The 72,089-nt window shown below is 39.2% G+C and overlaps 5 protein-coding genes, 1 long non-coding RNA gene, 1 other non-coding gene and 2 pseudogenes across 8 annotated transcripts; 3 read left to right on the top strand and 6 right to left on the bottom strand.

Annotated features, from left to right (window-relative positions):
* Positions 1-24,811: 24,811 nt before the first annotated feature.
* LOC121770197 lies at positions 24,812-25,333 on the bottom strand. Its single transcript, XM_042166975.1, has one exon. The coding sequence runs from the start codon at positions 25,331-25,333 to the stop codon at positions 24,812-24,814; it is 522 nt and encodes a 173-aa protein (XP_042022909.1).
* A 7,468-nt stretch (positions 25,334-32,801) lies between these two features.
* On the bottom strand, positions 32,802-34,964 carry LOC121770569 (protein IQ-DOMAIN 17-like). Of its 2 annotated transcripts, XM_042167304.1 has the most exons (5): positions 34,611-34,964; positions 34,290-34,517; positions 33,971-34,210; positions 33,739-33,885; positions 32,802-33,668 (listed from the first exon to the last, which is right to left on the bottom strand). In XM_042167304.1, the coding sequence occupies exons 1-5, from the start codon at positions 34,743-34,745 to the stop codon at positions 32,961-32,963; spliced, it is 1,458 nt and encodes a 485-aa protein (XP_042023238.1). In that variant the 5' UTR covers positions 34,746-34,964; the 3' UTR covers positions 32,802-32,960. The 2 variants fall into 2 exon arrangements, with proteins under 2 accessions (XP_042023238.1, XP_042023237.1); XM_042167303.1 differs by having other exon boundaries at positions 34,290-34,964.
* Positions 34,965-40,775: 5,811 nt separating this feature from the next.
* Positions 40,776-43,016, top strand: LOC121770196. Its single transcript, XM_042166974.1, has one exon. It carries the CDS (start codon positions 40,776-40,778, stop codon positions 43,014-43,016), a length of 2,241 nt encoding a protein of 746 aa, XP_042022908.1.
* LOC121773107 lies at positions 41,172-41,278 on the bottom strand. The gene has a single exon (XR_006044680.1). It is a non-coding gene; the product is annotated as a small nucleolar RNA R71 (small nucleolar RNA).
* Positions 43,017-48,721: 5,705 nt separating the features above from the next.
* Positions 48,722-53,322, top strand: LOC121770195 (annotated as a pseudogene).
* Positions 53,323-60,618: 7,296 nt separating this feature from the next.
* LOC121771261 lies at positions 60,619-62,523 on the top strand. Its single transcript, XM_042168042.1, has 4 exons — positions 60,619-60,758; positions 61,015-61,068; positions 61,169-61,521; positions 61,608-62,523. Exons 2-4 carry the CDS (start codon positions 61,020-61,022, stop codon positions 62,058-62,060), a joined length of 855 nt encoding a protein of 284 aa, XP_042023976.1. The 5' UTR covers positions 60,619-60,758; positions 61,015-61,019; the 3' UTR covers positions 62,061-62,523.
* Positions 62,524-63,045: 522 nt separating this feature from the next.
* Positions 63,046-63,872, bottom strand: LOC121770194. The gene is made up of 2 exons (XM_042166973.1): positions 63,598-63,872; positions 63,046-63,510 (listed from the first exon to the last, which is right to left on the bottom strand). Exons 1-2 carry the CDS (start codon positions 63,826-63,828, stop codon positions 63,046-63,048), a joined length of 696 nt encoding a protein of 231 aa, XP_042022907.1. The 5' UTR covers positions 63,829-63,872.
* A 1,088-nt stretch (positions 63,873-64,960) lies between these two features.
* LOC121770067 lies at positions 64,961-65,738 on the bottom strand. The gene is made up of 2 exons (XR_006043749.1): positions 65,680-65,738; positions 64,961-65,576 (listed from the first exon to the last, which is right to left on the bottom strand). It is a non-coding gene; the product is annotated as an uncharacterized LOC121770067 (long non-coding RNA).
* A 2,097-nt stretch (positions 65,739-67,835) lies between these two features.
* LOC121771035 lies at positions 67,836-69,323 on the bottom strand (annotated as a pseudogene).
* Positions 69,324-72,089: the final 2,766 nt, after the last annotated feature.

The raw sequence follows: 72,089 nt of genomic DNA, 5'->3' as shown, positions 1-72,089 counted from the left end.
ATCCTTATGATGGTGATGAGAAGTTTTTGGTTAATCTATTGCTAGCCTACGACATTTACACGTAAGTTTTTGATTTATCAATCCATATTTCACGGTTTCATCCAATTAAATCCACCATACTTTGAAATCAAATTTTATAAAATCCAGAAAATATGTTAAAAGAGATGAAACGAAGCTAGAATCTAAAATACAGGGGAAGTGGGAAGTGGTGGCAGTAGCAGGTGAAATGAAAACAAAAAATTTCGGGTGAAATGAAACTGAAATTGTGTGATTGCTTTATATATTTTTTGTGATTGAAATAAAACTTTATTGTTTCAATTGATAAAAACCTAAATTAGTGTATAATTCAAATGTGACTGAATTTCGTAGCACAACTGCAGGTGCCCTACTTTCCTAAAATACGGCTTACTAATTTACAAGGCCACAATTCGTACTATTTCTTAGTGCCACAGTAGATTGTTGCCTACTTTCCTAAAATACGGCTTAATAATTTACAAGGCCACAATTCGTACTATTTCTTAGTGCCACAGTAGATTGTTGCCACATTTTATATTAATAAGAACATCTCCAATCATTTACACTAAACTCAAACTCATTTTAATGGAAATATCAAATTAAATATGTTTACTCTAATTATTGACACTAACGTCAAGCTTCAAAGAATATTCTCTATATTATGTTTTTTTTACTCATAAAATTTGAAAAAATTTATTTTGGTTTAGTGTAAATCTAAAGATAAGTTATTTTTATTAAAAAATAAAAATGAAATTGATTTTGGAGTATTGTTTGAGCTAATTACTTATTTCATTTTACATTTTAGTATACTTTGGTCTAAGTTTGGTTTATCAATCCATATTTCACGTATTTATCCAATTAAATCCACCATACTTTGAAATGAAATTCATTAAAATCCAGAAAATATGTTATAGAGATGAAACGAAGCTAGAATCTAAAATATAGGGGGAAGTGGGAAGCGGTGGCATTAGCAGAAACTAGATCCAACAACATTGAGCAACAGGAGAGAGGGTCATAAATGAAAGGTGTACATTTCTGGGAAAGGGAAGAGACAGAGAGGAGGGGTAGGGAATTTGGGATGAGATCGTCTGCTGTGCCAAATAGCACAGCAGGAATTGCTGTGCTTAAAACGCAGGTCTCAAGGCACAAAACGGCAGGTATGTTTTTTTTCTATTTTCTTTTTCTTTTTCTTTTTCCTTTTCCTTTTGTTTAGATTTTTCATTCTTTTTTCTTAATAAATTGAAACTAGGATCCTTCGCAGTAATAAATTGAAGCACAAAAATTGTGGAAAATAGAATTTTATATGTGGATTTTCACGACTGTAAAAATAGAGAATTTTATATGCGGATTAAAAAAAAGAATGAAAAATCTAAACAAAAGGAAAAGGAAAAAGAAAATAGAAGAAACATACCTGCCGTTTTGTGCCTTGAGACCTGCGTTTTAAGCACAGCAATTCCTGCTGTGCTATTTGGCACAGCAGACGATCTCATCCCAGGGAATTTAAAGCAACGTCCGCCACGTCATCACATAGTTCAGAATAGCAAACGGCGCGCACGATATAAAGCGACGCCCGTTGACGGAGACCGTCACATACATCCAACAAAATATCACGGGAGACAAATCCATGGGGGTAAAAACATCTTCATTTACAGCTGTCCTACATTCAGTTTTTACTACTAATCAAAAGTACCTAAAGTCAATGGAGAACAACGGCCAAGCAGGCGATTTGGCTGGCGCCGACGGACGTGCGGCCAAGAAAGTCCGATTACGGCAAGAAGATACGGGGGGAGATGATGGTGGATGGAACTGGGGTGGAAACAGAGGCAGTGAAAAGTTCCTTCAAGGATAAACTCATGAATAATGGAATGGGTGCACCAGTAGAATCTATGGAGAGTGATGAGGTTGATGGATTTGAGATTGGAGAAGATGATGTGGAACGAGTCCATGATGATGTTGAACCAAAGATCGTCTTCAAGGATCGTATCATGAGACTTGTTGCGGATAGCATGAAAATGACTGATCGTAAAACTGGTGGGAAGACCAAGTAGCTACAACGCACTCCAGAACAGACTTTATGCAATATGGAAGCCGAATAGGCCATTCTCTATGATGGATCTAGATAATGACTACTTTCAGATTGGGTTCAGTAACATAGAGGACTACCAACTTGCCTTATCGGAGGGTCCATGGATCGTCTATGGCCACACTTTGTCCATACAACCATGGTCACCTGAATTCTCTCCGCTGAAACCACATCCGACAAGTTTGGTGGTATGGATTCGACTCCGAGGGGTACCAGGGGCATTATATATAGGGCTAGGAAAATATACCGAAATACCGCACTTACCGTATCGAAAAAATACTGAAAATACTGAATTTTCGGTATACCGTACTTTTCGGTACGGTATCATACCGTACCGACAGTTTTAGGTACAGTAATGGTATGCATTTTGTATATACCGCGTTATACCGCATCATACCACAATTGCGGTATATACCGGAAATCACGGTATACCGTGGTATACCGCATATTGCGATATACCGACAAAAGCGGTACGGTAACGATATCTAAATTTTGGTATACCGACATTTCGGTAAACCGACAAAAGCGGTACGGTAAATGTATGGTTTTTGGTCATACCGCACGGTACGGTACGGTATGCGGTATGGCTATTTCGGCGTGGTATACCGTACCGTTCCAACCCTATTTATATAAGACACCACTAGTCCGAGCAATAATATCAATATCGTACTTCATTTTCGGTATGTCGTACCAAAGTTCGGTATACCATACTTTTGCGGTATACCTTACTTTCAATATCAATAAAAATTGAATATTTGAGTTTTTAGAATACTATTTATATTTTATAGTAATTTAAATAATATACGGGGTATTAAATACTAGTATATTTTATTCGTATTATATTATATTTTACAATAAATTTTATAATTTTAAAATATATAAAATACTTTATATATTATTATATTCATATTTTACGGTATATACCTTAAATTACGGTATAAACCCAATTTCGGTATGCCGCGGTATATAAAAATTCATACATTTACCTTACCGAAATATTTCAGTAAGGTATCATACCGTACCGAAAATCACGGTATACCAAAAATTCGGTATTTTCGGTATTTTTCGGTACGATAAGGCCGGTATTTTGACATTTCGGTATTTTTCCCCAACCCTATATGGAAGTACCACTCCATTTAATTAATTCATTTTAAAATTTTCATCAATTATGTCCCGTCCGGTGTTTGCAGGAAAAAAGATTTAAATACAGCCATCTTTGCATAAGATGACGATTTCGGCATGTTTGTTTGGAGAAATTGTTGGGAATAGTTAGAGATATATACAAGGGTTCATTTTCATCTTTGCATATTTTATTAGTAACGTGAGAGAAAATAAAATTTAGAGAAAAGGTAAGAATATCGAAGAAAAAATATAAGAGAGAATGTCTAAAATGAAAATCACTCATTTACCAGGTAACGTCCTAAAAATGAATATGAATCACTTAACAAAGAACATAGAGACTATAACATAGAATTTGATTCATATTTCAGAAATTACACTAAATTTGTTTAATAAGTTAGTATTATCAATTAAAACTTAGTAATAAAATAATACTATATGTATAAATAACGAAAATAAAACTATTAAAGATATGCTCCTAATAAGCAAAAATCTTGAAATTAACAAAAAAATGTAAGAAAAATTAATAAATAAAAAATTATTTCCCGCATTACTTTTCTTTTTCTCACAAGTACATTTTTCTTTATGATAAAAAATCAAACATACACACAAAATTTTAAAAAGAAATCAAAATACTTTCACGTAACATAATTTTGTCGCACATGTCCTATGATTACAAATATTCATATTTTGTTCGTGAACATTAAATCATTAAGTTTCATTTGCATTAGGCCACTCGCAGTGCGGATTAAAAAATGAGATTCATCTCGTCCCAGCGAGACGAGATGTGAGGGAGATGCGTTGCGATCGTCTTCTCCAGCAGGTGTTGTGCGGCAAAGGGGAGGGAGGCGAGACAACTTGCCACACATAAGTTTAAGAGTATATCAAATCAAGTAGTAGTAGTTTAAAGTTTAAAAATTAAATTAAAATCAAATGAGAACTAAGATCCTAATCAAGTGTGCATTTTAACCTAAGTACCTTTTCGAAGAGCCATAGAAAAAGTTCCGTTTTGGGTTGATGTATAATGCTAATTAAAGGACATTGGATCGTATAACAGTAATAAAAGCAAATAAAAATGAAAAGCTTGGAAAATGAATAAAGTATAGAAGAGCAATCCATATGATAAAAAATGTTGTATGATATGAATGAGATGATACGTGTGGATATAAGTGGGGCCGGCGCAATATGGGAGGAATGTGCAATGTAACGGGGGCGGATGTTGGAATCATAGGATGGAAAATGCCAAAACCACAACACAAATTCCCAAATGGCGATATATATATATATATATATATAGGGTTTTGATCCATGCAAAATCATTCTTAATACAAAAATGCAGAACCAAGCATACAAAAGTCATTTTTAGGTCATTGTAAGCTTATTTTTACGTCATTATTGTAAGGATGACATGAAATGATCTTAACATGACCTCAAACCCAAAGTTTATAATATGACCTAAAACTGCTTTACAATGACCCTCCGTGTTTTTGTTTAATTATTGACCATTGGATTGTCAAATCTCATGGTCAGGATTTGGTCTGGATTTTGTATTGAGATCAAGTTTTGTATTGATCATTTTCATATATATATATATATATATATATATATATATATAGGGTAGTGATCAATATATAACTAATCTTAAGTGTATAATTACAGAACAAATCTCAGCCACACATTTTAATACTCCAAATTAATCCTATGGCTTAAACAAACTTTCAGATTTTTATGAAAAAAAACTTGTCCAGGGGCATTTTGGGAATTCAATACATCAATGTGAATTCATGAATAACATATAATCACCGTGAATCCAATCATACGAAAGTCATGCGCCGCGCTAGCTATCTCTGTGGCGGAGCTGCCGCAGGCTCCGCCCACTCCGATGCATTCTCAGACGTCTCCGACGGCTGCACCGCCGCCGTCGTTGATCTCGTCGACTTCTTCGGCTCCGGCGCTGTATGCCGGAGCAATTAATTGAGTGTATATGATAACTCCATTGAAGATGCACAGATCCTCATCAAACTCAACTAAGAATTGAAGATTTCGATCTGCTGGGCCACGCCCTCTCGCTCTCTCTCTCTCGGAAGAGCGAGAGAAATGCTGATATATCTAAGAAGAGCCTTTGAGAAGAAGTAAGATTGCAGAAGCCCAGAACTATTCTTTCAGAAAATGGAAAAAGACATATTTGCAATACTGGCTGGGGCTTTGGTTTGTTTAAAAGCAAAAGAAGTAGCAGTATTTATTATTTAATACTGAAACAGAACTATCCATACGAAATAATTAATCCACAACTTCTAATATTTAATGAAATAAAAGTTCATAAGTTTTAGAAAAATAATAAGGATAAATTATAAAAAAAAATCATAAAATTTGGTCAAAGCCAATTCCGCAACTTAAAAAAATAGTGATGTGTTTTGTAAACAAGAGTGAAGTAAAATCATAATAAGAGTGATGTGTTTTGTAAACAAAAGTGAAGTAAAATCATAATAAGAGTGATGTGTTTTGTAAACAAGAGTGAAGTAAAATCATGCTAAGAGTGATGTGTTTTGTAAACAAGAGTGAAGTAAAATCATGCTAAGAGTGATGTGTTTTGTAAACAAGAGTGAAATAAAATCATGCTAACAGTGATTTGTTTTGTAAATAAGAGTGAAGTAAAATCATAATAAGAGTGATGTGTTTTGTAAACAAGAGTGAAGTAAAATCATGTTAAGAGTGACGTGTTTTGTAAACAATAGTGAAGTAAAATCATGCTAAGAGTGACGTGTTTTAAACAAGAGTCAAGTAAAATCATAATAAGAGTGATGTGTTTTGTAAACAAGAGTGAAGTAAAATCATGCTAAGAGTGATGTGTTTTGTAAACAAGAGTGAAGTAAAATCATAATAAGAGTGATGTGTTTTGTAAACAAGAGTGAAGTAAAATCACTACATAAGTTTAGTCAAAGAACAAAAGTCTAATCATACATGATTGATTGTTGAAAAAGTTCACATATCATCATCGAACTCCCAAAATTTTATTATGTCATTACTCTTATATATGTCTGTTTCTCTAACTATTCTATTGAATAAAAATTTTCTTGTTTTTGGCATTACCATTCACCATAAAACTAAAATCTCATTTTAGATCTCCAATACAATACGCATTTACCCAACACTGCTTATACAATAGTATTAATAATCGAGAATTTGGAGAGATTTTGTTGGTAATTAATTTCACATAAATAATTTCGAAATCTTACATTCTTCGATGATCAAAGTGTATGATACATACATAGCAAAAATCAAAACATTGTTCTGCAAGTTCCTCTTTCAATCACATAATCAGATCACATGACGATACAATTAGGCTTACGATTAAGCTCCTCTTTAAGCTCCCAGCTCCGATGATCAGCCCGGCTCAAACACTCTCGCATCTCGTGCCCGAATTCAACTACTCCGCCGTGTCGAAGCTGCCGTGCAGAAAGCATCCGAGTTCGTTGTCGGTGGGGATATGCGCTCACTGCCTCAAGGACAGGCTGGTGAAGCTGGTCTGCTCGGAATGCGGCGAGCAGCGTCTCTCTTCCTGCTCCTGCTCCGACGTCTCCTCCTCGCACCGCAACTCCTGCAGCACCATGGAGGTCGGCAGCGTCGGGAGAGTCTTGTTTCTAATCGAGAACGACAAGACCGATCAGCCTCCCAAACCTGCGCGAGAGGAGAGATTGGAGCAGGTCATATTCCTGCAGCGGAGCGCCAACAGCTGCGTCGAGGTGAAGAAGACCAATGGATTTTGGATTGAAATTTGCAACATAACCTTATTTTGGCCGTCAATGACTATTATACCCCCGCTTTGTTATTGTAGAGTAAATTTGTGATTGAGGGAACTAATTTCTCCTTAAATTCAAAAATTAATACTAGCCCTTGATTTTTTTAATCTTGTGGCTATTATTTGTTCTCTAGTTATATGGTTAAGAGGTGTTTGCCATAGATCATGACCCTATATATATATATATATATATATATATATAGTAGTGATCTAGGGCAAGTGCCCATTAAATACATAACTAGAGAACAAATCTCAGCCACACATCTTAATACTCAAATTAAACTTATGGCTTAGTTATTTTTACATGATTGTCGATGCAGAAAGTCGCTGCGAGCAGAGACCGCTCAAACTCCGCTTCCACGCGTTGGCGCCGTCATCCTCGGTGCCATTTCTGAATTGAGTTTGCGAGGATCTTCCCTCGCTTCATATTTGGGCGATTCCACTTTCATGTGGACTGATTCAGCCTCCTTGAATTTGTTGAAGAAATCCTTTGAGATCGGGTCCTGATCGGCGCTGAAGGATTCGATCTTATTCTGAATCGGCTGATCACGATCAGGAGCGTGAAGAAGTTGATTGGTAGTAGTTTCGACAAATTGAGGAGACGGCTGGGAGATGAAGTAGTTCATGTGGACAACCAAGTAAATCTGCTTCCCAGCCTCGTCACTGATCTCGAGGTAGTCCTCGTCGGAGAGGAGCTCCCACTCATCGTCAACATCCATTCAACTACGTAGAACAGAATTCAACAATTGTTTTGAAGTGATTCTGATTGTGATTTTGATATAGAAATAGCAGTAGAAGGCATTCGGGAATTTGAATTTGGTTTGGTAATTGCTTCTTCTAAGAGATGAATCGTGAATTTTTTATCTCATTTTTTATTTAGCATATTTAAAGTGTAATTTTTATTAAGAGTGATGTGTTTTGTAAACAAGAGTGAAGTAAAATCATGCTAAGAGTGATGCGTTTTGTAAACAAGAGTGAAGTAAAATCATAATAAGAGTGATGTGTTTTGTAAACAAGAGTGAAGTAAAAGCATGCTACGAGTGATGTGTTTCGTAAACAAGAGTGAAGTAAAATCATGCTAAGAGTGATGTGTTTCGTAAACAAGAGTGAAGTAAAATCATGCTAAGAGTGATGTGTTTTGTAAACAAGAGTGAAGTAAAATCATAATAAGAGTGATGTGTTTTGTAAACAAGAGTGGAGTAAAATGGAGTATCAGAAAGAGATTAATGGATTACGATCACGTAAAATTAAGACAACCATCACACGATTGAGCGAAAAGATAACCAAAATTAGTAATAAAGTTGTATATAAAAATTTCAACTTTCAAATCTGTTACACAAAAACAAATTAATAAAGGATAAAAGCAAATGTATAGATAATAGATCTCTAGTGATGGAAGATGTTGTAGCTGTGAAGCGGCACTTTGACATAGGCAGCCAGAGAATATCAAAGTATAAAGGCAACTTCCCGATGGCGAAGAGCACGACCGGTAACATCACCGCTGCGTATATAGGCACTGCCGCTATCCTCAGCTTCTTCCTCGGTATGAAAGTATGCCCCGCGCAGAACGACAGCAGCATCGCCGCTATGCCCGAGAACAGACAGCTCATCCCCATCAGCAGCTTCCTCGGCAGCTCTTGCTTGAAATCACGCTCCTCGAATTGGGAAGTGATGATCGCGAGGAAGAAAATGAGGGCCGCATTTATTTTACATTATTAAAATAATTAATATTTGTTCCATTTATTTGTGTGGCTGAGATTTGTTCTCTAGTTATACATTTAAAATTAGTTATATCTTGATCACTACCCTATATATATATATATATATATATATATATATATATATATATATATATATATGTATGTATTTGTATGGATTGAAAGAATTAATAGTGCATGTGTGGGGTGTGTGTAGCATCATCGGGTGTGGAATTGAGGTATTCGACAAACGGGTCGGATCCGGAGCCATGGAGGTGCAAGAGGAAATGGAGGTGCTCAGAGCAAAAGTACTGCGAGCGCCACGCCCACAAAAACTGTAACAACCCAAAATTTTATAAGGGATTTTTACGAGATCAAATAAAAGCACGTTGCAGCTAATGTTGTGACATTTCAAAGTGGCACCTAAGATTTTAAGGTATATGATGATGAATCTAAGAAAATTTAGACAGGACATCCAATAAATGTTTTTAATGTTTAGAAATTATTTTCAATGACTATCAAAGAATAAATTCGAAGAAAAGTTGTAGTGCCCGTTTCACAAACGTCCAACATTACAAAACAAATTGAATCCTAATGTAACACAATTGAAGAGAAATTAAATGCAAATATAGTGGCAAAACACATATCTTGGCAGTAGTATTTAATAGAAGATTCAAAATTGGATCTTTGAGATCTTGTAAAGATTTTAAAAAGATATGCGTCATTAATACAAGATCTTAAAAAGATATGCGCCATTAATAACCGTAGCCATTTGCCAAAAGGAGAAGCTTATATATACATATATACCTTAGCCTTTCCTTTTCGACACCACAAACTCCACACAACACCATAAGAGAGCAGCGAGGGGGAAGGGAAAGTAGCAGGCAAGTGGTGACAGCAAGGACAGCCACAACCGAGCAGGATTCACCCACGTTAAGGTAAATTCCTCAACACCCCATATCCTCTGCATCATGATAGGCAGCCAAGTGCATAGCTCCAAGAACATAGAATTTCACTGAGAACATCACAGTTATCTCAAGAACATAGAGTCATAAGGTTTCCCCAACACCATAGCATAGCTACTGCCAAACCACCAACATGACGCTCCCATCATAGACCCCCAAAGAGGAAACACAGCAGTCAAACTCTCTCCAATCAGAAAAGATTGTCACCCATAAGCTGTTAACCGAAAATTCTAAGTTTAACGGAATAATTAAAGGGGAAAGGGAGGGAACGACTTACCTTTATTACGAGGAGGCGGCGAAGCCGCTTGAACAATAGCACGAATAGTGGTGGCGGGCCTTGAGTCTCGCCCGAGCAGCAGCAACAGCGGGAGCCTCGCGAAGCAGCGACGGCCTCTGCCGGACTCCAGCAGCGGTGCTGCGAGCACCGGAGAAGAGCGGTGTGTGGGAGAGCCGAGTGACAAGGACGAATGTTGGTGGTGGGCGAGAATTCACCGGAGGGAGCGCAGCGGGTGACACCGGCGGTCGAACGCGCCGGCTGGAGACGGGGACAACGACCACCTGCCGCGGCGCCGTTCGCAGGCAATGGCCTGTCGCGGAGAAAATGGAAAGATAGATCCATAGGCATAAACGGAGGAAGATGCTCCGATCGTGAACTCACTGGAGAAGGCGAAGGGTGAGAGCGAAACGGCGATTCGCCGGGAAGAAAAGAAAAGAGGGAGACAAAGGTGAGAAGAGGAGTATGCACCGCTGCTTTGTTCTTTTAAGGATTTCAATTATGAAGAATGTGATTTGGGGAAGGGAAAGTCACGTATAGGAGGGAGTATAATTTGGGCTTCTCACAAATTAATTAGTTGGGCCAGATTAATTATCTTTGGGCTGGAATAATTGATCCGTGGGCTGAAATAAATTAAAGAGGGAGAAGAGCAGTTGGGCCTGTGGGAAGTAATTTACGAGGGAGCTTGGGATGCAAACTAATTTGGTTTTGAGCCGGAATTCTAATTAAGTTCTTAGGCCATTTGTATTTTACAGACTTTGGCCTTTGTTTGTTAAAAAAAGGAAAAAGAAATGGGGCCTTATAAATCAAATTGGATAATTTATTTAGTTTGGGCTCCATTTAATTGTTTTGGGGCTTTTAAGTAAATCTTTGGGTCGATAATTAATCGTGACGAAATTATTTAATTAAATTTCGGAATAATTTTTGAAGTATGAATAATTTATCCCAAGTCCGAAATAAATATATTTTCGAGGGGAAATGGTTGCGATAATTATTGTGCACTTTTATAAATTTTTAGATTTTTATTCGATATCGTGGAGGGAAATACGATGAGCCAACGGAGGAACTATGGGCGTAAGCGGCCGACAGGCGTCTCACGCGACGCCTTGGGCGGCCGCTGAATAATTGAAAATACGCAAAAATCGAGAAACGAGATAAAAGAATTTAATGAGGGTGCATGCATTCTAATTTAAGTAGTTTTGTCCTTGAGTCTAATTAGTGTATTATTATATTGTGTTTTTTTTTAAAAGGGTGCTTTCGCAAGTAAAGTCGGAACGAAAGATTCAAGTTAAGGAATCTAAACGATCAAGGTGAGCTTTCTTATACTAAAATACAAATCGTATTATATGAAAACTCGAACACATGTTCGTGATTTATAAAGATGTTGTCTTGCCATAAATGTTTTGTGTATGATGCCTATCTGTTTGGCTAAGGCCAAGTGAATTATGAATGATGATATATGTGAATCGATTCGATTTTGAGTCCTGGTAGGGTGGTGTCCCTACTTGGAACCTCTGACCGTGAACGGCAGAGAAGGTGACCGTGGAAGGTGGCCACCTTCCCGGCACATGGAAACCTCTGACATGTTGGGCAGAGAAGGTGACCATGCGAGAACACCATCTCGACGGCACAATGTGATCAGATATGGCTAAGTACAGGAAAAAGGGACTGCAGTCCAATGTGAATATTTTAGTAAGCTCGGGTCTTTTCAATAAAACCTCGAGTGTTACTGTGATGATGGCTTGACAATATTTTCAAATGTATATTTGTATTTTTCGGCAATGTTGTTCACTAAGTACTTTTGTACTCAGCCCTGCATATATTTCTAAATGTGCAGGTTGAGCAGCGAAGTGGTGGAGGAAGTGCTATTGAGACAAGACATTTAATTCAGTCAGATTTTAACTCTCGGAGGTTCATGTCTTCATACATGGAACCGCGTTCATTTGCTTCCGTTGCGCATCTGAAAAGACTCAAGTCTATTTTGTTCAAAACTCTGATATTTTGAAATTTTTACAAACAATTACTCGAGTTTTCATAATCGAGTATCTTCTTCTATGTATCAACACTTAATTAGTCATGTCTCGCAACCAATGTTTGATTTTATTTTCCCTTATTTCTTTCCCCGCTTCTTATGCCCCCACCCCTAGTCACGGTTCCCCGACTATGCTATCCTTAGCTAGTGCGGTCGTGACAAAACAAATCGGCCCCGTTCAAGAAAGCATGTGGAAATCTCAGCCCACAAACCATCTCCATCTCCATCTCCAAGATCCACTTCTCAATTCCCATATGACCAGTCCAGGTCCCTCTCATCTCTCCCCCAATTTTTCTAATTTAACTCTTGAAGATGGTAACCGAGAGGGATAAGGGATAAAAGGCTAGGCATGGTCAATTGCAGAGAACAAAGTTTATGATTCTCTTATTTCTGTATTTCTGTGTGTTTTACATTATATACAATGATCTCTTTTTATAGGAGAGAAATACAAGTATATTTGGAAACATATCAATCTATTCTAGGTATAATCACTAATTGGTATTCTCCTAAAATAGATTTATTTCTTTCCTTGATTCTTTCCTTGAATTGTGTCTTCTAGGGTTTGACACTCCCCCTCAAGTTGAGCCGCGTCATCTCCGATGCTCAACTTGCCAAGAACTTCTTTGAACACTTTAGAATTCACAGCTTTGGTTAAGATGTCTGCCAGCTGATCCTCTGACCTCACAAATGGAAATTCTATGACTCCTTTTTCTAGGTTCTCCTTAATGAAATGTCGATCTATTTCCACATGCTTAGTCCTGTCATGTTGCACTGGATTTTCTGAAATACTGATCGCCGCCTTGTTGTCACAGAATAACTGACTCTTCTGTGTTGGAGGAAATCCTATCTCCGTAAGTAACCTCCGCAACCACATAATCTCCGTTAAACCACTCTTGATTCCTCGGAACTCTGCTTCCGCACTAGATAAGGCAACGACCTTTTGTTTCTTGCTTCTCCAAGTGACCAGGTTTCCCCCTACGAACGTGAAGTATCCTCCCGTAGATATCCTGTCAACTGGATTGCTTGCCCAATCAGCGTCAGTGTATCCATGAACCTCCAGATCTCCTCCTTTTTCTAGGAGTACTCCGTATCCTACAGTCCCCTTCAGATATCTTACAATCTTCAAGGCAGCCTCCATATGGTCTTCTTGCGGTTTGTGCATAAACTGACTGACTATACCAACTGCATAGGTAATATCTGGTCGAGTATATGAGAGATAGATCAACTTTCCCACCAATCGTTGATACTTCTCCCGGTCTGGTAGCTTTGCTCCTTCTTCTATCTTCAATCCATGGTTGGGTACCATAGGAATATCTGAGGGCTTGCAATCTAGTAAACCAGTCTCTGCTAGTAAATCCAGTACGTACTTCTTCTGTCTCAGGAAGATTCCCTTCTTCGATCTCAAGACTTCGATTCCAAGGAAATATTTCAGTGCCCCCAACTCTTTCATCTCAAACTCCTTAGATAGATTCTCCTTCAGATTCTTGATTTCCTCTTCATCGTCTCCTGTGATAATCATGTCGTCCACAAAATGATCAGACATGTCACCTTGCCGTCCTTCTTCTTAATGAACAATGTGTGGTCAGAGTGGCTTTGTTCATACTCATGCTTGAACATTGCCTGGCAGAATCTCCCAAACCATATCCGGGGAGACTGTTTTAGTCCATACAAGGTTTTCCTCAATCTGCACACCTGTCCGTCTCCGAATTCTCCAAGAAAACCTGGAGGGGCTTCCATGTAGACTTCCTTATTTTCTTCCAACTCTCCATGTAAAAAGGCGTTAGTGACATCCAGCTGATGTAAAGGCCAATCTCTAGATGCAGCTATAGACAGCAGTGTTCTAACTGTATTTAGCTTGACTACAGGAGAGAACGTCTCTGCATAATCCACTCCATAGACCTGAGTGTATCCCTTAGCCACCAGTCGTGCTTTATACCTCTCGATTGAACCATCTGCTCGTATTTCGATTGTGAAGACCCATCGACATCCTACTGGCTTCTTTCCCTTTGGTAGAGTACACTTCTCCCATGTTTCATTCTTTATTAAGGCATCTATCTCTTTCTTCATTGCCTCCCTCCAATGTTTGTGTTTCATCGCCTCCTCAAAGGATTGAGGAATCTCATCCTCATAGAGGGCAGCTTCAAAAGCTCTAGCCATTTCTGTGAGATATCCCTGCACAAGATTAGTTATAGAATATTGGGACTTTCGTCCTTTCCAGTCCGGAGAGTATCGCCGAGGAGTAACGCCTCTCGTACTCCTTAGCGGTAACTCATAACCCATGTCTGCTTGTTCCTCAATTTCCTCATTCTCCCTATCACTATTAGTTTCATCCACATGAGTAATATTTCCAGAGTTATGACTATTTACCTCAGGATCCCTGACCGGGGTAGATAGCGAGGTGTCGCCGAACTCCTCGTCCTGCACATTGGAACTTGACGGCCCGGCGTTACCGCTAACTGTCTCAGGTGGACCGACGTTTAGAACAGGTTGACTTGGACTCGTCAAGTTTCCCTCCCCCTGACTGTTGTGATTCTCTTCCTGGTTTGGTGCAGGCTCGGGTATTGTGTAGGTGTAGGTTCGGGTACGGGTGTAGGTGTAGGTTTGGGTATTGGTGTCGGTAGCCAGCCTAGTGAGTCATTTTCCGGAATTTCTGGTCGACTCTCCCCCTGACCGCTAGGTTGGCTATAGAAGTATTCTCCCTCGACAAAGTCGCAGTTCATGGTGGTATACATGGTTATTGTTTTAGGATCATAACATCTGTAGCCCTTTTGATTCCGGCCATACCCTAGGAAAATTTAGACCGCTCGTGTTTGGGAATATGGACAAAGACGGAGCACCCAAATATCCTAGGTTCTAGACGAAGAGATGATGGGATAGTGGCTTGGGCAGATAGGATGTCCAAAGGTGTTTTGAAGTCCAGGATTTTGGTAGGGAGACGGTTTAGAAGGTAGACAGCAGTGGCTACGGCTTCTGGCCAAAAATATTTTGGGATTCGAGATTCGATTAGGAAGGCTCGTGTGACTTCTAGAATATATCGGTTTTTCCTTTCTGCTACCCCATTCTGTTCAGGAGTATGTGGACAGGTGGTTTGGTGGACTAATCCCTTTTCAGTGAAGAAAGACTGCATTTTAGAATTGACAAACTCCCCCCCCCCCCCCATTATCGGATCGAAGGATTTGGATATTGTGTTTGTATTGAGTTTGTACGAAGGTATATAATTGGGTGAACTTGTCAAAAACTTCAGATTTTATTTTTAAGAAATAAACCCAAGTCATGCGAGTATAATCATCAACAAACAACAAAAAATAGCGAAAGCCCGATCCCCCAGTAACAAGTGCAGGACACCACACATCCGAATGAATTAATGAAAATGGAGTTTTCACTCTAGTATTATTTAACTTAAACGAATGTCTATGGCTTTTGGCCAAAAAACATGTTTCACAATTAAAGGTAAAAGAAGAATTCAACTTAGGAAAAAGCAGACGGAAATATCCTATAGATGGGTGCCCTAACCGGCGATGCCAAAGCCAAGCCTGCTTATCGGTCAGTCCGTGAGACAGCAACGCAGTACTCTGATGGGCCACCTCATCCACATAGTACAGTCCGTGTCATTCAGTGTCACGCCCAACTATCGTCCCCGTTTGGGTATCCTGCAGTAAACAGAAACGAGGCTGCATTAGTAACTTGCCGTTCAATTCTTTAGTCGCATGACTAACTGACAATAATTTGTGAGATAGTGACGGAACAAATAAGCAATCCGAGAGTCGAAGGGTTTGGGAGATAGTGATGGTTCCCGCCCCCTGAATAGGTGTCAGATCTCCACTCGCAGTTTGAACATGGGTTTTATTTGACTTGGAAATACTTTCAAAATCAGACATGTCAAAAGACATTATATCAGTTGCACCACAATCAAAAATCCAATTTTTATTCTTTTCTCCTATTTCTGAGGTAGATGACATGGCCAAAGCTTCAAAGGAATTTTGGCATTTTATTGTGGGATGTATCACAAGATTTTCACAAGGTTTAGGGGCTGGAATGTGTTTATGAGGAATTTTGGAGAGTTTAGAAGAGTTATTTTCGAAGTTGGGTACGGGGTGCAATATGTGAGGAGTTTTGGGGCTGGAAACAATAAGTCTATGGGGATGGGGTAAAAAATGTGATTTGACAGAACTTGGAGGGTTCAAATGAGAGAACCCCCCTTTACCTTCACTCCAAACCCTAGACGGGTCCGCCGCGTTTGCTTCTCCTCCAATCTGCACTCTCGCCGCCGTGACAGTGGCCATGGCTTTCTCTTCCCCGCGTCCGCCATAATTTTCGGTAGTGGTTGGAGTACCGAAGCCACCCGCCGCGTGCTCGGCGTAGGCGGCTTGGCCTCTGACCGCCGCTGCTGCTGATGCCGATGCCTCGGTCCGCCGCAATTCGCCGCCCTCTGGAGCTTGGATTTCTTCATTTCATCCCACCATTCGGGATACCCATGAATGAGGAAGCATGTATCTTTTGTATGCCTCTTTCCTCCGCAATGGCTACAAAACAATTTGCTTTTATCTTTGTCGCCTTTGCGGTGATTGGCTGGATACCGGGACGGCGCCGGTGGTGGCGGTGGAGGCTGACTGGTCCTGTTGCGGTCGAATACGATCAGTCCCGCTCCAATTCCGGAGCCTGGTTGATCGGTAGGTTTCAATATTCGCGCATTGTCGGCATTGCGCCTCACCATCGCGTATGCCTCTCGAGGAGTCGGTAATGGCTCTTTGTTGATGATCTCCTCCTTGACTGATTCATACCGTTCATCGAGTGCGGTAAGAAACGGATACACCCTCATCCTTTGGGTCCGTTGATTGTCTTTCTCGATTGATGGAGGATGGTCAATCGTGCTTGGATCTCGGGCGTCTATGGATATCCACATATCCTGTAATTTTTGCCACAATGCTTCCAAGGTCATTCCTCCTTGTTTGATCGTCATACATTGTCTGTGTAGGTCGTACACCTGAAATGGATCTCTCCCCCTGCCATACGTGATTGTCAGGCCCTCCCAAAGGTCCTTGGCGGTCGCGTATTGAGAAACTTCGTTTACAAGGTCGGATTCGATGTTGTTGATAATCCAATTGAAGGTGATGTGATCTCTCTGCTGCCACCTCGGGTAATTTGGGTCGGTTATCGGCGGTTCGGGGTCTGAAACTCCTATTATGTGAGAGGTCAGCCCTTTACCGCCAATAGCCCTCTTCATCAGGTTGGCCCATAGGGGATAGTTGTTCCCGTTGAGCTTTGTTTTGATGGTTACTTCCCCCAGCGATTTTGGCTGGGTTGAGGGGTTTTTCGAGCTCTGCCCTGATGAAAATTCCTTAAATTTTAGAAATCTGGTGGAAAATTGGTTTGGTTTGAAGTGTTTGTGTTATGTGGATCTGTGTTTGAACTCTCGGTGGTTTCTGACATTTTGTTTGCTCACAGGGTTAAGGACCGGTCGGGAAAGGTAGCCTTGGGACGGTGATGAACTCTCTCTGAGTCCCCACCTTAATAACCTGCTCTGATACCATCTTGAAGATGGTAACCGAGAGGGATAAGGGATAAAAGGCTAGGCATGGTGAATTGCAAAGAACAAAGTTTATGATTCTCTTATTTCTGTATTTCTGTGTGTTTTACATTGTATACAATGATATCTTTTTATAGGAGAGAAATACAAGTATATTTGGAAACATATCAATCTATTCTAGGTATAATCACTAATTGATATTCTTCTAAAATAGATTTATTTCTTTCCTTGAACCGTATCTTCTAGGGTTTGACATTAACCACCCCACCACGTGTGTTTCAAATCTCCATCTCTTCTCATCCAACTTTTGTTACTATGCACATTAATATACTATTTGACATGTTGCGCAGATGCATCGAGTGGTTAATGAGAGGTGGCAACAGCCACCCGTCAAAGCAACAATGGGAGTATAATAAGAATGACAACAACAACAACGCGTCTGTTTATCACCCTAAATTTTCCGATGAGGGCGCAGACGACGAGGATGTTGATCGACGCAATCAGCAGCAATAAGGAGGAGGCGGAGAAGAAGCAGTGGCCGCCGTCGCTGAGCCTGTCAATGTGCGATGAAAAGGGGGATTTAGGGATTGGGATGATGGTGTGAAGAATCAGTGGGTCAATCCGGTTTCGTGGATGAATTCCGGTGGGTCGCTGAGAGAGGCGCTGTGCCTCGGAAACGCTAGTACGATTAGGGGCGGCGGTGGAAGTTCCAATTTGACATCTCCTCGTAGTTATGGGTATAGCAACAGCAATACTAATAGCAGCAGCGAAGACATGCACTCAATTTTATTGGCTGAACAAGTCGCAATCTCTCTCTTAGTCTCTTTCTCTTGCTGTGGTTCAAGTAAGGTCAAGGACGAAGTTGAGGCAAGAACGTAAATGGCCTCTGATTTTCCTTTTTGCTTCTGTCTTCATTAAAGCTCATTTACTTTTCATAACTCCATCGTTTAATTCTTCTTTTCTCTACCTCTACTGTAAACTCTTATTTCTCACCTAATCTTTATAATTGTGTTTTATTCTACCTTGCCAACTTATTAAACACTAAATTCTAAATAAGGTTCGGATAGGGAGATACGGTTGTAGTGACATGTTAAATTGATTATTTCTATATTCATTTGCTTCCAAATTGGTAGACATGTTAAGTTACGATGAGACAAAGGAAAATAATAGTACTACATTGTGTGAGATTGGTATCGTGTCATGTTAAGTGGAAGGTCAGATGAAAAGGATAAATATATCCCGACTCGGAAATAATAATAATTGGGAAATAATGTTTTGTTGGTTTGGATTTATGGTTAAGCGAGTTTCTACTCAACATTTGCATATTATTAGTCCTATTCATTATCAATTCATCTCTTTATTGGGTTTGGATTATGGTTAAGCGAATTTTATTGGTTTGGATGATTCATGCCAATTCAATTAGAACCTTTTCTCTTTACATAGATTCAGTCATTCAGAAGCTATCTATTGAAAAACTTGATCTTTCGAATATATTAATTTCATACTTTATCTTTTGCTTATAATATTAAATCTATAACTGGATTTAATTTACTGCGCCAAATTAATTACTAGTAACGACAAAGGCATGTGTGCACCTTTTTTTCAAAAAAATATATATTAAAATCACATGTCAGATTTAAAATAACATTTAAAAAGCTTATCTTCTTCTTTAAGTTATACAGGCCTTCTTGCCGAACCAAATTAAACAAAGAATGAATTCTATTTCATTTGTATAAAACCCCATTATATTGAAGATATCATAAGCCCATGAAAATAAAATTTGGTGGAGCCCATTAACAATATACAGTAATACCACTTATTGTCACGATTTACTCAAGGACCTTATTTTGTGTACACTTCTTTTCGAAATTATTTCTATTTTATTCCAAGAAAATTAAGTCGTATCGTATTGAAATGGGGGCTCAGTAATATGTTATATACATGTAAATCTTTGTGTTTATAATTAGCTTTCTTTATAATATGCTATGCACATCTATGATCTATAGAATAAATAAGTTATAAAGCCCGTACCTGAATTTAGACAAAGTTCAATCTATTTCTTTATAATATGCAAGCCGATTTTTACACTTCACTCCCGAAACAATTTTCCATAAAATTTCGTGCCTAATTAGAAATGATGTACTTAAAGTGGCCACGACGAATATATGTATAGATTTATTTCAATGTCTTTATGTAGTTTATATTGTGTGTGTTGCTAGTATATGTTTTGAGTCGAGATAGACTCAAAATGCAGTGAATATGAATTATGAAATCTCCAATTTGAGACTCTAGCTCCCCAAGTAAAATAATGTTGGTAACGGATAGCTTTCGGACTTTCCCATGTATGAGACTTTGTCTGCCTTTCAGCTGCTGAAATTTAGTCTTTCAATTTATCATAACCGACATAGCTTTACAAATGCATTGAAGGCATGCCTTTCCATTGAGAGAATATTGCCGCAAAAAGAAATTTGACTATTCAAAAGGAGAATTCACAACTCAGAGGACCACCCTCATATCTTGAAGACTAACTAAATAAGATGAGGATCAAACTGGGGGAGGATCCCCTGCTATGTTTTTTAACACAGTAGGGGCTGCTGTGGTTTAAACGGCACGCAATTACTAATGAAACGCAGCATAGGGGGATGAGAGAGAAATGATGGGACCGAAGAATATAAAACACGTACTCCTTCCAATTCTTTTGTTCACTTACTCATTTCTTTATTTCATTAAAAATGCAGTCGGCCAATTTAACTTTATTTCATTGAGTAGCTATTAAAATTTTATTGAAGATTTTTTTAGTATTTTGTTTTGCAATCGCGATATACCAATGCCACTTTTATAGACATATTAAAAAATATTAAGTGCTGCTCCTTTCATCCCATGTTACTCGCACTTTTTATTTTAGGCCGTAAATTTGGAATTGATTTTTTAATATAATTAAATTAGAATTTTAAGTGTAATGAGACATAACTTAATAAAGAAGTTCTTAACTTAATCTAGCATATTAATTAAATACATTAATTCCAACCTAAACTATAAATAATGTAAGTAGTTTGAGACGGAGGTAGTAGGGTAGTACAGAACCCTAAACCCTAATTCTAACCTAAACTATAAATAATACACCCTTTCAATAACATTTTTGTAATTATTAATTAATTTTCTAGGCCATACTCATTTTTCACAAGCTATGAAAAACAGCGTGCAATTTTTTTATTTTGCAATATTTCTTTTATTCAAATATATATACTATTAAATTCCATTAACTTTATCAATTAAAACACTTACAGTATAAATTTTGATCATGATATAATAAATTAGAAAGTCCCACTTTATTGGTATAAATCAAAAAAGTTAATTTTAAGGAACGAACTTATAGGGAAGTGGAGAGTATTTTATATTTTTAATGGATGGGGAGGATTACATTTAAACGTTTTATTCTTTACTTATTCAAAGCTCATTATTTATTTTAGAAGATATACAAATAATTTATTATGAGGTGTTTGGTGTATAAGATTGTATTTCGGAACAAAATACGTAATGTGTTTAGATCATGAGATTTAATCTCACAACTTAATCCTAATGAATAATAATAAAATAATTAATCATAACTAATCTCTTCAACTAAAATATTCTCATAAATTAATCTTAAATTATATCTTAGGCCATGTTTGGTTGTCAGGATTATATCCGGGAAAGTAATCTGATTCCTTAAATTTTAAAATCCTGTGTTTGTTTCGGTTTTTAATCAAACTAGGAAAGTAATCAGAATCCCAAGACAAGGATAGTTAGTACAACTTTCCAGGATTTTGAATCCTAACTTTTCTTAGGTATTCATTTTCTCAGTTTTAGGATTCTTACATATTTAATGCAATATAATATAAGTATAGTTTTATTATTATTATTATTATTATTATTATTATTATTATTATTATTATTATTATTATTATTATTATTATTATTATTATTATTATTATTATTATTATTATTTTTATTATTATTATTATTATTATTATTATTATTATTATTATTATTAAAAATAATCTAAAATTATAAACCATACTTCATTACGGTATAATAAATAACTATAACTAAAACTATCATAATTATAACTATATTATTATAATATTTATATATTATATATATTTTTTATTATCATAATAATAATTAATAATTTATAAATTAATAATTATCAATAAAGTCATTGTAATATCCCAATCTTAGAAGAATTAGAAATTAGAGATTAGGATTTATAGTTTAGTTAGTGTTTTTTTTTATGTATATGTTTTTGTTAGGAATAGAATTGTTAAATATAGGAATTAGAAATTAAGAAAAAGAATGAGATAAAGAAAAAGAAGAAAGAAAAAGAATAGAGGAATCTTGATGTGTAAGTAGGGAATTTACGTGGCTTGTGGAGAAAAATTAGGAGGAAAATTTAGAAAAAAAAAAGAAATAGAAACTTAATATTCATCCTCATCTTTCTCCTCTCTCTTTTTCGTTCCCTCTCTCTACGCTACTCTCTCCCTCTCTGTAAATTTTCATCAGCCTATGCTTCCTCCGTTCAACCACCAAGCTTCCACCGTGACAGCTCCGATCACTCCATCGTGTAACATGTAACACCCCTTACTCGGTTAGTTTTAACCAAATAAGTGACGTTACCTTTCGGTACGATCGATAAACAAAACCTGCCTATTTTTTTTAACCATTTTGCAACACTCAACATACAATACTATCATAAAAGAAACTAAACCTGATAACACAACTATTTACTACTATACATAACAAAATAACATTAACCTGTTTATATAGACATATATACAACTCCACTAGCAAAAAGAAGGTTATAACCTTACATTTGTAACCAACTATTTACAACCAAAAGATAATCTAAGCATGCCACGTATAAACTACGACTGTACCAGCAAAAAGAAGGGTCTTATGATCTGTGTAGATATAACATCTTTCACCGTATAAGTAGTGTCTCCAAATCTTCAAGGCAAATACAACGGCTGCCAGCTCTAGATCATGTGTAGGATAATTTCTCTCATGTGTTTTCAACTGCCTGGAAGCATAAGCAACTACCTTGCCTTCTTGCATCAATACACAGCCTAAACCATTATGTGATGCATCACTAAATACAGTGTACTCCTTTCCCGATTCTGGTTGAATTAGCACTAGTGCTTCTGTCAAAATCATCTTTAGTTTTTCAAAACTTACCTGGCATTCATCACTCCAGTTAAATGACACCTTCTTCTGAAGTAGAGTAGTTATTGGCTTTGCTATAACATAAAAATCCCTTCACAAACCTGCGATAATAACCCGCTAAGCCCAGAAAACTGCGAACTTCTGAAACATTTTTAGGAGGTTTCCACTGTACCACTGCTTCAATCTTCTTCGGATCCACTCGAATTCCCTCTGCTGATATAACATGACCCAGAAAAGCTACTTTCGTCAGCCAGAACTCACACTTACTGAGCTTTGCGTACAACTGCTTATCTCTCAAGATCTGTAAGACAATCTTCAGATGTTGTTCATGCTCATCACTGGTTTTAGAATATACAAGTATGTCATCAATAAACACTATTACAAACTGATCAAGGTATGGTTGAAAAACTCGATTCATCAAATCCATAAAAGCAGTTGGGGCATTCGTCAACCCAAAAGGCATAACTTTGAATTCATAATGGCCATAACGAGTTCTGAAAGCCATTTTAAACACATCATCATCTTTCACCTTCAACTGGTAATAGCCTGATCGCAGATCAATCTTCGAAAATATGCTTGCTCCCTTCAGTTGATCAAATAAATCATCAATTCTAGGCAAAGGATATTTGTTTTTAACAGTTACCTTGTTCAACTGTCGATAATCAATACATAGTCTCAATGATCCATCTTTCTTTTTCACAAACAACACTGGCGCTCCCCAAGGTGATACACTCGGCCGTATAAACCCTCGATCAAGTAATTCTTGAAGCTGAGCTTTCAACTCTTTCAATTCTGTCGGAGCCATTCTATAAGGAGCCATTGATATCGGTGTGGTGCCTGGTATAACCTCAATAGCAAATTCAACCTCGTGTTCTGGTGGCAAACCTGGTAACTCTTCAGGAAACACATCAGGATATTCTGACACTATAGGTATATCAGTTAACTTTGGATCCTCTGCTCGTGTATCTAGAATATAGGCTAAATATGCCTCGCAACCCTTTCTCACCAGTTTACGAGCCGTAGTAGCAGAAATCACATTATCAAGGTAATCTGATCTCTCACCAACCACTATCACCTCATGACCATCTAATGTATACAATATTATTCTTTTCTTACCACAATCAACTAAAGCACGGTGAACATACAACCAATCCATTCCCAAAATAATGTCAAATTCGTGAAATGGTAACTCCATCAAGTTAGCTAGAAAGAGGCATCCTTGAACTTTTAGAGGACAATTTCTAAAAATTCGATTCACTACTACACTCATACCCAGGGGATTTGACACTAAGATATCATATTTAGTCTTTTCTAAGGGCAAACTATGTTCTTCTATGAGTTTATCACAAATATATGAATGAGTAGAACCGGGATCAATCAAAGCAATAACAGACATATCAAATAATGTAAAAGTACCAAGTATAACATCAGGAGCATCAGAATCCTCGCGAGTCCGCATAGCATAAGCACATGAAGGAGCTCTCGGTGCTGGCCTCTGTATGGGCTCGGATGCTGCCCTCTGTCCTCGTGCTGCTCCAAAACCCCTTCCGATTCCACGACCTTGTTGCACCCCTGGCGCCGATCTAGTCTCAGAAGATACTTGTCCCCTCGAACACTCTCTGTAGTAATGATCCTTAGATCCACATAAGAAGCACGTCCCTAGCAGTTTTCGGCATTCACCATGGTGAGGTCTTCCACAATGTTGGCACATCGGTACTCTGTCTGATCCTCCAGTACTAGCCATTGAAGTTGACTGTTGCCTTGGCCTAAACTCTGACATTTGACTTGGTCTTTGGCCTTGGAATCGACTAGGCGCTGAACTCCTGTTACCTCTAAAGTCTCTGAATCTTTTTCCCGAGAATCGAGAAGGCGAGTGAGATGATTCTGCTGGTCGTTTCTCTTGATTCATAGAGCCCTCTTCAACTTTCTCAGTAACTTTAAGTTGTTCAAGAGTCCTGGTAGCGTGTGGTAACTTTGTCAAATCTGATGTCTCCAATCCAACTAGTCCAGCCTGGATAATACTCCTCAAACCCCTCCTGAACTTCCGACACATATCCACATCTGAATAATATACCTCTGGTGCATACCGCGAAAGACGTCAGAACTCAATCTCGTACTGTTGAACAGTCCTTCTACCTTGAACTAACTGTAGAAATTCTTGTCTTCGGTCTTCTATGTACTGTTCCCCAACATAGCTTTCACGAAATTTACTCAGAAAGAAATCCCACGTCAACATCTCTGGAAGAGTAGCGCGAGCCACACTGGCCCACCACCTGTGAGCCTCTTCTTTCAAAAGTACAGTTGCACCCTGTAACTTTTCATCTGATGTACAAGTCATGCAGCCGAATATTCGCTCTAACTGTTCCAACCAGTACTCAGCCTTGGTTGGATTATCATCTAGTTTACCTCTGAATTCTTCAGCATGATATTCATTCATCTGTTTAAGGATGGAAGATTGACTTGGTGGCACATTTCTAGCAATCTGTTGCATTGCAGTTGCCATGGTGCGTAATATATCATCTTGCCCCGCCATAGGAGCAGCAACATCGGCAAAAGGAACCCCTTCAGACTCAGAATCAGAAGAAATATAAAAAGGACTAGAGGCTTCTTCACCTGACATCTCGATCCTGCTTAAAATGGCAGCGGTGTCAAGTCACAAACATTTCAAACCTATGTGGCATGCTTCTATACATACTAAAGACTCAACTAAAGCCCGAGAATCCCCTAAATCTGGGCTCTGATACCAAACAACCTCTTCAATCATGTTTCTAAGTATAGTAGTGATGTTAATTTGATGTGTTTCTTTTTGGTTGGTTGAAAGTTAGGGTTCATAGAATTGGGGATTTTGTTGTTTTAATGCTTTGGTGTAATTTGGCTATTGAATTATGCAATTGGAATTATGATATGATAGTTAAGCATGAAAGTGATAAAAAAAATCTGATTTGTTTTGGGATTTCTTTTGTTGGAGAAATAGCTTGTTTGAAGGCTGTTCTGGTGTTGCTGTACTGATCAGTTTCGTCCCCTTTAACATGCTAGAATTTATGTTCTAAAAATTTTAATGCATACTATCAGGTCTCGGGAAGATGTATGCAAAATTTCAGATCATTTCGTCAACGTTTGCTATTTTTAAAAATTCATGCTAAACAGTCACCAGAATCTGCCACAAACTGGCAGGCTGTAGTAAAATGTTCATAACTCCCTAATCCCTTGGAATTTTGAGGAAAACCTTTTTTGTAATTAAAATAGACTCTTAGAGGTTTATTTTGGTGTAGGGCTCGACCCCTAGTTATCTCCGAGCTAAGTCAGTTTATTATATGAAGTTGATGTAATGCAGTCAATATTTTTTTAAAGCTTTAAAAGTTGGGAATAAAGGTTTTTATGCTAAAAGGGAGATAGATAGATGTGATATTTGTGCTTTAAGTGTTTATTTATAATTTGTATATGTGATTGTTTGAAAAATTAGGTGAACCGAGTGCAAGCACAAGCGATAAGGGAAAAGGGCACCTCCAGGGGTGACTAAGCAAGTAATAGCGGTTTTTTTTGACGTGTACATGTAGTGTACGCGTGTTCTAGAATTTAACTCCTTTAACTTCGATAAATATTACTATTTGTTTGTGTGATTCGTATGCTTATGCCATAGAACTTTAAAAAAATGATTGTGTTGAATAATGTGAAAGTTGATATGAAATAGTTGCGTTGTGCCCCATTGCTTGAGTGAACCACAGGGTATAGTTGGCATGCCATAGGACAACAGTACTGCACACATGTTGATCACTCGTCTTCTGGATAACCGAAGCGATGGTCTATATGATATATCGATTGTTGAAATGTACCCTATATGGGTAATATATGACAGTTGCCTTGCATAGGCCATATGGAAGATTACAGTGTCCGATACGGACTAACATGATAGACGCCCTCATAGGGCTACAGATAGTGTCCGTGTACCCGTGTCCATCACTAAGTATAACTTGGGGGCTGAATGTGACTTTCTATTTTTTTGAAATAATATGGTTGTGCTTTGAATTCTTTAAACAGTTATGTTTTCCTCAGGTATTATGTTATATATTGTTTCTGATTGATACGTGATAGATGGCTATTATTGAAAGTATTACATGATTAAATTGAATATGTGTTGTACGACATTCCAGGTAATATAGTGATATGGTTTGAAGTTGTAGAGGTTTTATTCTGGAATGCGATTACACTACGAGCTTTTCGAAGCTCACCCCCCTTTCTTCTCCCTCTCGTAGAGTATAGAAGCGAGTGCACTCGCTAGTTGGCAGCAGCAAGTGTCAAGTCACCACCTCCCTTTTTGCTGGTACAGTCGTAGTTTACACGTGGCATGTTTAGATTATCTTTTGGTTGTAAATAGTTGGTTACAAATGTAAGGTTATAACCTTCTTTTTGCTAGTGGAGTTGTATATATGTCTATATAAACAGGTTAATGTTATTTTGTTATGTATAGTAGTAAATAGTTGTGTTATCAGGTTTAGTTTCTTTTATGATAGTATTGTATGTTGAGTGTTGCAAAATGGTTAAAAAAAATAGGCAGGTTTTGTTTATCGATCGTACCGAAAGGTAACGTCACTTATTTGGTTAAAACTAACAGAGTAAGGGGTATTACAGTCATAGTGAAATTTTAAATTATAAAATTTATTCAACTATAATATCAGTAAATATTATAATTATAATAATTATATTTATTATTATAATCATTTATGATTATAATACTCCATGTAACTATAATTATAATTATGGAGTACTATTATATATTACGATGGATAATCCACATTTAAACTAATAATAAATATAACAATATAATTATTATTATTTGTAATAAATAATTTATTAAAAAATTATTATTCTTTTTTATAAATAAAAATAATAATGCTTAGGGTTATAATTTTAGTTTGGTGTTTAAATTAAATATAAAATTTAAATCTTGATATTTTCCACACACAGGAAAGTAAAGTTATTAGGAATCACATTCCCGGGATTCATTTTCCCAAGAATCATTTTCCTTGTCAACTTTACTTTTACATCAACCAAACATGGTCTTAATACTATTTTTTAATAATTCTGTGAAAGTGGCATTGGTCGTAAAACAAAATACTAAAAAAATTCAATAAAATTTTAATAGCTACTCAATGAAATAAAGTTAAATTGGCCTGACTGCATTTTTAATGAAACTAGTATCACGCTCGTGCGATGCACTAATCGATTTAATTTCATCACAGTAACATCATATTTTGAACTAATTACTTAAAACCAGATACAACAACTATATGTTCCACATGGTTAAAAATCACAGATGTGTAAAACAATATAAATGACCAAGTGCTTCAAAAATCACAGATGTGCAAAACAATATAAATGACCATTTTATTCTCTACCATAAAGTAATAATCATAATTTTATATTGTATTAATAGATAACATAAATGCTTCAATACCATACACATCAATAAAATAGAGATAATCATCAATGCTAAATAGTCAATAAAATATAGAGATAAAATAGTTAATTATATGAGATATAAAAAAGTTTACTACATAATAACAATTTATTAGTTCATAAGGTTTGGAAAACTTATTTGCACCAACCTCCTAGATACAAATTAAAATTTCAAAATATTCACACAATCTCTCTCTCTAAAAAAAAGACATTGTTTATAATAATTGTGCAAAAAAATTATTTCCGAAGAGACATAAAAATAGTTACAAATTAAATAAATAAATAAATAAAACATTAACCAAACATAAACACATTATCAAATCTTCTTCTTCACTCATATGTTAATTTCTTCTGCAATATACTTCTGCCGCAGCTTACGTATCCATCCCATTTCCTCCTTGTTCTCAATCAATTGGAGATTCGACATCTAATTTCATTATCTCGAAATATATAGTACTCTCTCCGTCCCGCTTAAGATGACATGTTTTCCTTTTTAGTTTGTCTCAACTAAAATGACACATTTCTTTTTTTGGAAACCTTCTCTCTCCAACTATTACACCAAACAACCATTTTTCACTCCTACTAAAATATTCATCTTTCTTTCTCTCTCTATTTTAATACTTTCACCCACATTTCCTCTCTCTAATTAAGCACTTTAACCAATAACTCCTAAAATCTCGTGCCGGCCAAGGAATGTGTCATCTTAGCCGGGACGGATGGAGTATTATTTTAAGTTTTAGATTAATAATTAAAATAAAGAAAGTATTGGCAACTCAATATCAATTATCGAAACAAACGGAGTACAAATCTCAAACTTACATGAAATGATTTAGAATTTATGCTTAAACAATTACCTCTAACACCACAATCCACGTAGTGTATATAATTCTTGCAATTACACAAATAATGATAATCAATCAAATCTATCCGATCAAAAGATGAACCCAAAGAATAAAGTTTATCAGAAATTCAGTGACATGTAATAGAAAATAGAAAATAGAAAATAGAAAATAAAGAGTCAGTGAATCTATAACGTCATAGTTTTATAGTCCAGAAAAAGAATTAGGATCTTAAGTTAAACGAAATAAATATCAAATAAGACGTTATATATAAAATAGCTAATCATAAAATATTATTTTTTGCCGATTACCTTCTCCACCAAGCTTCCTTGAACTCGACGATAAACTACAGCCGAGCAATTAGGGCCATCTATACACCCAAAGACCATCATAATGATGTCACAATTTACATTTTACATACAAAATTCACCCTCCAACATATAAAAAAATATGAAATGTACCGGTTGTTTAAAAATTCTTTATCACACAATTATAATACCCAACTATTGCAATGAAGATAACTTTAATTGTCATTCTCTTTTCCCAAACTTGTAGTAAGAATATTGCAGAACACAATTTGGTATTGCACATATGGACCATATATTTATAGCCATGAATTCAAATAGCATAGGTTAATTATCTTCACGTAACGGTGCTAAATTTTATATAATTCAATGCTAGTTAGTTTCTACAATTAAATGCTAGTTATTTGTATGTAATTTAATAATTTTAATTAGTGGAGAACCGTTACAATAATCATTGAAAATTTGAATGAAAATTAGTATTATTTTATTTTACGGTGATTCCAATTACATTGATATCAAATTGATAAGAAACATCCATAACAATAAATATATAAAATTCCACCAAATCTTTTAAATATTCAATATTTAACTCAAAACTCTACTTTTATATAGTTATATAGATTATAGATAACTCTCAAATTTACACGTTCATTAATCAATTAATAATTTTTATTTCCAATGATTGCACTTCAGATGAAATGACAGTATATGATTTTAAATATTATTTCCAATGAATCATTATTCAAGTTCCAAAACTTTTAGTTAAGCTCTGAAATGCAATATTATTCACTAACGTTAGAACTTTGGACATTTTTGAAAAGGAACGCCCAAATTATTCCTTTGGTGTGGTGATAATGTAATGTAAATATACATAAAAGTAATAACTATACGTTTTTACATGTAATTGTCAATGGAAGGAATTAGTTATTTCATAATTATTTAAATTGATCTCGTAACTTATAAATATTCCAAAGTACTTATAAATATTCCAAAGTAAAAGACAAAGCTTATAAATATTTCAGAGTAAAGCTAAAACTCACCTTTTATATATGTATAGATAAAGAAATGGGCAAGTCAACAAAAGAATAAGAAGGAATACGTTTTATATTCTTCGGTCCCACCATTTGTCTCTCATCTCCCTATGATGCGTTTCATTTGTAATTGCATGTCGTTTAAACCACAGTGGCCCCTGCTGTGTTTATTAGAGCATCCATTACGCTTTCCGTCACCGTCCCGCGTTCCGTCACGGAGGGACGGAACCGCGGCGGGACGCGTTGCAGCAGGTCGATCCGTCCCCAGCCCGTCCCCGTAACGTCCCGAGACCCATCAAGCAGCGACGCGGGACGCGACGTCTTGCCACGCTCCGAGGCGACGTGGTGAGCTCTCAGGCCATGCGTGACGCCCACTCACTGGCCCGCGAGTGGGTTTCGTCACGCTAACGCAATAATTCATTTTTTTTAATTCGAATTTAAATATAATTTTTTAAAAATGGTAATGTTACCGTTTTTTTAGCCATTTTGCAATTTGTTTTTAATTTTTTTAAATTTCTTTACTCTATAAATACTCCTATTTCATACTCATTTCACACACAAACATACATCTATTCTCTCAAATCCTCTCTATATCCACTCCAATTTCCATCTCAAATCAACTCAAACTAATGGATCCTTTTGAGCAAATGCGTCAAATAATGGAACAATCACTTGAAGAAGATCGACGCCGGGAGGCGGAGGAAGCCGCGCTGCCCCAATGACGTTCCCGGACGTACATCCATCGTAACCGGGAGGAAGCCGCCGCAAGGTTAGTACGCGACTACTTCTGCGATAACCCGGTTTGGGGAGATACCTACTTCCGTCGCCGTTTCCGCATTGGGAAACCGCTATTTCTCCACATCGCGAATACTTTGGCGGCCCGGGAAGAGTTCTTCCGAGAAGGGTTCGACGCGGTCGGCCGTCCCAGCCACACGATGCTGCATAAATGTACTGCAGCCATCCGTCAGCTTGTGACTGGACAAACGACCGACATGTTCGACGAATACCTCCACATAGGAGACACCACTGGGCGCACGTGCTTGATCAAATTTTGCAAAGGCGTCCGGGCAGCCTTCACCGACGAATTTCTCCGGAGGCCAAGCACGACCGATTGTCAGTTCCTCCTCGACCTGCACGAACAAGTGCACGGATTCCCCGGGATGCTTGGCAGTGTCGATTGCATGCACCGGCAATGGAAGAAATGCCCGGTGGCGTGGAGAGGGTCCTACACGAGCGGCCACAAAAGGCACCCACCCAACCGTTGTACTCGAGGCCGTTGCCGACTACCGGCTTTGGATCTGGCATGCGTACTTCGGGGTCCCCGTGTCGAACAACGACGTAAACGTGCTCCACCAGTCCGACCTCTTTACCGAAGTTTTGGACGGTAAAGAGCCGGCCATCAACTTCGTCGCCAACAACCGGCTTTATAAAATGGGGTACTATCTCGCCGATGACATCTACCCGAAGTGGCCGACCTTCGTGAAGACGTGCAGCAGGCCTGCGAACCCAAAGCAGGCTCTTTTTGCGCAGAAGCAGGAGGCTGCTATCAAGGATGTGGAGAGGGCGTTAGCGCGCTTCAACATCATCAAAGCTCTGGCTCATTTGTGGTTCATGGAGAGCATGGTCGACATCATATATACGTGCATAATCTTGCACAACATGATTGTCCAAGACGAAGGACCCGAGGCGGGAAATTGGTTCGATCCCGAATCCCCCGGAAGCTCAACCGCAAGTAGTCCGCCTCGAAGTGGAGCGCATTCGTCTATACAAGACCGGTTATCTATTCGTGCATGGACACGCGACTCTAGCGCCCACACTCAACTCCAAGAGGATCTAATTGAGCACATTTGGGCAAACTTTAGCGGAGGAAATTATTAAATTATGTATTTTTATTTTTTAGGAAATTATTAAAATGTTTTTTTTACGAATTTTATGTTGTAAGTTTATTTTATTTAATGAAGTGTGTTTTTATTAATTGAATTTGGTTGGACATAAAAAAATGAAATTGAATGAATAGTAATTTAAGGGACGGATAGGGGACGGAGGTTGCAGGTTCCGTCCCTTAGTTAAAGGATGGAGTAAAAAAGGACAGTGGAGCCCTCAAATAGTAGTTTAAGAGACGGTTTAAGGATGATATAGTGACAACACAGTGGATGATCTTAGCATAGCATGGATCCTTCCCCATCAAACTTCCACTCGCCACATGGCTTGAAGATGTCACCACAACGTAAGTTCGTGAAAGAGTTTGAGGAAAAAGGACTATGTATAGTTTTTTAACCGACATTCAAATGGACAACTAAATACTGGAAATCTAATTCAGTAGTTGGATGAGTACAATGACTGGGTGAATGGTAAGCTGAAAATGAGATGGTTAGTGGCGGCAAAATAAAGTGCAGCATCACAGCTAATTTAGCATAAACAAAATAAAAAAAAGGAAAAGATAATCCAAACTAGAGTTGGTCATTCTTTCTTCAATTTTGGTGCCATTAACTTCTCGTCCTTTCTTTCATCAAATTTTAGGAAACATGAAATTGAGGCTGACATTGTTCACCTGTACTACTAACCATAATTTCTGCACGCAAATATCAATAGGCGTCCATATAAACGCAGCATCTTCATCTCAACCACCGCCGGAGATCGGTTGTCGAGCACGGAGATATCTCGCCGCCGATACTCTCTGTGTAGTATGAATAATTGGACTGTTCCTCCATCCCTACGTACCCGGCCTGAACGCTCTTGAAGCTCGGACTTCTCTGATTCTGCCCGACCTTATTGCATCCGAATCCGAAATTCACGCAATACGGTTCCGATACGGGGTACGAGAGGCGTTTCCTGGCCGCCGATCCGCCGCGCTCTCTCTCCGGCGTCGACGGACGCTGCCGCGGCGCGCTCTGCGATCGGATCCTCGCCTTCGCAGATTCAGTCGCCGCCATGTAATTAGGTTTCTGAGCGCCGGCGACGGTGTTGACGCGGTACACGGAGCGCAGTGACGGCGTATTCGCAGTGGAGTAGCTGGGCGGGCGGATTTGCGGCGATCTTGTTCTGGATGCGAGAGACGGCGTTGACGGAGCCAGCAATCTGTGGTGGGGAGAAGCGGTGGAGTTCCTATGAATGGGGCTCTGGCAGAGCGATCGGCGGGTGTTGGTAGTTTTGAGGGAGTCGATCTGGACGGTTTTGATGGAGTCTCGGCGGTAGTCGGTGGAGGATCTGCTGGTGGTCTCCCACTGCTTGGTGGCCATCCACTTATCCAGCCAGTTTGTTCTGTTGTCTAGCTCGCTTTCGTCTCCGTTGTAGGCGCTCCTGTCACTATCCACTGGGTTGTTCTGGAATAAAAATCAATCAATTTTCCGTTGCATTGATTCCAAATTAAAACAGGACAAATTGATTTCTGACCTGCTGAGCGAAAGCAAAAGCCAAAAACTTTTCATTCACCAATGCCGCTTCGTTCCTGGCTTTTAGTATAGCTTCAAGCTCTTCCAGCGTGCGCGGGCACTCCAGCGCCGGCCTCCATTCGTCAGTCACGCAGCTTCCCTCTGTCGACTACGCTTTCCGAACAATTTATCACATGAGAGATTTATTGATATTTTTTTATGTAGGTACCATGAGAGTTGGAGTGGAGTTTTACTCTAGAGTTTCTATGTCTGAGGTACTTGGAAGAGTCCCGGAAATTGGTTGTCTCTGCAAACATGGAGTGTCTCCCGGCATCATGGGAGAGTCGGGCGCGATGATCGCGCAGCCGCGCCTGCACCCGCAGCAGCGACTGCATGCATTTCATGGTCATGTTAGCTTGCTTCCTTACGTTCTGCCCTCGGATTAGAGCCTGGAGCTTCACTATTCCCTTGAGCGCCACCAATGCTCTCCTCGCCTGCAACCACTTAAACCTAAGTGCCCCTCTCTGCATAATACTCATTCACATGGCACTATATCATTTATAGATAAACTACCAAATAGCCTCTGAAGGCAGTTTGAATGACTCTCGCTGAGACCGCAGCATTGGAGCTCATCCGGATCATCTCCACAGCAGCTTTTGCAGTTGCCACCTCTGCTTCAGCTGCTGCCGCTGTTGCTGCAGCCACCTCGATGACATGCCTCTGCTGAGGAGGCATCACCGGAGGTTCTGCGGTATTGTTGTTGGAATGTTTCCTGAACAGCCATCTCCTCCTCTCACTCTTCTGTACAATGCCGTCAACAATACAAAAAATCTTGTACATTTTATGATATAATACATGATGATGATATATATATATATATATATATATATATACCTTGGCTTGGTCATCATGGCGATGGTGTTCAACTTTCCTGCGGCAGCTCTTGCTATCGGCGTCGGAGTCTTTGGTGGGAGAGCGGAAGGCCCGCTTGACGGCGGTGAGCCAGGAAGTAGAGCCTTTCTTGCCCATTACAAGAGAAGCAACATGTACAGGAAAAGAAAAAGGTGAAATATGTAATCCCTTAAGGTGGTGAATGTGAGGATTCAAATATAGAACAATTATTGGTAAGGGAATGGGATTAAATAGTAATGGGACTAATCTTTGATTGGGTGCTTATCTGTTTTGCAGCATCTAAAACTGTATAAGCCTCTATGGCAAGACGTAGGTATTTTTGTAGCGGCATGATATAAAAGTAGTGGTGACACAAAATTTAGCGAGAGGAGAGGAGAGGAGAGAGAAAATGATAGTCATAACATAAGATTCCAAGGACCCCATAAAAATAGCAGCGCATTTCTGATTGCTTTACTGTGTTGCATAAATAATGGCTGACTCCCCCTTTCAGGCTTCACGTGTTATGTCATAAAAATGCAATTGTAGCTGCGCCTGAGCAACCACGAAAGAGAGCCAAAATATATTTACGAAATGGGGTGTGTGTCACAATATACTTTTATGTGGATTTAAATTTACTACTACTACTACTCATGTTTTCTTACTTACCACACCTGTAAATTAATGAGGAGTATTGGATCTTCCTTAATGTACTCACGTGTATTTGTTTCCTTAATGCAGATCCTGGCGTATAAAAGTTGGAGCAATTAAGTTTCCTAAAAGGATATTGTATATTAGGCTCGATTTATTTAGGTAAAATTATGGATAATGATATCAAAGTATGTGAATGATTGAACTCGGTCGACTTTTAAAAAGAATGATGCTAAATGGCCATAATGTGGCCGGCCATAAAGAGTTAATTTAGTCAATTTACATGTATAAAAAAATTAGAATTACTGATATAAACCTATATGTGTGTGAATGGACTTGTGAGTTGATACTTATCTTTGAATTCTATTACGTAAAACACATTAATATCACGAATTACTGTATACGTTGAGCAACAATCAAGAAATGACAGTAGTAATAAGTTGAGCAAAAACTACGAAAGAGCAACACTAACATGTTGAGCAACATATAATGAAGATGATATAAAAGTAAAATCAAGTGATATTAAACCAAAAATTTGAAAAAAAAATAATTTTTTTTATTATTTAATTAATTTATGGCTGGCCATAAGATGGCCGCATAGTATTATTCTTTTAAAAATGTGTGGATATAGAATCTGGTCATTGAAATGCTATACAAATGAAATGACGTTAATAAAGAGAGTGATAGATAGTAGTATTTGTTTATGTAAATATGAGCTTGAAAGTGTGTGCGTGGTGTTTGTATGATTATGAGAAGCGGTCAGTGTATGATTGCCTTTCTCGATACCACCTCGCCCCTCCCTTTGATGTTTTCCTTGTCGCATTGCAGTCGCAGAGAGAGAGAGTCCTCCTTATCCTCTCCTTTTAATAAACTTTTTTCATCAAAAGAAAAGATGAAGAAGATAAAGATTGGAGATGATAATCCACAAATCCGAATTGGTGAGTGCTGGGAATCAATAAGTATTGTTTTCTGGATAAAAGAGCCGTTTGCTTTTTAAAAATGGACCGGTCAAACTTCTGCTATTTCAGTTTCCCAGTTTCTAATTAAACTATATTCCAATTGTTTGATTACCTTTTTTAATTTTCACAACCGAATGGATCTGAAACTGCGAATTCGCTGGAGAAATAACCCTCCATCACATGACTGTTGTGTTGCCGAACAACTTACTCATTCCTAGTGCACGTACATCATGCATCGGACTTAAGGACTCATGGAGGGTTCAAATGGTATTTAAGAGCATCTCCAGTGGGCGGATGTCCCACTCGGACATCCACTAGGACATCCCGAAAACACCTCCCGCCACGTCACTAGGACTTCCCATCCCACTGCCACGTCACTAGGACATCCCCTTCACAATCCGCCCTTCCCACTAGGACTTCCCGCAATAAAAAAATCACAAATTTACAAATAAAACAATTTACGTTTACGGAAATAAAATTTCAACACGAATACGAACGGAAAAATTAACAGCTTCATTTAAAAAAAACATACATGATTTGAAAAAAAAAATTACATAGTAATAAAATAAAAAAAAAGTACTAACATCAACGTCAACCCTTCCGCGTCCAAACCTCTTCGATAATATCGTTCTGAACATGAGCATCTGTTTGCCGCATGTCGGCAAATGCACGCATCCGCTCGACCTCTCCATGAGGTACCCCCATATTCACATTCGCGGTGGCCACGCCGTGACTTGGACCTGCACCCGTATCATCTTCATTGGTCCACTGAGTCAGTTCCGCACCTTCATTTTCGACAATCATGTTGTGCATTATGATACATGCGTACATGACATCGCCGATGTTGGGAATATACCACTGCCGTGCAGGACCCTTGACTACCGCCCATCGACTCTGGAGCACACCAAATGCCCGTTCCACATCCTTGCGCGCTGCTTTCTGACAGCTCGCAAAGTATGACTTCTTTTGTCCTAGCGGATGCTTGATTGTCTTCACAAAGACGGGCCAGTTTGGGTATATCTCATCCGCCAAATAGTATCCCATATTGTGCTGGTTGCCGTTGGCGACGAAACTGATGGCGGGACCAACGCCCGCGCACTGAGCATTGAACAGGGGCGACGACTGGAGAACGTTGATGTCGTTGTTCGACCCGGCGACTCCAAAATAAGCATGCCATATCCACATCCGGTAGTCAGCTACAGCTTCTAGGATCATCGTGGGATGCTTGGCTCTGAAGCCAGTAGTGTACATCCCCTTCCAGGCGGCGGGGCAGTTCTTCCACTCCCAATGCATACAATCTATGCTGCCCAACATCCCAGGGAACCCGTGCACCGACCCATGCATATCTATCAGGCTCTGGCAGTCTTCGGGGCTCGGACTCTGAAGATACCGCTCACCGAATATCGCTCTCACGCCCGCGCAAAAATTTTGCAGACACTCGACGGCTGTCGACTCGCCAATGTGGAGGTACTCGTCGAACATGTCGGCCGCGCCTCCGTACGCCAGTTGTCTGATTGCGACAGTGCACTTCTGCAAGGGCGTGAGTCCGGGTTTGCCAGCTGCATCCTCCCTGATCCTAAAATACAGGTATCTTCTCTCTAAAGCACCCACGATGTGCAGAAACAGCGGACGATGCATCCTAAAGAGTCGCCGGAATAAGGCTTCCCCAAAACGCGGTTGCGGAGCGAAGTAGTCTGCATACAACCGAATATGTGCAGCAATGTGGTCACGGGGTACTGTAGTTCGACGATGGATCGGCCGAGGTACCGCAGCCTGCTGCCGCCGCTGCGCCCTCTGCTGTAGCAGCCTATTTATCGCACCTTCCACAGCGACCTCCAATTCATTCTCGCTATCACTGTCACTAGACATTCTAGATATACTTGAAATTAGAGATGTAGAGAGAGAAACTTGTTAACACAAGTGGTGCGAATGAAATAAAATTCAACGAGCCGTATATATAGAGTTTAAAAAAAATTAAAAAAAATTTAAAAATCGGACGTCCGACCCACGCCACAATGGCGGACGTCCGCCCGCCCGTCGCGCTGACGTCCTCACGGGACGTCCGTATCCGACCTCCCCTGTCACAGACGTCCGCCATTGGAGATGCTCTTAGGTCGGACGTCCGCCATTGGAGATGCTCTTATTGGATGACTGAATCAATCAAATAAGGTGATTCACACCCTCATTGTCCGAATTGGGGGGTTTTTAATTAAGATTACGTGACATTTATTTCACACCCTCTTATATTATTCAATTAATATTGCAAATTAATGTTCTAACATGATGAGAGAGCGTCCATTTTGAAAATTGAAAATTGAAAATTGAAAATTATGATCTAGAATAGATCAAGAAGGGAATGATGAGAATAATGCTAATAAGGATGTTCCTAGGCCCAGTGTTAGTACAAATTAGTTAATTCGTGCGCTTTGCTTCCAACTCGGCCCATTTCATAACTCTTTGTCAAATTCTCCACTTGTGAACTCAAAAGCCCAAGAAATCATTAAATTTATTTTTTTTTATTTTTTCCATAATCTATGATTTTATTTTTAAAATTTATAAATGTATATAATTTGAATTTCGATTATGGTCCGTACATATCAATTTAAGAAGAAAAAAAACAGCGAGTGGCGACTAATGAACCAACTAATAAATTCAATTTTTGCAATTTTCGTTAGATTCGATTATTCAGATTTTCGTTAGATTCGATTATTCAGATCTGCTATATTTATTTGTCCAAAGTCAAACGTAGCGAGCTTGATTAGTGATGCGAAGCATATTTCCTATTCTTTACCCCGGTTTTTATGTTAATTGTAACTCACCGAGTCGTGCTTTGAGTGTAGTTTCGGGTGTTAGAAGCTGGAAGTTCGTCGGAAAGGCATAGCTGAGATTCCAGAGAGTTCGCCCGGTCAGGCGTTTTGAAGTTGCTAAACGCCCGGTCGGGCATTTCCATTTGTGCATGCGGAGTCCAGAAAGTTCACCCGGTCGGGCGTTCTGATTTCAACTAAACGCCCGGTCGGGCGTTTCCCGCGAAGCCACGCAGCAGCCTTTCGCCCGGTCGGGCGATTCCCTCTTCTAATATCGCCCGGTCGGGCGTTCGGAATGTCAAACAGTTTTCAGCAGTTTCAATCGACGGTTGAGTATAAAAAAACAAGCGAAAAAGACACACGGGGGGACGATACATAGAAAAAGACAGAGGGAGAGAAAGGAGGAGAGGAAGAAGAGGGTGAAGGCATTCCGGACATTATTCCGACCATCCATTCCCGAATCCCGACTCCACTCGACGAGAGCATCACACCTATGGTTTTATTTCTACATTCTACTATGTGTGTAGGCTAGGCTCTCTTCGTTGCTCCGAGTTGTAATCTAGGCTTGTGCATTTGTTTTAACACCTTGAATCGTATGTTCGATACCAACAATGTGTTTGATAATTAAAATGCTACGTTTTTTGCTAATGATGTAGTGTTGTTAAATCTTAACTATCGTCTCTTTAACATAGCTTAGGATTGATCGTTTGATGGTATGCTATCGATTTAGAACTGTTCAGGGGATAAATTGATAGTGGATTAGGTAAGTAATTATAGTAGACGACATTTGTTCCCGCGCTTCTGCAGGAATTAAATGTCGTTGAAAGCTGGTTCATGGAACAAGTGTTCAGCTGACTGTGAACTATACGTCGTAGACATGTTCAGTGCACGCGATTAGGTTGATAATTTTAATCCCGTCATATGGTTCGTTGTAATGGTGTGTAACAACGCAAGCTTAGAGAACAACTTGGAGTGACTCGTCTTTCACGTGTTAAAAACCTCACTTTAGTAGCTTAAGTTAGTTAACCTTCTCAAAATCAAAACAAAATCTTTACATGCTTTGTGTCGTCTTATTAAGTGTAAGCAATCTCGCCTCCCTGTGGATCGACACTTGAAATACTACTACGATACTGTATTCTTGCAGTAGTGTAGTATTATTAGAGTTTAAATAATTGAACTTGATAATCTTTATACATTGTTTGAGAACTCTAAAATACCGCATCAAGTTTTGGCGCCGTTGCCGGGGAGGCAATAGCTTGTTTATGCTTAATTGTTTTAGTTTTTGTTTTGTTTTGTTTGATTTTTTCTTTTTGAGTTTTTTAGGTACATTGTTCGTGTTCTACGGTGTGATAGCCATCTACCACGTCCGGACTTGAAGACGAAGGAGTGTATTATTTTAGGTAATATTTAGCTAACTTTCAGTTTAGTTTTTAGGTAGTTTAGTTTTTCACTTAAGCACACACTTTTGATAGTACTTACCCCGAAGTTGTCGAGAGGTCTCGCTTTCGGTAATTAGGAAATATTTTATGCTTGTGCTTGGTGTATTTTCTGTTGTGTAGGTACTAATAAAAAAAATAATAAAAAAAAAGTGAATGCACACGCGATCACAGGGTACACCACCGTTTGGACTACTCTGTTATCAAAGAAGGAAAGGGTCAGGAAGTTCAGCCGGGTTTGAAATTCAACAGGATTCGCCGAGTCCAATCAGAGATAACCCATTGTTTGAAAGTAGTGACAGTGATCTAGAAGCTGAGTCGATGGCCGACAATAATAACAACAACGTTGTCCCACCACCTGGAGGAAGGTTCGGTGACACTCTTAGGTCGGGAGTCGACTTTCTAGGAGAATTCGCCTACGCGAATGACAACGTGAACATTCTTCCTCATTACATTAGCTTGGTGAACGGGGGAAATCTCTTCCATGGGCGAGACGATGAGGATCCAATGAGCCACCTCAACGCGTTCTACGAATTGACGAACTCTCATCGACCCCCGAATGTGGACCATCATCAGATTAAGAGGGCCTTATTCCCTTTCTCACTAAGGGATAAAGCACGGGCGTGGTATGATTCTATTCCGGGATACAACATAGCCACATTCCAAGAGTTGAAGATGTTGTTCCTCTTGGAATATAACTCTCCGATGAAGATTGAGAAGTTGAGAGAGGAGATCACTACCTTCCGACAGAAATATGATGAGTCTTTTGCGGAAGCGTGGAAGAGGTTCACTGAATTGCTTAGGAAATGCCCGAGCCATGGTCTTGCTCCAGGGCATGAGCTACTCAAGTTCTACAAGGGACTCAATAATGAAGGCACGGGCTTGGTGACTGCAGGCTTTAATGGGAACTTGGACGACTTAACTCACGAGGAAGTGAGAGCCTTGTTCCAAAGGTTGGCGAACAACCAAAGGAATTGGCATAATCCAAGAAGAGCGGCTGAGAAGGTAGGAGATACATTTGGTGCTACCAAAGATGCGGAAAGAGTGACAGCCATTGAGGCTCAATTGGCGGACATTAGTACCCAGATGTCTTCAATGACAAAAGCAGTGAAGTCTCTTCAACTGAATCCTCAACCTCAAGCAGTGACTGTGATGAAGTGTGGACTGTGCCAAGGTGGACATCATACGGATCAATGTCCAAGTCTTCAAGGGCCACCAGTGGATGACGTGAACTACATTGGTAACCATCATCAAGGTTTCAACCAAAGCAACCAATACAACAATCAGCAGAATTGGAGGCCTCAACAAGCAACCTGGAATCAAGCTGGTCCTAGCAACACTTCGGGGACTCAATGGAGGTACAACACTCAACCTCCGGGTTATGAGAATAAGCCATCAGTCGAGGATCAATTGGGACAGATTCTCTCGTTTATGACTAAGAGTCAAAAGGAGAATGACTACTTCAAAGAAAAGACCGTGGAAAAATTTGGGCAGTTAGAAGCTACAATGAGGAATCTTGAGACTCAAATTGGGCAGATTGCTACAGCATCTCACACAAGAATTCCTAATGCTATCCCGAGTGATACGGTGCCCAATCCTAAAGGTTTTGAACAGTGCAAGGCAGTTAAGTTAAGAAGTGGAAAGGATCTTGAGTCTCCAATCATGCTAGATGCACAAAATGGCTCGAACATCTTGCACGCAGGGGTGGACAAGTTGTTTGGCTCACAAACCTCGCACGCAGGGGCGGACGAGGGGATTGAGTGGGCTACTACCGAAGCTAGGGAAGGTCAACAAGAAAAAGAAGAGTCAACCATGAGTGATATCCACAAGAAGAATCCACTAAGTCCGGCAATGGACCCGAAGTGTCCATTTAATTTTCTAGATTTTATCCCGCCACCACCTTTCCCAGTCGAGAATAAGAAGAAGGGTAGGAAAATAATTCAAGAGAAAGGACTCGATTGGATGATGAACATTATCAGGAAAGTTAATGTAGATGTGTCCCTGGTGGATTTGTTCCTACACTTTCCTAAATTCTCCAAGTTTTTTAAGGATCTTATTGCGAAAAAGGAGAAGATACAAGACGATGGTGTGGTGATATTGAGCGCATTTTGCTCACAATTTGTGAAGGGAAAGATGCCGGCAAAGAGAAGAGACCCTGGAAGCTGTGTGATCCCATGTGAGATGGGAGATAAGAAGTTCCCAAAGTGCCTACTTGATCAAGGCTCGGGAATATCATTGATGGCTCTGAAAACCGCACGGTCAATCGGTCTAGAAGCGAGGATTGAACCAATCGACATTGACCTACAATTGGCGGATCATTCAATTGTGAAACCAAAAGGTATCATCGAGGATGTCTTGGTGAAGGTTGATAGATTTGTACTCCCGGTTGACTTCATTGTCCTAGAGATGGAAGAGGATAAGGATATGCCTATCCTATTTGGTAGGCCATTTTTAGCAACCGGTGATGTTGTGATAGAGACCAAGACAAATACGGTCATGTTTCGAGTAGATGGAGAGAATGTGGTGATCAAGCAAGAGAAGGCGGGGAAACGCCTATTGTAGCCTGGATAGAGGTAGACAAGGATGAAGAAGGTCGAGCCAACGACTATAAACAAAGGCGCTGATTGGGAGGCAACCCAAGTTTTTTTGTTTTTATTTTTGATTTCATATGTTGGAGGTTTTGTTTGCTCAATTCTTTCCTCCAACATTTATTTTGAATTGAGTGTTTCTTTTTGTAGTTTTTGTTCTTTTTGTAGGAGCAACTGGGAGTTAGGATTGGAGCTTAGGAGGAAGCACACCTGCAAAGGATTTTTACACCCACCCTCCCACCCGAATGCACTATGGACGTCATGCCAAGTTTGGGGGAGTTTCCTTTCCCTTTACTTTATTTGTCTTCTTTGCATGCATTGAGGACAATGATGCATTCAAGTTTGGGGGGGTTATGAATGATTTGTGATGTATGTTTTTGGGTGTTTTGCGTGATAAAGATGTTTTGAATCTATGTAGTTGACGGGTGCATGCTTTATCTTCGGCTTTCTGGTTAGGAAATCTTACTTAATTTTACTTGAACTTTGAATCTTAGGATGAATGGAATGGGTGCATGAATCTAATTGAAAGAGCATGTTGTGATTACAACCGATTTCTTGAGTTGAGGAGAGTATGAAAATCACATGACTTGTGGAAATTATCTTGGATTGATTTGCTTTATCGAGTGAAGTGCTTGCGTTCGTTTGTGTTAACGATATGGGAGGATAAGGCACTAGGATGAACTCCATGGCCAAATGATCACATGCCTAGTCCATCAAATGATCCCCTAGAAGCCACTTTGAGCTTAATTTCTTATTCTTTGTGTAAACACTTAGCCAAACACTTAGCCACTGAAATAAGCCTAATTTTAGCCTCATCGATAGACCTTGCTACTATTTGGGTGCTAAATACAAGTTGAGCTTTGTGGTTTGAGTTTGAGTGTGGGTGGTGAATTGTAAAGAGTAGACATATCTAGACTTGATGTAATGTGAAAAGAATGAAGTTCTTAGAAAGGAAAGAAAAAAGACGACATCCAAATTTGCAAAAGTCGAGGTCTTTATAAAAAAAAAAAAGAAAGAAAGAAAAAGAAAAAGTTTGATGGAATAAAGATAGAGCTTCTATATTTGTTTGATGTAATCTTGTCTAGAATAGATCTCAAGTTTGGGGGGGGGGTTCGAGTTTGGTTGTAATATTTTGTTGTTTGTTCTTTGGAAGGAAGTTGTAGGAGGGAAGAATTTGGCACTCAATTGTGTAGCCTTCGAGCTCACTATCCATATGTATCCTACCTTGTCCCTAGCCCCATTACAACCTTGAAATAAGACCTTGGACCTTATCGTTGATGCTTGTGGATGTTGTGTAAAGAACTTGGTAAAGTTAAAGAAGTTCGATTTGAAATCTGTGAGTCTATGTGGTTAGTATTGCTTGATGAGTCAATGATGACGGTTTGAGTTGTTTGATCGTATGTTTGGACTTACTTTGAAGTGCATCTTGACTTGATGTTTTAAGGGGATGAGTGATTGTTCTTGAGAGTGGGAAATCTTGATTGAAAATGTTGGGGGTTCAGATTTTGTTACTCACGTCCCTATTTGATTCTTTGTGTTGAAAATTTCTTTGCGGGGTAGACTTGTGTTGAGTTTTTGTGCTGAAAATAGACCTTGCTCGGGGCGAGCAAGAGTTCAAGTTTGGGGGTATTTGATGCGAAGCATATTTCCTATTCTTTACCCCGGTTTTTATGTTAATTGTAACTCACCGAGTCGTGCTTTGAGTGTAGTTTCGGGTGTTAGAAGCTGGAAGTTCGTCGGAAAGGCATAGCTGAGATTCCAGAGAGTTCGCCCGGTCGGGCGTTTTGAAGTTGCTAAACGCCCGGTCGGGCGTTTCCATTTGTGCATGCGGAGTCCAGAAAGTTCGCCCGGTCGGGCGTTCTGATTTCAACTAAACGCCCGGTCGGGCGTTTCCCTCTTCTAATATCGCCCGGTCGGGCGTTCGGAATGTCAAATAGTTTTCAGCAGTTTCAATCGACGGTTGAGTATAAAAAAACAAGCGAAATAGACACATGGGGGGACGATACATAGAAAAAGACAGAGGGAGAGAAAGGAGGAGAGGAAGAAGAGGGTGAAGGCATTCCGGCCATTATTCCGACCATCCATTCCCGAATCCCGACTCCACTCGACGAGAGCATCACACCTATGGTTTTATTTCTACATTCTACTATGTGTGTAGGCTAGGCTCTCTTCGTTGCTCCGAGTTGTAATCTAGGCTTGTGCATTTGTTTTAACACCTTGAATCGTATGTTCGATACCAACAATGTGTTTGATAATTAAAATGCTACGTTTTTGGCTAATGATGTAGTGTTGTTAAATCTTAACTATCGTCTCTTTAACATAGCTTAGGATTGATCGTTTGATGGTATGCTATCGATTTAGAACTGTTCAGGGGATAAATTGATAGTGGATTAGGTAAGTAATTATAGTAGACGACATTTGTTCCCCGCGCTTCTGCAGGAATTAAATGTCGTTGAAAGCTGGTTCATGGAACAAGTGTTCAGCTGACTGTGAACTATACGTCGTAGACATGTTCAGTGCACGCGATTAGGTTGATAATTTTAATCCCGTCATATGGTTCGTTGTAATGGTGTGTAACAACGCAAGCTTAGAGAACAACTTGGAGTGACTCGTCTTTCACGTGTTAAAAACCTCACTTTAGTAGCTTAAGTTAGTTAACCTTCTCAAATTCAAAACAAAATCTTTACATGCTTTGTGTCGTCTTATTAAGTGTAAGCAATCTCGCCTCCCTGTGGATCGACACTTGAAATACTACTACGATACTGTATTCTTGCAGTAGTGTAGTATTATTAGAGTTTAAATAATTGAACTTGATAATATTTATACATTGTTTGAGAACTCTAAAATACGCGATTTGCACGTCATTTTCATTCGCACCACTTGTTTTAACGAGTTTTCTCTCTATCTTAATTTCTGTATAAGAGCAACAACGCGAAATGGAGCCCAACAACGAGTCTACTCCAGTGACGAGCGGGTCTCAAACTCCCACGGTAACCGTGGGAAGTGGATGGGGTCCGATGGTCGGGTACTACAACATGTACCCTTGGCAGCAGATGATGTTTGGGATATCCGGGGGTAGTATGCCGGGATGGCAGGGGATGCAGGACGGCCCGGCGATGCCGGGCAGGCAGGGGGTACCCGGGATGCAACTCGGGATGCAGATGATGCCGGGGTGACAGCCAGGGATGCAGGGGACGCCGGGGGAGGACAACGTCTATCGCCCCAGTTTTGATTTTTTTACTGCTTCTTCGCACACATTGACCCCATCGGAGATGCAATTCACTGGGTGTGATACTTTCTCCTTAGAGGAGTTGGGGATAGATCTCGGGGATGCGGACACTCCCGTTCAAACGGGGGGAGTAGGGCTGGGTCGGGGCGCGCCAAAGAAGAAGAATGGCAAGGGAAAGAGGGTGGTCGGCGAGTCGTCGCAGCCGGCTGCTGACGAGAGCCCGACACGGAGGAAGTGGACGGATGCGGAGAACGTCGCGCTGTCTAAGGCGTGGGTGAGTGTTTGCGATGATCCCATCGCCTCGAACAATCAGATGATCGTCAACTTGTGGGCTAAAATAGCAGCAGCCTACAAGGCATTTTACCCGGAAGGGAGGCCACACACCGGGGAGGAGTGCAGGAAGGGGTGGGACCGAATCAGGGCTGCGGTCTCCTGATTTTCAGGCTTGTACACCAAGGCCCTCCGCATGCAGACCAGTGGCCAAACTGACGAGAACTGCAGGTCGATAGCGGAGAAAGCTTTCCCCGTGCCCGGGCTTTATAAGGAGTTCACCTACTGGAACTGCTATGAGGTGCTGATGGAATCCGAGAAGTTTCGGGCAGGTGTCGATGCTGGCTGGCCGAAGAAGCAGCGACTGAACTATACCGGTGATTACAACGGCGGCAGCAGCGGCGGTTCCCTTGACCTCCCCGAGGATGTTCAGGAGTTCCCGTCCTCTCCCGCGTTTACTCGCCGCACTCGCTCGGTTGGTCAAAGGCGGGAGCAACGGGCTCGCCAGGGGTCTCAGGAGGTCCAGTCGGCATCCCCCCTGTTGGCAGGTCGACAGCCGAGCTCGCCTTATTCGCGTGTCAACAAACGCGGGCTCAGATGTACAAGATCTTAGCTGACTAGAAGACAGAAACTGACCCCGAGGAAAAGAGTTTTCTTCACTCAATGCTCGTGAGTATGCGGGCCAATTTGAATGTCGTCGCGGCACAGTTGGGGGGCTCAGACGCGTGCTCAAATGCCGCAGATTTGGGGGTCCCGGATAACGGCGACAACGGCAGCGGCGACAGCGACGAGGAGTGAGGCGGGGGCGGGGGGCTCGTGAGTGGAGGAGGAGTTTTTTTTAAATTAATGTAATTTTTTATAAATTAATGTAATTTTTTTAAAATTAATGTAATTTTTTTTAATTAATGTATTTTTTTAATTAATGTACTTTTTAAAATTTTAATATTATTATTGAATTTTCCCGTATTTGTGTCGTAAATTTAATTTCGTATTTGTGTGATTGTTAATTATTTGTTTTTTATAATTGTGTTTATTGTGGCTAGGCTATGACTGGCCTATTGCTTGTACAGTTGTTTGTCCTGATGATGTGCTAGGAGGAGTTCTTAGTGCTGATAATGTGGCAGGTGGAGTTTGTGGCTAGGCAATGGCTGGATTATGGGTGGGCTATCTCTATTGGAGATGCTCTAAGAGCATCCACAATGGAGCCTAGCGCACCGCCTAGCCGAGCGCCGGCGCTAGGCGGTCGCTAGGCGAACCATTGGAGGAGCCGAAAACCGCCGAGCGGTTTTCCGGAAATCAATTTCGCCTAGCGCTAGGCGGTCAAAATCCGCTGAGCTATGCGCTGGGCGATCCGCTCGGCTCCATTGCAGCGCCCGGATCGCCCAGCGCATAGCCCAGCGAATTTTTTATTTTTTATTTTTAATTTTCGAAACACTATATATATAACGGAGGCGAGGGAGCCGGCGAGTGATTTTTTTTAAGTAATGTATTTTTTGCGATTTTGAATGTAATTTTTTTTATTAATGTACTTTTTAAAAAATTTTGTACTTTTTTTAATTTATTGTACTTTTTTAAAATTAAAATAGTATTATTAATGTTTCCCGTATATGTCTCGTAAATTAAATTCTGTATATTGTGTTATTATTGATGTGACTGGGCTATTATGATATGACTAGATTATGATTGGGCTATTTCTGATGTGTAGGAGGATTTTTAATATTGATGATATGGCAGGAGTAGTTTGTGGCTAGGCTATGGCTGGGCTATTGCTGGGCTATAACCACTGTGAAGGCTCTAAATGGTGCTTCATATAATCAATACTAGCCTGTTCATAAATAAAGTTGACTAACCTCCAATTTTGTGCAAAAGTCCATTCTCGAAATCAACAAATATTAATGTGCAATGGCCAACATTTAGGAAAAATATTTTACTATATTAAGTGATTTTTGTAAGAATTACGCTAACTTCCAGAATCCAGATGCTAAGATGGAGAAGTAGCTTAATTACAGAGCTATATGGCTATGCTTAAATCCCCAACTACAATCTACCTTCGTTTTCAAATCAATCCCAATATTTTAAGCGCTAAAAGCAAAACCTACGCACTTCCAGATTTCAAAATTGAAACTTCTCTCTCTGTTTCACACACACACAAACGCAACCGCAAACAGAGTAAGTAAACTATGGGTTGTGTTTCCTCCACGCTGCTCAGCCAGGAAGAAGAGTTCTCCCAAATTGGCGGCGCCGCCGCTTTCAGCAACCACATTGTGTCCCTCACCTCCACCACCTACGGCTTGTTAACACTCGATCCTCCGCCGGCGCCGACCACGACCACCACCGTCGCTCCCACGCCATCCCGCCGCCAAGGATAACGCTCGGCTCTCTGTTTCCCAGCCCGCTATGCGAGCCCCGTTCCCTCCGATACGAGAGCATCAATTCATGGGGCCGAATTCCACGAATAGACCTCCTGGGAGGTAGTATCCGCCATTTGTACCCGCCAAAAAAAAGTTTCCAGAGAGGGGAAAGACGCGAGAGCCTCTCGCGTGTATCCATAGTAAACACGCGTTTGGCTCATGCGTGTTTCAAACTAAACACGCGAGAGGCATTAGCGTGTTTTAAATTTATACACGCGAGAGGCATTAGCGTGTATTACTTAATACACGCGAATTGCTAACGCGTCTTTCACTTGATACACGCGAAACGCTCTCGCGTGTTTCACTTGAATAGTAGACGAGCCAGAAGCCCTCCTTCTTCATTCCAGCGATCCCTTCTCCCCCTCTCCACGCGAAAATCGGCGAAATCGGCCAAATTTCGACGAAAATCGAAGTCAATCGGTGCAATTAGCTGCTCTCCTTCCGAACTTAATTGTTATTAGGTAAGTTTTGACCCTTAATTTCAGTTTGTTGGTTATAGTTTTAGGGTGAATGATTTCAAATTTTGGTTGAATTATAATGAATTTGTACTTTATTGAAATTGGTGTCGATTGCTTGTTGAATTATTGAAATTGGTTTCAAATAGTTGGTGTTGGGATGAGTTTGTGATGAATGTTGTGGTTAATTGTGATGAATTTGTGAATTATTGAAATTGGTGGCAATTTTTTGGTGAACTATTGAAATTGGTTTTGAATGTTTGGTGTTGGGATGAATTTGTGATGAATCTTTTGTTTAATTGTGATGAATTGGTGGTAATTTTTGGTGAATTATTGAAATTGGTGGTAATTTTTTGGTGAATTATTGAAATTGGTGGTAATTTTTTGGTGAATTATTGAAATTGGTTTCGAATGTTTGGTGTTGGGATGAATTTGTGTTGAATTGTGAATATTAGGATGTCGCGATATGGACCAGAAGATCCTTCTGTATTGCATTATCAGCACAGTCATATATCTCGCAAGGCGTGGGCAGGCGAAGAAACATCTTCATTCAATATTTGGCGCTTTGAGGGACATTTTTGGGAAATAGATAATCATCACAGACGAGTGATTGATTATGTCTGCAGGTTTGGTTTTGGTGGTGTTTTTTATTGTGGGAAGGCTCTAGATGTAGATCATTCATTGATCACAGCTTTGGTCGAACGTTGGAGGCCAGAGACACATACATTCCATCTTCCCGTAGGGGAAGCTACTATTACATTGCAGGACGTGCAAGTATTGTGGGCTCTACGTGTAGATGGAGCACCGTTCACAGGAAGAGGTTATTGTGACTCTGGGTGTAGGAGTCTATGCGAAGAATTGTTGGGCTTTTGATATATATTTGGGTAATTTTAATGTAAACTTGTTATTGTAGTTCATTTGGATGCCCTATGTGGACCGTCAATTGCCAGACTCCTGCCTCGAGAATGAACAACAGTTGGAGATCTGTGACGTACATGGTTTGTTGGGCTATTGTCGAAGCACATGAGCCTGAGCGCGTTGTTAGACAATTTAGAGGCACACCGTTCATCCCGGAATTGCGTGATTGGGGTTTCAATGAAACTCATTTCAAAACCAATCGTCGTGGAAAAGCTAAGACGAACTGGGCTGTGCAGAACAAGGCCTACATCCAACATTGGGAGAGAAGGTCGGAGTTCGTTACTAATCATTACATGGAGCCTCTTGTAGACCACGTGCAGGTTGATGAGAACTCGACAATACATGGAGTGGTATTTAAATTACCATTACATATATCACGCAGCCGGGTAGGCTTCCAGAAGTAGGGATGAACACTGTTGCATCATCATCTACACTCCAAGTAAGTATTGTATTTTTATAGTTGTTGTACCATTTTAAAAGTATGTGTTATTAAATATGCACGTTTTATTTGTTACAGGCGGAGACATTGGCACGTGTATTTCATTTGTCGCGCGGTTTTGACCCAGCAGACGCCGTAGGATTGTTGCATGAGATTAACAGTCTTGCTCTTAACTGCCTCACCGATTGCGGTGAGAGTGAACGCACGGTTATTCCTTCCACCCAGCGCACTGATGTGGATATGTCCCGGGGGTTTATCCGAAGAGCTCGCGGAATTGGTCAGAGAGGTATCCGAACAGGCGGGCATGGTTATTCACGGCATTCCAGAATGTCCCAAGACATGCCAGGGTCATCACAGCCGGACATGAAGAAAATGATAATTCAGATGACAACATAGATTTGGATACGTTAATTGACAATTTTGATGTTGAGCCCGAAATGGCAAAATCCACCAGCACCAGATCCCTCTAGTTGGTTTCCTAATGGTCGGACGCGCCACAGTCTAGTTGGGTTACTCCATTTGATAGAGTTGGTATACCATGGCAGCCTACTGCACAGGATTCATTCTTCTCAGATGTCCATATCGTGCACTCTCCAACAAATGCTGATGATGATGATGCTGATGATGATGGTGATGCCGATGCTGATGTTGCTCCTAGGAGTAGTGCCTACATAGAGCGTCCAACGAGGAGAGAACATATTGACCCTCCTAGGAGTAGTGTCCAACTTGATCGGCCTAGTAGTAGTTCACATACATCCCCGGCCAGATAAGGAACGCGTCAGAACAAGTTTGTCTCAGACAATTTTGGGGATGTTCCCACGTAGAAGGTCTAGCCGTGACAATCAGAACCATCACAATCAGAACCATCTACACCAGCACAATTATCAGAACCATCTGAACCATCACAATTATCTAAATCATCTGAACCATCATAACCAGCACATGGCACATTTGGTACATCTAGTTGTTCATCAACCTCCCTCCCAAATGTGTTGAATTCAGTGTTATGATATTCATCATCCATCCTAGATGTCCCGACATCAAAACTATGATAATCATCTCTCCTAGACGTTCCAACATCATGTTGAGTGATAGGTGGTTCAAATTGCAACGCAGTAGTCACAGGAGTATATTCAATAAAAGTTCAATTTGACGTGGATTTTCGGCAAACATATACTCCAACAAATTATCATCCACTGGTGTAGCTATATAATTTCACCACTCCACTAAAAACCACAGGATGCCTCCATGTTAAATCAATCGTATGTGCATCTAAATCAATTCCAATTTTTTCACATATCATTGAAACTAGCTGATAATAAGATATCTTCTCATTCAATATAATAAATGAGTTTGCACGAGGGGGTTCATAAGCAACACCCAAACCTGGGAGCTGAGTAATTTTCCCATCCCAATATAAACTCACAAACACCATCACAACCTGCAAAATAAGTACGATAAACATCATATACTCTCAACCAAATTCAACAAAAAAATTTAACACCATTAACCCTAATTAACACTATGAACCCTAAATCTATAATAACCAACTAAAATTGAAATTAAGGTTAAAATGTTACCTAACGAGTTAAAAGATTAATGGGAGCAAACTATATGTCGGATTCACTTCGATTTTCGTCGGGTAGATGAGGATTTCGCAGCTTATGGTGGTGCAGAGAGGGGGAGAAGGGGATCGCTGGAATGAATGAGGAGGAGGGCTTCTGGCTCGTCTACTGATTCAAGTGAAAGACGCGTTAGCAATTCGCGTGTATTAAGTAATACACGCTAATGCCTCTCGCGTGTTTAGTTGAAACACGCATGAGCCAAACGCGTGTTTACTATGGATACACGCGAGAGGCTCTCGCGTCTTTCCCCTCTCTGGAAACTTTTTTTTGGCGGGGATAAATGGCGGATACTACCTCCCAGGAGGTCTATTCGTGGAATTCGGCCTCAATTCATGGGACCTCATGTCCGGCCTCGACGCCGATCGTATCGCCCAATCCCCGGCGATTAAATCGACCGCTAATCCCTCGGGGAACGAGGAGAATGCTTGCCCCAATGTTAGGGTTTCTAATTCGTCCAAGGAGGTTAGCAATTTGGGGAAACCGTCTGTGGTTTTGGAATTAATCGATCGGTATGAAACGGTTATGCCGCCGAATGGGGAGAACAAGGTGGTGATCTATACGACGACGTTGAGGGGAGTGAGGAAGACGTTCGATGACTGCAATTCCGTGCGGTCGGCGCTGGAGGGGCATAGGGTTTTGGTGTGCGAAAGGGATATTTCGATGGATAGAGGGTTTAGGGAGGGGTTGAGGGAGTTGATGAGTGGAGAGCGGGAGGAGATGATCCCGCCGCGAGTGTTTGTGAAGGGGCGGTACATAGGCGGAGCGGAGGAGGTGATGAGGGTGGTGGAGGATGGCCTCTTGGAGGAGTTGCTGCAAGGGGTGGAGAGAGCCAGAGAAGGGTATGTCTGCGAGGGATGTGGGGGCGGGAGGTTCTTGCCGTGTTTTTCTTGCAACGGGAGTTGCAAGATGGTGGTGGCAGCGTTCGTGTTATGATGCATTGTCTTTCTTGCTTGCTCGTTCGTGTTTGTTTGTTTGATTGCACGCGCTATGAGTGAGTAATTACAAAACCACATCAATAAGAGTAATATTATAAAAGAAACTCCTTTTATTCCTTTTACAGGTAGGGTGCCTCCATTATATATATACATTTGTAAAGAAAATCTAGATTTTTTTATTTAGTAATTGCACAAATTGTTTTAGTTTTAATTTGTTGTCATTAAATTGTAATATGAGCAATTACTCTTCTAATAATCAGTCATATGTTGGGTTTTTGACATGGAATTCCAACTGTATTCTGATGTTTGGCTTCCATGACATGCAAGAATAGAGTAAACATGGATATATTTGGGCGAGTGTAGGTAGCTGGTGAGAATTTTGTCAGAAGTTTCTTATAACTATTGCTTAGTCATTTTAAATACATGAATGTCTATGTTAAAGTAATGCTGGCTGGCCTTTTCATTATCCTGATTTGATGGTTGCAATGTTTACTAATCTTGAAATAGGAGTTGCTGATTGCCCAGACACGGCTGCCAGAGCAATTTCATAATTTCTAGTAGTGATGTGAAACAGGAAATATTATGCAGTGTTTAAGTAGCTTATGTACTTTTCTGGTTGGGACATCTTCTGGAGAAAGCTAACTACCTGCATGGATTAGGGTGATAGTGCCAGCCATTTGTATTACTGCCTTAGTACAATTATCCGAGGCTTCTTCTTTATTAAGATCCATGGGTTTAATATTAACTACAGAGATTTGTAGAAGCCTTTTGCTACTTGATGGTTAAAAATTCCGTAAGAAAACAGTAAGTGCTAGTTACACTTGATTGCTCAAACACTAAAATGTCTAAGTGTAACAGCTTGTGACTACAAGAGTCCATTGCTTGCCTTATAACTATAAGAAATCAGAGGTCCCATTTTAGAAGACCATTTCCCAAGAAATGAGGATGTTAGCCTATATCTCTACCATAAACATGTTGTTTGTTGCAATTTAGTTCTGCTGTCATGTAACATGGACTTGAGATCGTTTTAATTTAACTTGGGGGATGAGGAGATGCGGGATTTGATTTTTAAACACGTCTGCGTATAGAGAAAGCCTTCACCACTTAGATGTCCCTGAAGGGGCCGGTTTTGAGACATCATGAAGGAACCATGATATGCAAAATTTTCTTTGTTTTATCTCATTAGAATGAATATATATATATATATATATATATATATATATATATATATATATATATATATATATTATTATATATATATATATATATATTCCAAACTCTTCTTACTGTTCTTGCAACCTGTAGTCCTAGATTCTTCTGCATCAATTTGTTAACGACTTGCAGCTCTGCTTTTTTGGCGCTTGATTTTTTTTATTTTTACTCCTTTGTTCAGCTATTGAATTTGATTATTATTTGGGTGATATCATAGTGCTTTCTGTGGTAATTAGCTTCCGAATTTGACTGACAATCTGGATTAAGCCCTCATTTACTTATTTGCTATCAGTATCAACGGTACCTATGCAAATTTATTTCTTAACATTGATATGTGGTAGTACAGAATTTGTTATGTAGGAGTATTATTAGAGAAAAAGTGACGCCGGCAGCTGATGGAATGAAGCCAAATATTAGATGACCTTGAAATCTGATATTTCACATATTATACGTACTAATGTGTATTAGAGCAGCGCCGATGCTACTGTATATGAAAGGAGACAAAACGAGTGCGGTCGTATTGAATGTATATTTTAAAATATTTATTATAGAAGTATGCACAAACGAGGTACATATACATAATAAGTAATATATTCAAAATTTTCGAATTATGCTATAGATAGTATAATTTTCTTCAACTCAAATGTATGTGTTGAAAAATCCGATTTTAACATTTAGGTGCATCTATATAGTAAGGCGATAACGAAGTTTTGTTTTTATTCAATGGTTTGGCGTTAGAAGATTGCTATCAATTGGGTGAAAGAAAGTGAGACATCATACACAACAATTGCATATTCTATATCAAAGTTAATGTAAGCATGAGGAATTTGTGCTGAATAGATATATACTAGTCTACCTACTTATGATTAGCATCACTTGAAAATAAATAAAATTAAAGTGTTGATTATTGGCCAACAACTTCATCTTGAGCTATGATTAAACAAAACATTGCCGGTCGATTATTATTTTTCTCAGGGTAGGCCCTTCGGTTAGACCGCATATTTATTCTCCTCTCCCATCTGGTTTCATTTTTCAACATTTATTCTAATATTAATAGAGCATAATAAATGTGGTAAGGTGCTATTTATGGTGTTTTGAAAACGACGATTGGATGGGACTAAATTATATAGTTTTGTGTTCAAGATTTGGACTATTCGTAAGATGAACCGTCCATCAAATTATAAGAGTTAAGGTCATGAATAGTACTATGTTTTCATATACCTTACTATATAATTGTATGTTGATGTCATAAATATACGAATATATATCAAGGGGCGCATTACCCTCCTTATCACCCCTTAATATAAAACATAGGTATAATATAATCCCTTAGAATCTATTAATCCAATGGCTTTGATTAAATGTCAGCCAGTACATTATTACATCGTTTTCGTACATTAAAGGGCAAATTTGACAGAAGCTATGATTTACAACAATTTTTAAACTGCAATTCCATGATTTCAGCCATTCTAATTAAAACTGCATTCTCTCTCTCTCTCTCTCTCTCTCTCTCACCACCAATCTTTCGTCTCCCTCAGTTTTTCTCTCTTTCAAACCCTAGTATCCCCAATTTCTCTCTCGATTTAATTAGCTCCGGCGACGGTGTGAAAGGTAAAGCCCAAAAGTGAGAAATTTTCATCATATTTCAGTTTATTCTAAACTTTTGGACCTGGAATTTGATTGTTTATGTACATTATTGGATATTAATTTTGATTTCTGTCTGATTGAGAGGTCTATTTGTGCTCTAAATTCATGCTTTTGAAAATTGTATGTTGCTCTGCAATTATCGTGTGTGATGTACAGTTTTTTTGAGTTTTGTGGATTCGAATGTTGTTCATTCGCCTGTGATTGTACATTATGGGGAATTCTAAAGTGGTGAAAGTGGTGAAACCCACTTTGATGTAGTGCTTAAATTCACCCTAAACCATCTTTCTAAGTGTGATTTCGAGTTGTAGTATAATGTTGGTGAGTGCTTGTCACCGATTGAATTTTTTTACATCAGGTCGTGTACATTATTCACACAAATTGGTACATTAATTCAGTAATGTACGATTATGGTTATTTAATGTACGATTATAAACATTGTGAATACTTCTTTGAATTTAATGTACGATTATGATTGTTTAATGCATATGTCACATTCGTATTAATATAGATTATAATGGGTTTAATGTGGTGCGGAAGTTAAATCCAACCCCAAAGGATTTAGCAATCCATGGGGCTAGGGCATTAATACCAACACTTTCCTATAATTTCTGTTTTTATCCCTTTGATTTTGGTTTCATACAGAACTGATGTACGAATATGGTTTTGTAATGTACGAAAGAACTTAGTTTAATGTACGAAAATAATTAGTTTAATGTCGAGGTTAATGTATGAAATGGTATTTGAATGAATGAATCTCAGACATTAATGTAATTGATTAAAGAATAATGTATGTATGTATATAGCCTACATCATGTCGCAATGAATGATATTTTTGAAGTCAAGTACAATTATGCACGTATAATATATCTTGGGTTGGGAAAGGTTGCATGCCTCCTCAAAGGACTCATCACCAGATCTTTGGGCGCTTTGTACCTATTCAAAAACATTGAGATTGAGAAATTAGACTACAAGCAATATCAAATCAAAGTACGAGAGATATACACTTATAAGCAACATCAAAGAAAAATACATCAAATAATAATGTAGATAATCAACTATACGTAATGTACAGAACATGTTCACCAATGTAAGCAGTCTTATCAGAGGTAAATAATGCACATCTGGGGATATTGTTATAATGTAGTAGTAGTCTATATCAAAATAATGAACAATGAGGTTTTGTTGGGAGTCGGTACTATACCCTAGCCCCATGGATTTGCTAAATCCTTTGGGGGATGGATTTAACTTTTGCAACACATTAAACTCATTATAATCTACATTAATACGAATGTGACATAGGCATTAAACAATCATAATCGTACATTTAATTAAAAGAAGTATTCATAGTGTTTGATAATCGTACATTAAATAACCATAATAGTACATTACCGAATTAAGTAAAAACAGAAATTAAAACCAAATGATAAAACAGAATTATAGGAAATTGTTGGTATATGCCCTAACCAATTGGATTGCTAAACCCTAGGGGAAGGGAGTTATCTCCTCGCCATTGGTGAAGTTTTCTTTAGTTGGTCGGTACTACAACCTAGCCCGATGGATTGGTAAACCCAAATAGTATGGATTCAACGTGCTGGAAGACATTAAACAAAGCATTTCGTACATTAAACTAAATTTTTCGTACATTACAATGTCATATTCGTACATCCAGTTCCGTATGAAACCAAAACCAAATGATACTAATAGAAATTATATAAGATAATGTACGAAAACGGTATAATAATGTACAATGTCACTTTTAAATATAGCCTTCATAAGGACTTGATGTATGGGTTCATATAAAGATACTGTAAAATAATTAAGTAAATCAATTAATATATTCAAGATTATAACCACCAAATCATGGGAGGCGTGAATTAAGAAAAATAAATTATATTAGATATTTACCAAAGTTAAAATGAGTGAATTAAGGAATGCAATTAACCGCCTAAAACTATCACTCCCAAAACTACCTTTTTTCATATTAAATTAATAATTCTATTAATAATATGCGCATGAATGTAGGCCATTAGATGAACATAATCATGGGGCTTATATTAGTTTTCCTTTTTTACAGTTTTATACACATTAATCTGAATACATCCATATATATCAATATTTGAACAGTTCATATATAAATTTGCTATTAACAAATTGGATTAAAAAATTTATTCCACAAGTATCAAATAACAGACAATAAGAATTTTTTTGAGACTAAATTTTGCAGCTAGAAAGTATTCTTGGTATATGTATTTCTCAATCGTGTTAAATGTGTATTTATTTATATATCACGAGAATTAGACTCCCTCTATCCTATGTTAAGTAATTCATATTCTTTTTTCGGATATCCCAAGTTAAGGCTGTCATTTTTTTTGATATTATCTCTTTTACTTTTTTTTTTCTCTTTTTGTCATCTATTTTGTTTTATTCTTTCCACAACTACAAAACTACATTTTTTATATTTCGCACTGAACAAATGTCTGACTTAGTGAGGGACAGAGGGAGTACTTATTATAATCACTTATAACCTGAAAATCATGCATTAACATGTAGATCAATAAAAAATTACTTAAATAATTAAAATTAAGAATAGTTAATGTGGAAATGTTTTTATTCAGTACTATATGGTGTGAACAATTAATGGATTAAGTCACGTTTTTTTGGTGTCCGGAAAATATATTTAAACAAGGAATGATTGATCAACGACACGGTAAAGAGATAATTGAAGCGTCATCACAATTTGAAAACTTTTTTATCGATATACTGAACTTTAATTATTTTTCAGAGACGTGAACTTTACATTTCTTATTAATCATGGCCTGCATAATTGAAGAAATCTCGATATTAAGTTCGGAACATTTAAAAAAATAAATGAAAAATGACGTCATTTATCAAACAGTTGTCGAAATTTAGGCCATGAACCCATATATACCCTAGTTGGATATAATCAACCTTAATAAATTAACTACAAAATACAACGCATTATATTGGACTTAAAGAGATTTTAAAAAAAGTGTTACACAACTAGGATGATGATGATGATGATGGATAATGGCCCGGATGAGATTTAGTGTTTTACTAGTATTGGTGCCTCACCATCAAATTGATTATTTTATTACTACTAATTATCATAAATTTTAAATTCATCCTAATATAAAAATTACATACGAGTAATTAAGATATACTATTATTAATTGTGTAAAAAAATTATATACCATTCTATATTAAATTGATCAACGCTGATGATCAATCTTTATGACATTAATTGAATTCTACAGTAAATAATTAATCTTATTAGGAATGAGAAACCCTTTAAAAGTAGGATAAGACACGATATGATAAAAGATGTATTCAACCGAGAAAATAAGTTGGATGAGAAAGCTATGGTATAAAGACATTTAAATAAGCGGAAGAATATTAAATTTAAAGGCATTTGAATAAGCTAGTCCATTATACCGTCTAAGATTGCGACTCCACGTCTAATTTAGTATCTAAATCAAAAGTTATAGGATTGATTGTGTATGGTGTGAGAAAGCTGTTTATACCTTTAACGGGCCAGTCTCAACTGAAATAATTTTATAATCGAATTTAATTCATCACTTTATATGTCACAATTTATAGTAGTACTACTAGTTTTGCATGGCAACAATAAGCGGAAGAATGTACTAGTTGACACATCCACACGTGCTACCGCATTTATACAACAATATGACGTCACTACACATAGTGATCAAATTTTATTTTATTTGTATTAATAGAGAGCTGCTTCTTTCCACTTCGAATGCGACTTTGAACTTCTACTTGGGATTTGTTTATTTAGAGAACTTTAAAACTATTATTCCAATTCTATCCCACTTGGCCACTTTTTTTTACTCCCACATATAGGTACGCAGTGTTTTGTACATTTTCTATAGTATTCATATTTATTCGTATATCTCTCAAGTCGCAGCAAACCTTTTTTAATTATACACCATCCCCATCATTATTAGGGTTACAATATACGTTGACTGTCACATGTGTTAAAAAATGTTGGTGGATATGTTATTAATGAATAGTAGTAAAAAGTATAATAAGATCCATCTATAAAGTAGAGTGTGAGGCATTGTCTTCAAAAAATGAGGTACACTATAAATAAGACAATTGTTAATACTCTACGTCAATGGAGATAGTATGTTCTATTTTCCAATCAAATGTATTTTCCTTAGGGCTTGTTCAGTTAGTCAGTTATGCATTGCACCTTAATACAGACTGATCCAGAATTGGTGAGGGCTAACCCACCAATTCCGAAATTGACCGTGGTGTTCGGTGTATCAGATTTGTTCCATTTCAGATATTGAGGATTAGGTGAACTGCCAAAAATACCCCGCATAAAAATCAAATTTTTAATTGGCGCTTCAATTGAAATTAACGCGGGTACAATCCCGCTGAAATTTTGAGGAATTGCTCAAAACTCAGCTAAATAATCACAGCAACCCTCAGCTCTTAAATTACAGTCGACCATAGCAGCACACACTATGCAACAAGGGTGAGGTCAGAATCTACTCAGACGGCAATCTTCCCTTCGTCGTCAACACAGAGGTGAGTCTCTCTGTGTCGTAATCAGTTAGGATAGGATGTTTCTTAAGCCACGATATTGGTCTGATGATTCTTAAATAGTGCTCTAATGTTTATGTTCAGTTAGATTTTTTACCGAGTTTGGTTGTGTGTTATGTTAATAACTGAGATGCCTGCGTTTCCCCCTATAAATGGTGTTGCGATTTCCCCAACTTGCCTTTGCCGGAAATTACATTGTCGCACAATCCGATTTCTAATATATGAGTGTACTCTATTGCAGTTGTTATGTCGTCAAATCGTACTGCAACTGATAGCAATGGGTGTCCTCAAGCTGGTTAGTGTCTTGTCTTCTTCCTCTGTTTTTTTGTCGAATGTTGGTTAAAATTACAGATGGCTACTGTCTTCGTGTTGTTGTTTTTGTACCTAAATTTTAGGTTGGAATGGACTAGCTCGAAACAAGTTCCGCAAGGGTGATCGTACCCGGCGTATGTGGGTAGTAAGAGAGGAAGAAATATTGGTCTCATCGTTGCTAGAGTTGGTGGCGAGGGGCTGGAAATCAGACAATGGGTTCCGTGCTGGATACCAACAGAAGGTTGAAGATGATATCCGGAAAGAATTTCCAAATTCCGACATCAAGGGAAACCCGCACATTTCATCCAAAATAACGGCTTGGAAAAAAAACTATAACAGTCTTCGCGACATACTCAGCCGTAGTGGCGTAGGTTTCAATGTGAACAGCGACTATAAGATAGATATTGATGACGATCAGTGGGCGCAAGTTGTGGCGGTAGGTTGTTTATCTTATCGTGTTCTGTCATAAACTAAGAGCAGTGATTTTTTGGATGTGAAAGTTTTTGTATTGGCTTTGTGTAGGCTGACAAAGATGCAAAATTCATGCGATACAAATCGTGGCCGTACTGGGAGGCTTGGCAATGCATCTTTGGCAAAGACCGTGCTAAGGGATCGGGCTCGGAGAATATAGACGTGGCAGCTACTAGTCAGCGTGCCCAAATGGCAAGTGCTAGCCAAACTAACGAGAATGACTACCACCCCACATTTGAGGATTTCCTAGGTGATGAGATACCTCCAAATTCGTCAGGTACTGCTGATAAACAGAATAGCAGTGAAGCACAGTCCGGGCAGCAGCAAGCCGTATCAACGACCAAATCTGGCGGGCAGAAACGAAAACAGCCGTCATCTGACGACGCACTCATGGAGTTCCTTGGGAATTTGCATGCCCAGACCAATTCACGCTTGGAAACCATCTCTTCTAGGATCGGATATGAGTTCGATATGGGAAAGGCTCGTCAAGAGGTATTCGACTAGCTGGGAAGTGTCGATGGTCTTACACTTAAACAGAGGTACTACTTGTGTAACATTCTCAGTGACAAGCCCCAGCGGATGGAGGTTTTCATGGGGATGCCCATGAATGCTAAGTTGGGGTATCTGCTACTTCTCCTTGATGAAGAACGTCCTAGCGTCTAAGTTGCTGTCTGTCGAGTGCAAGTATGGTTCTCTATCTTTTGGTTGTATATAATCTAGTTGCATATAAGTACTACTATTTTGTGATTTTCCTTCAGCTTGCAATGCAGATGTGCATGTCCCAAGGAGTTGTTGGTTTAGGTGCAGTGTGGTGTACGTTCTGCACTTGTCCAACAACTCCGCTTTTGTATGAGCTGAAATCATCTTAGTGTGAACTCAGTTATAATGTTATGTCATGCTTGTAAACTCTTTGCTTCCCAGATGTTGTATTAGAAAACCTTATCAATGGATGGGGCACCTTTGTCTTTGTAATGCCTCTTAAATGGTTTGAAGATGCTATTGTTTATAAGAAAACCAATCACATCACAAGAAAGGTTGGATTTTTGGTATTATCCTTGTATTCTGTTGCTGTTAATTGCAGATTGAGACTCTTTTTATGGATTTACAGAAGTGCATCATGTGTACAGCTTGTTAGACTATATTATATTGTTGATGAAGAAGCCAAAACTTTTGAAGAAACTCCTCGTGTAATTGAAATAGTCAGTTTATAAACACAAAGCATGAAATCAGATATGCAAATTTACATGCGCTCCATATTGCACTAATATAACCATTTATGGACAATACAGACAAGTTGCCTTCGCGAGGTGTAGCAAAATACCGAAGGCATAAAACCTAATAAACGGAGGGTCTATCGATTATACTTCTCCAACTGGGATTATGCAATCACGAACTTTGCTTCCCATAGGATTAACAAAAAACAGTCCATAGAAAAAAGGCAAAACACGAGAGGTGGACGTGCACTTATAGACCCATAATAACGCTAATTTTAGTTTTTAAGTTTCGGCCACCAGCTATTAGGGGAGTTGGAACCACATGAGCTTCCGTGGGAAACCCTCACAGACGTGCTTGCTTCGCCATTGGCCATCGATGGTTTTTTTGGCAAGGACCTATCCTTTTCCAGTCTAGTCCGCAAATGGCCATCCGAAGTCACATCAATGAAATATATTCCCAGTTCGGTTGTTGATTCTCTGTCTTCGGGCTCCTCTATCCCCGCAAAAAGCTTACGCCTTGCGGTGACCGGTGGGATAACCACAGGGGAGTTAACTTCCTCCATGGCTCTGGACACCTCGTAGCAGCTAGGCTCATCGTGGGACAAGGTCACCGACCCATCCGAAAGGAGAATCACTTCCTTCTCGTCCTCCACTTTGACATCATCCATGCCAAATAAACATGCAAGCTTACGGTGATGTGGCTCCTCTTCGTGGTAGTAGGCTAAGGCGAATGGGTTTCGCTATAACAAGACAACCAACGGTGTGAAAATCATATAACGAAATCTTCTTTGAAACATGCATACAAAACATATCAAAGATGCTATTACCGTGCATAGCTTCTGCCAAACATTCTCGGGTGCGGTCACCGACTTAGTCGGGAAATCCCAGCGTGCCCCTGGCTGTCTGACCACCTCCTTGAAGGTGAGATATCGAGTGTGCAGCGCCTGGACACGGGCTGAAAGCTCCTCTTCCAAGAAGCGAACACCAAACCTCTTCTCAATCTCTCGGCCAGCTGTAATGAGAAAATAGATAGGGAACTCCTTCAAAACCCATCCCATTTCTCGTTTCAGCCGCAACAAGGTGTCCACTAGGATTGTGTCTGTTTCAGGCGACCAAGCTCCATTATAGAGAAAGCTTGCTTGGGGTGGGATGTTCATCTTCAAGTTGGAGACAATGTCGGTTGAGTAGAGAAGTTGTTGTTGTGTTATAAGTGACTTTCATCAATGGCATTGCTTAAATAGGCAGTAAATGTGTAAATGTGATTGACGTAAACCAACCCTTGCTATAATGAAAGTATCCTCCCATTTATGAAACAAGACATCACAAGATATGTACTCATTTCACAGCCACCCAACGGAGTGAAGTTCAAGGAACCAAGTCAGGGCATTAACTCCTTAATTTTTTGGAGAAAATAGGTCCCTAGGCAAGGAATTCCATGTTGGCAATCCTATTTTGTATTTATCTCAATTAAAATGTGACAAATGGAAATATATAAGCACACACAATTAAATTAGCTGGAAAGTGTATGTACATTACATGTATAATAAAAAAAAATTGTACATTACATGTATAAAAAAATTATACATTACATGTATTATACAAAGAGTTAATAATAATAACATGATCTAAAAAATAAAATATTACGAAAAACTTGGTCTAAAAAAAAGACAGATGATTAGTTAAATGAACAATTAAAATAAAAAATTTGGCTGCTGTGTGATGATTTCCATTTCTGAAATTTTGTATGGTTCAGCATTAAACAGAGATGTCAACTAATCAATTTTGTGTGAGTGACTTTTTACTACCCATATTTATATCGACAGTTGGAATGCAGTATGCTGAGATGGAATTGTGGAGGTGGATTAGATGTAGTTGCTGATGTTATGTCCTCTATTAATACATGAGTTGAAGATGTACATCAACATTTTAATGGAACTTATGATGAGTACTACAAAAAAAGATTGTGATACAGAACATACATATTGTTTTACACATTACATCGCACAATAAAGAGGAGCTAGGTCCACATCACACATTTCAACTCCTCCATAGTGTTCAGACACACTGTGCGGCACATAGCGACGTACAAAATAGATGGCGACTTGCCCGCACAACGGAGCTCCATCATTCCCTTCCCCTAGCCACACATAGGGGTGCATTCAGAGCTTGACATCTTGTTGTTCATCTAGCTGGAGACAAATCACATTAAAATTTATATGCGAAAAAAAACGAGGGGTCCCTATACAACATTCAACCAGAATAATAGTGCATACATATGTTCTGTAAACATCAACAAAAACAGTCAAGCAAAACAGAATAAAGTTCATAACAGATACAACGTTGTTTACAAAATTCTATCTGTTGTTCCACATGTGAGTAGCTAAGGCCTCGCGTTTTTGGGTCCATTCAGCGCTGGGATCAACCCCTCCGACATAATCTTGTGCTGCAATTTCTTCATCTGCAGCGTATTCCCAAGTTTCTTCGTCTAGTTCAGCCTCAACAGGGTCAGTTGCCATCTCTCGGCGTATAAAATTGTGCAATAAGAAACATGCCATGATTAGACGTATTTGTATCTTGATTGGGTAATACGAAGCACTTCTAAGGATTCCCCACCGCATTTTTAAAACAGCAAAAGCTCGCTCAATTACATTCCTTGCCCGAGTATGCCTCATATTGAAAAGCTCTTTAGGGTCCTGGGGCATTGCATTGCCCTGACCCCATTCGTTTAGGTGGTACCTTACACCTTTATATGGCGTTAGAAAACCATTGCTATTCGCATAGGCACTATCGCACAAGTAGTAACAACCTAAAATAAGAGGGTATAAAAAATTCAAATTGAGCCATGAATATTTACGTTGTAACAGCAAGCATCGATGAAAAAGGTAGATCAGGTTTGTCATATATCATACCTTGCGGAACCTTAAAACCGCCTGGACGGGTAATAGCATCGCGTAGCACGCGGGAATCACTGCAGACCCCTCCCAACCCGCTAGAAGGTAAACAAATTGCATGTTGCGGTTACATGCCGCCAAGGTGTTGGTCGCTATATGCCCTTTTCTTGTTCTGTAACGGGGTTTGTCGGCACTACTCACCAAGACATCGATGTGTGTCCCATCAAGCGCCCCCAAGCATCCCTATTTTACACAAAAAAAATAAACTAATAAAAATTATGAAACATATAAACCAAAATCTAGTCAATAACAGTTCATCTTCAAAAAATATTACCGGAAACCACTTCCAGCGATGGTCTACACAGTCTTCACCGATGGGTGTTGGTTTGGAGAGAAGTACGGAGTGGAGGCTAAGAACCGCACCAAGTACATTATTGACGTGATATGACACGGTCGCACCTGACCTTTTGAAATGGAAACCTACTATCCGATTCTTTTTATGGTGTGATAGGACCCCAACAAAGATTGCCACCATTTCTTCGACACCAAGACACCTACCAGGGCGCAAACCTCCTCGTTCAACTAGAATTCGGCACAACCTCCCGAATGTGTTACGATCCATACGCAGATTTGCGATGCAGTCGGCATCCGTCAAGTTCACTAGACGGTCTAGGTATTCCAATTGAGAGGGTATTTTATTCAAGACGCTATATCGCCTGGCGTTCTGAACAATTATACGTTTTGCTCTTCGTGTTCGTGCGCTTTTATATCGTTGTACGAGGATGGTGGTCTCAACATGATAGACAAGCATTATATCCTCCAGCAACATGTGGAGCCTTGCATAGTTAATCGTCGGAGAGCTCATCCTGCCTCCTGATGTATAATGTAATTTAACTAAAGCTAAACACAACAACAAAACAGTACTTTACGGACAGTACCCACACCAACTGTTGACCAAACCGGATGTTGTGTGTGCAACATCAGCCATCACCATTTTCGATTCACAAATGCAGAACAATATATCACAAAGTAACAATATTTACACACTCAAATTAGCGCAACAAATCCCTGCAACCAACAAATAACCACGATATATGACTAAATGAGAGCAACTTGTACGAGCAAGCAGCATGATAACGATGTTGAAATACTAGAACCAAAGGCAGTGATAGGGTAGGATGAAGCATTTACCTGAAGAAGCAGTCGACATGTCTCTTTCCTGTAAAATAATGCCTTCAATATCCGACGGTGGCTCTGGGAACTGCCGCGACCAATCAAACTACACAAAAAAACGACATTAAATTCAACACTCTATTCAAGCCGACAACATTGCATCCACATATAAATCACTCAATCGTATTCGGGGTTTCCACCATTGTAATCATCTATCTAACCTCGCCAATTCCGGTGGACGGATGTTCTACACTGTGCTTGGAGAGTGGTGAAATTGGTGGAGCGGCGTCTCACCGAATAGGGCACGTAGAGGTAGAAAATGAGAGCTGCAATTCACGATTTGGGGGATTCAAATTTTGCAGAGGGCAAATTTGTCTTTTGCTGCCCAATTAGCTCAAATCTGACCGCCTCACATTTGTAAAGCACGCATCTCTCCCGTTTTATTTTCGGAGTATATTTGATGAATAGTGCGGGCCTACCCCTTTTCTTTGGGCCCGTCTGATACAAATCATAAAAACTGAACATCGAAAATTGGGCAGAAATGGACCCAAAACTTGCCATATCGGACTAACTGAACAGCTCCTTAGTTAATTCTTAAACTAATTCAAATTCACCTGCACATACTCTCTGAAAATGAACAAACAAACCGATCACCGAGAGACAAATTGGAAAGGGAAAAGAAAATAATGATACATCCATTATTGGTTAGCTAGAGAGATCAATGATTAAACGAGTAGACAAAAATAAAACAGAAATGATAAAACATTCTGAAACTGAAAGAAAGTCTTGGTGGCCATGTGTAATGTAGAACCCATGAAATCAAATGTGGCAAGAAAATAAACAGGAATATAGTAGGTAAAATATCACCTAGAAGCTAAAGCAGTTTTTCCCAGATCAATCAACTGATCTCTTTTTCTTATTTCCTTTCATGTATTCTCGTATCTTGCTAGACAATGATGTCTCATCACAATTATCAGAATACTAACAATACAATGATACATACATACTACACTTATATATATATATATATATGTAATGTATGTAAGTAGTATCTCATACAGTCATACTGATCCATTCCCCCTCTATGTATAACTTACACATAAACGAAGCAAACAAACACGTATATTACCACCCAAACCCTAATTTCTCAGTATTATCATACAGACAGGTGGCACAGTGGGTCCGACGACGAAGACGACAAGGAAGACGACCTGGCGAACGTCCACAGATCCGTCTCATTACCCCTATCCGAACTATTCATGTTCATCAATTGCTGAACCTGTTCGTCCTGATCGAAGGAGAAGGCAAAGTCATCGCTCGGGAACTGCTTGGGAAGCTGCCCGCCGTTGAGCTGCGACGCCACCAACCGGTCCAGCGTCACCCAATCGCTGGCCATCTCATTTGAAGGAGCCTTGAAGCTGAAATCGTCGTTGATGTTCGGGCTCTCGAGGAGCTCCGGGAGGTGCAGGAAGGCGGCAGCGGGCTGGCCAGGAAAGTGCATTGTAGAGTGATCGGTTTCCTGCTTGCAGGAGCTGGATCTTCCCATATTGTACATGATTAGTTGATCCAGAACGCCGTCGTTTCGTGGGAGGATTGAGGGTGATGATGCGAGAGGGCTCTCTACCGCCTTGTGGTAGTTCTTCTTCTTGAACACGCGGCACACCACCCAACCTTCCTCCGGCCCTGTGTCGCCGGCTAGATTGAAGGCCTGGTTGACTGATTCATGTTAGTTATGATAGTTGGTGGTGGTAATGATGAAATAAATGTCCGATGAAAAGGGCGTAGATGGCGGAATGTTTGGTGAATGAGATAGATAGAGAGTTAATGTGAATACATTGGTGGAGTCGAGAGGGGTGTTGTCGTCGAGGCGATACTCGTGCATGATCCAGTCGGATTTCTGGCCGTGGGGGGCTCTCCCGCGGTAGAATACAAGCGTCTTCCGCATTCCGATCCGGCGGAAGTTGCTGTGGATGACCTTGTCACGCCCGGTGGCCTTCCAGAATCCAGCGGCCGTGGCACGGTTGGTCCGCGTCCCTGTCGGGTACTTCTTGTCCTTGTGGCTGAAGAAGTACCAAGTCGTTCTGTGGGAGTCGATCCTATCTTGCACTTCTCTGCAGAACATGATAAGAACGCACATTTTAGGTCAGATAACTCTGAGAGACAGATGAGTTATCTGCCCTGGCAAAGGAACTACAGAATGGAGTATATGCTTATGATACCGTGGATCTCCCATGGTTCGAGTTTGTTGAGGTCGACGTCGCGGATGACGTCGAGGTCGATTTTCTCTGCGGCAACTTTCTTGCGGAGGTAGTAGTGGAGGAGCTCCTCCTCGGTGGGGTGGAAGCGGAAGCCGGGGGGGACCTGGGAGTTGCCATTCACCGACAGGTTCATGTCTTGAGACATTAACTGCAATAAGCTGAGAAATAGACCGGTGTGTGTGTGTGTGTGTGTGTGTGTGTGTGAAAAGATGGAAATATAAAGGGGTGACTGAAAAGGTTTGGAAGGGATGATGATTTATATCAAAGTGGTAGCCTTAAAATGCATGGAAACTTTTGGTATCATGGGTTGCTGTGGGCCCTTACCAACCACCTAAAACAATAGAAAGAGGAGGGGCAGGGGAGTCCATCTATAACCGTTGACACTCGACCTTCAAATCTTAAAGAAAAGCTCCCTCTAAACAACCACTATCTCCCAAGAATCTACTATTTCTCTCTCTCTCACTCACTCACTCACACACGTACTCAATTGCGCAATGTACTCGTGCAGCCAATCCTAACGACATGAGGCAAAAGGACAGAGATGATGTGGGACCAAATTTCCTTATCATAAAATGCTTATATACCCATAGGCCATACCCATATCATTCCTCGTATTCTTGCGTTATTGCACTTGCTTTGTCTTGCTAATCAACAACCTCTTCGATCTTCTCTTTTATTTTTCCTCATCTTATAATAATTGTACTTGAATAATGTATATATATGGTTTGTTTATGTGAAGACGAGAATGTTTTGGGAAACCTCGATACATACGTCTCAATTCAAATTACTCATTCACTTACATTGGAATAAATATAATCGTTTTATGTACATAATTATAGCATTTGCTCATCCTACATCTATGAACAAAAGAAGTTGATGATGATATAATAAAGAAAATTTCAATTTGTTTGTCTTTTTTAAGTGATCAATAAAATTCTTGGCTATGAGAGAAGAGAATATGTATACGAGAGAAAGAGAGAAGATACAGAGGAGAAAGACTAAGGAGTGTCTTGGAAGAGAGAAAAAAAAGGAGCAAGAAGTGTGAGAAATGAGAGAATGAAGAAAAAGACAAAAAATGACATTTTTGTCTGAAAATAAAGTTCAATTTCATTATTTAGTTATTCTTCTTTTATGAGTATTTATAGTACTGATATTTTATGAATTGTCAGTAGCTTGCATAGGAGTACAATATTAAAGGCCTTGAGATAGTCATACATTCTAGCTAATCCATTTAAGTACAAAATGGATTATTCTATACTACTGTATCCATGCATCTAAACTATTTCTTAAAAAAAATTGGCTTTTAAATTGATTGATCGATGCTTATAATTAAGATTATAAAAGAAATGAGATTGGAACGTATATTTTAATTTATTTTTACAATTTCTAATTAAGGTATATTTTTATTTGAAAAACTTGTAAAAACCACCTTAATCTCTTCAGTTGACACTTTTAAAACTAACCAGCTTACAAGTCAGACCAAAAACCCTCTTAATCTCTTCATCATGATCTTAACAGGTACACCTGTTTAAGGTTCCAAGGTAGATCCATTTTCTCAACATAATGATTATTCTGCTAATAATTGGGCCAAAAATTAATGTAGAATTGTCTCGTTTTAAGAGTTAATTATCTCTTAAGAAAATAAAAGTAGGGAGGCAAACATATCAGTCCTCCAGTAATCCATTTACACCCCTTCCCTTTCCACTAAATAAAATGAGTGCTCAATAGTTAAAAGTCCTTAGACACATGGTACTTTAATTAATTCCACTTTTGCTACAAACTGAAAGTACAGCTGAGCTAGCATGCACATGGAGATTCATTTTTTTCTTTTATTAGCGACAACGAGAGAGCCAATTACATGTGTCCGAACAAATATCTTATTTGATGCTGGAGGACTAAGATAACTGCCTTTTTGATAAATTAAATATTTTTTTATATTTCTAATTTGTTTTCCAATTATGGATCAAGGAGAGAACTCCCATTTTCAATACTGTCGACTTATCTTGGAGAAATCGCGTCTCACCACAAACACAACTTCAACTCTTCAAGTTTGGTTTATCATTTAAAAAAACTCAAACACCAAAGGACCGGTGGTGTGTTTCCTTTATGTCTAGGTGGCACTTTTTTGTAACACTGATAATAAATTATGGATCTTACTTTTCTATGTCGTGGTGTTGTTTATCTAGGACATTCGAAACAATGATACTTTTTAAGAGTTTGACCAAAACTGGGAGATAAAAGAGAAATTTATACTTTGGGGTCCGGGTATTTGGGTTAGAGGTTGGTGTTTGAATTTCTCATACCAAAGTCTCAAATATTGGTACGTCTTTTTGCTTTCTTGGCTTCTTGGTGTCTTTGCTTCTCGATGTCCTTGCAGTGCCGCCTTTTCGTGGAATTGGTTGTTGTACTTGGCTTGTGTTGCTCTTTGGGTAATTTTGTCCGATATTCTTTGGTATGGGTGGTTTGTGTCGTTGATGTGTTTTTGTGTTACACTGGTCTCATTGTGGTCTTCGCCGTTGCACTTGGCTTGTCTACTTGTTTGTTACTATCAAGAAAACCTAGCCGATTAGTTGTACAATAGAATGCAATTCATAATTCTCTAGTCTTTATCTCAAAAAAGAAAAGAAAATAAAAAACCTAAGATCATATCATGCTAACTTGCATGCTTTGACTCCTTTGTCCATTACCTAGTGTAACACTTCATTTTAAAAATCTTTAGTGCTTATATGTGACCACGTGTTATTTTGTAATAGTTGAGAGATACTCAATTTTCAAAGCTTGGACAATATATAACTCAATACATCAGTGACTTTTATGTATATTATTCTGTACTCCCAAATCATTATTTTCCAGAGCTTGAAGTGTACATAATTTTTATTTCAAACCACCATCAATTATTTTAGGAATTGAAAATAAAACAGATATGCGCATTTCCATCAATTAGAGGCATACCATGCATACTGAAAGTGCTTTGGAACCGTGTGTGCTTTTGTGCTA

Source organism: Salvia splendens, chromosome 16 (assembly GCF_004379255.2).
Source record: "Salvia splendens isolate huo1 chromosome 16, SspV2, whole genome shotgun sequence".
Taxonomy (NCBI): domain Eukaryota; kingdom Viridiplantae; phylum Streptophyta; class Magnoliopsida; order Lamiales; family Lamiaceae; genus Salvia; species Salvia splendens.
Note: the sequence above shows the minus strand (reverse complement) of the source record. Positions and strands in the feature narration are given on the sequence as shown.

Coding starts and splice junctions, on each gene's coding strand:
- LOC121770197 (XM_042166975.1), bottom strand. CDS start 25,333: ATGTCAGGTGAAGAAGCCTCTAGTCCTTTTTATATTTCTTCTGATTCT.
- LOC121770194 (XM_042166973.1), bottom strand. CDS start 63,828: ATGGGATGGGTTTTGAAGGAGTTCCCTATCTATTTTCTCATTACAGCT. Junction 63,511..63,597: donor TTTGGCAGAAGCTATGCACG/GTAATAGCATCT, acceptor GTCTTGTTATAG/CGAAACCCATTCGCCTTAGC.
- LOC121770196 (XM_042166974.1), top strand. CDS start 40,776: ATGGCCGACAATAATAACAACAACGTTGTCCCACCACCTGGAGGAAGG.
- LOC121770569 (XM_042167303.1), bottom strand. CDS start 34,745: ATGGGCAAGAAAGGCTCTACTTCCTGGCTCACCGCCGTCAAGCGGGCC. Junction 34,211..34,289: donor CTGCCTTCAGAGGCTATTTG/GTAGTTTATCTA, acceptor AAGTGGTTGCAG/GCGAGGAGAGCATTGGTGGC. Junction 33,886..33,970: donor TCAGACATAGAAACTCTAGA/GTAAAACTCCAC, acceptor CGGAAAGCGTAG/TCGACAGAGGGAAGCTGCGT.
- LOC121771261 (XM_042168042.1), top strand. CDS start 61,020: ATGTCGTCAAATCGTACTGCAACTGATAGCAATGGGTGTCCTCAAGCT. Junction 61,069..61,168: donor CAATGGGTGTCCTCAAGCTG/GTTAGTGTCTTG, acceptor CCTAAATTTTAG/GTTGGAATGGACTAGCTCGA. Junction 61,522..61,607: donor AGTGGGCGCAAGTTGTGGCG/GTAGGTTGTTTA, acceptor GGCTTTGTGTAG/GCTGACAAAGATGCAAAATT.